Raw genomic sequence first — 61,763 nt, 5'->3', positions numbered from 1 at the left:
TAGGAGAAGAGGGTCTCTATTCATAATACGAAATGAGGTTCGCTATTCATAATAGGAGAAGAGGGTCGCTATTCATAATAGGAGAAGAGGGTCGCTATTCACAATACGAGAAGATGGTCGCTATTCATAATACGAAATGAGGTTCATTACTCATAAGGGTTGCTATTCATAAGACGAGAAGAGGGTCTCTATTCATAATACGAAATGAGGTTCGCTATTCATTATAGGAGATTAGGGTCGCTATTCATAATAGGAGAAGAGGGTCGCTATTCATAATAGGAGAAGAGGGTTGCTATTCATAATAGGAGTAGAGGGTCGCTATTCATAATACGAAATGAGGTTCATTACTTCATTATACAAAATGAGGTTTGCTATTCATAATATGAAATGAGGTTCGCTATTCATAATACGAAATGAGGTTCGCTATTCATAATAGGAGAAGAGGGTCGCTATTCATAATACGAAATGAGGTTCGCTATTCATAATAGGAGAAGAGGGTCGCTATTCATGACAGGAGAAGAGGGTCGCTATTCATAATAGGAGAAGAGGGTCGCTATCCATGATAGGAGAAGAGGGTCGCTATTCATAATAGGAGAAGAGGGTCGCTATTTATAATAGGAGAAGAGGGTCGCTATCCATCATAGGAGAAGAGGGTTGCTATTAATAATAGAAGAGGGTCGCTATTCGAGAAGAGGGTCGCTATCCATATTAGGAGAAGAGGGTCGCTTTCCATAATAGGAGAAGAGGGTTGCTATTCATAATAGGAGAAGAGGGTCGCTATTCATACTATAGGAGAAGTGGGTCGCTATTCATAATAGGAGAAGAGGGTCGCTATTCATAATAGGAGAAGAGGGTGCTATTCAAAATAGGAGAAGAGGGTTGCTATTCATAATAGGAGAAGAGGGTCGTTATTCATAATACAAAATGAGGGTCGCTATTCATAATATGAAATGAGGTTCGCTATTCATAAAAGGAAATGAGGGTCGCTATTCATAATAGGAGAAGAGGTTTGCTATTCATAATACCACGAGAGGGTCGCTATTCATAATACGAAATGAGAGTCGCTATTCATAATACAAAATGATGTTCGCTATTCATAAAAGGAGTAGGGGGTCGCTATTCATAATACAAAATGAGGTTCGCTATTCATAATAGGAGTAGGGGGTCGCTATTCATTATACAAAATGAGGGTCTCTATTTATAATAGGAGTAAGGGGGTCGCTATTCATAATACGAAATGAGGGTCGCTATTCATAATAAGAAATGAGGGTCGCTATTCATAATACGAAACGAGGGTCGCTATTCATAATACGAGATGAGGCGGCGTCAACATCAAAAATTTAACCTAAGGTTAAGTTTTTGAACATTTAGTACAATTTTGAAAATATAAGTTCTCATTCAATGAAACTTGGACTAAAGGGTTATCAAGTATTCCCAATCATGTGAGCAGAATTTCAGGTCACTTAATTAAGGTCAAAGGTCATTTCAGGTCAACAAACTTAGACTCTTTCGTGGCATCAACATCAAGATTTTGAATTTTTAGAATATTTTCAAAAGTGTTTTGTTCAAATTCTATGAAACTTGTACACAAGAGTTATCAAGTATCACAAATCTTATTCCGCAAGTTCCTGGTCACAAAGTCAAGGTCAAAGGTCATTTTAGGTCAGTATGTTAGGATTTTTTTTTTTAATTGTTATTTTTTTTCATATTCCATTAAAGTTATTAATCTTGGTACAAATTATAGTAAATAATTCTTCTGATGACTCTTGGTCAATATTCACTTCAAAATGCTGATTATATTCAGAGGATTTCATGGGGGGGGGGGGGGGGGGGAGGGGGGCTGCTAATGGGCCACTCTGCCTATGAATAATTTTTCATCATATTGAATTGCGTAATGCAGGCGAGACCCCCGAGAGCGTTTCCCTTGTTTGATATTTTGTTTAGGGTGGATAGAGGAAGGTTGGCTTTATTTGTAAACTTGTTATATTTGGATTGCAACATTTCATTTTCATTACTTTCTCATGCTCAAATTGCCTAATTGGAGATCGAAAATCAAGTAAATCAAATTCTTAGGATAATTGGACAACAATATGTATGAGTGGGTATGAGTGGTTGAACATGGTCTATAGCATCATTTGTAGTCCATCCCCACCCCCCCCCCACACACACACACACACACTCTCTCTCTCTCTCTCTCTCTCTCTCTCTCCAGACCCTCTTCCCATTGCTCCCCTGACTTACATCATGGAATTATTTCTTTTCTTAAATTCTCTTAAATTCAAAGAGTCATTGTCAGAAGTCAGAAACAACACCTTATCAAAAAATAAAAACAAACTAATCTTTTGCCCTTTTGAGGTCCTATCTTTGACCTCACTATTGCCTTAATGCATTCACATTCAAATAGCAGGTGAGCATAGAGCTAGCCTTGAAGAGAAGAACAAAAACCACAATCCCAATCTCGACTCTGGTATTTAATCCTACACTTTGAGATTGCCATGCAGCCAACTGAAGAATCTCAATCACACGTACCCCCTCCAGTAAATCAGCATAATCCCCATCTCATCCCTAGAACACACACAACCTCAAAATAATAAGAAGAAAGGGTAAGCTCTTTCCCCAAAGTTTCAGCATACTAAATTCTGCCGAGATCTGAATTTACTCATGAAATCAGCTCCGATTAATTCCTGAAATATTTTGATGTGTGATTACAATTGAGACTGTACGTCAATCATCATGATTTTGACACCCATAAAGCAAATGTTTTGATCCTGTAATCTGTAGATAATCCCTTTAGTATATTGACAGATTAATTGAGAATGTGAAATTAAGAATGTCTCAATAAGATAGGCACCTGTCATTTCATCTCATCTCTCGACCAAATTGGATTTGTTGTGGAGATTATCCTTGCAGCTCCTAGAACATTTGATGAGCAACATCAGGACAACTGCAATAAATACTGCCATTGATGTGTGCAGTATAGAGTTCTTTGGTACAGAGTAGAATGCTTCAGTTCTTCATATCTTTTTAGTATAAGTCAACAGTTTTTATTAACCATAGTCTGTATTTCCTATGTGCTGTATTTTGCTCTCACTCACGGCATATATTATCATTTAATTTCAATAAGTGCAACCTGCTGGTGTAAGAAGGGTGAACAAATAGAAGAACAAAATTTAATTTAGAATGAAATTAAATGATTTTAGATACAAGACAAATTGATGCATCTTTATACATCTTTATACATGTAGTACTATTTGACTGGAGGTCAAAATGGTACTAGTGGGAACGTGATTATAATCATGTAGTGGCATACAAGGGGGGGGGGGGGGAGAAGGGGCATTAGAAGATATTAATACTAGACATCTCGTTTTTCCTCCTTCTGACACATTACCTTATCCCATTAAGGCTAATAGCCTTTTCTGTATGTTATCTAACAAATATTTTCATATTAATTTGTTTGAAATTGAATCCCCTCTTCTCCTCTTTTACTGACTTGAGTCTGAGAGACCTTGGTACACATTAAAGGATAATTCAACCAAATCTGATAACAGCCGATTATGCTGCAATACACCCCGGCTTACTTCTACCTTGTGGCTTTATTATGTACCTCCTCATTCCCTGTATCTTGGATCAGCCCCCATTCTGAAATTAAAACCTGAAAAAAGTAAATGATGATTCTTTAAACAATGTTTAACTTGTTGCGTTATAGATTTTTATCATGAAAGTTATTACTGAAATACGACACATGACACAGAGATAATAATAAACACATCAAACATGATTTGTTTATAAATTAGCAAATTTTATTACAAGCATTTCCCATTTTGTACACTAATATTGCTGAATCAATTTTAAATGCATAGACAAAATTTGCCTTAGTAGGTAAAAGCAATATCCTATTCCAAAGTCAACAAACAGGGAAACATTGACATGGAAACAAACTAAAGCAATATTTCTTCCACTACAGGAAAACTGATTTTCACAACATAAGACAAATAAACCTTTGGCTTTAATAAGATTGTGGGGTTTTATATATGACAAGGTGGGCTGCATGAATGCGAGTTTGTGCACAGGACTGGGAGATACCTACATACTGTATCAAGTATACGGAGATGTTGAGATGGATCAAGAGTGATCGAGGAGAGCTGGTACACAGAAGGACCTGAGAGGCCCCGGCATAAAGGAGACGAAAGGACAGAGAAAGCAATAAGACAATCAAAGTGAAAATAATAAAGGGTTTACAAGATTTAGAGAAAACAAGGTAAATCATGTGAGTGGTAGGAAAACAATGAACAGACACATATTTGAAGAAAAAAAAGTATTTCTAAATACCGGTAGTTTGAAGATTGGTATACATAGAAGGGAAAGAAAACAAGAGTACTTGCAGAATAAAAGGAGAGAGAGAGGGAGAGAAAGAGAGAGGAGAGAGAGGGGAGGGAGGGAGGGAGAGAGGGAGAGGGAGAGAGAGAGAGGGGAGAGAGGGAGGGAGGGAGAGAGAGAGGGAGGGAGGGAGAGAGAGGGAGAGAGAGAGAGAGGGAGGGAGGGAGGGAGAGGGGGAGAGAGAGAGGGAGGGAGGAAGGGAGGAAGGGAGGGAGGGAGAGAGAGAGAGAGAGAGAGAGAAACACACACAAAGACATACAAAGTAGATAATTAAACATTAAGAGAAATAAAAGAGTCAAACTCCGGGAGAACACAGTAATAATAAATCAGCGGATAGTACAAGCACCTACATCTTAAGCAATGGGAATCACTAGTTGTGAGATTAAGAATAAATAAATGATAGAGAGAAGGTATTCAAGAAAGGGACACATTTGGATGACAAGTTACTCTTGACGAGTCTTAATTTCCCCAAAAAATTTGTAAATGGTATAAACATATACATATTTCCAAGTAAATAAAGTCAATTGGGATGCAGAAATAAGACCACATTCCACATACCTTTAAAGTACATGGTTGGAGTTTTGGATTAATCAATGAATTTCATAATTAATGAGTTGTTTATCTTTAAAATGTATTATGATGTAAATGTCTTCTGCACACCACAATACAGCCATATATACAGCACCAACTAAATGTTGATTTGAGATTGTTTGCATAATATATTGAATTGTATGGTTATCCCATAATGAATGTGTAACATACTGCAAGTCCCTTTGCAAATTGTATGTACCGGTATGTATATATTGAATGTAATGAGAAACCTTGTACACAAGTAGCTTGGTTACCATACTCCAGCCCGCCCGCCCGCCCACCTAGCTGATATCTATGTGGAGCAATCATACACAAGCTTGCTACTCTCAAAGACAGTGCTCCAATCCTGACAGACTCCAGTCATTTCTGTATCCGCTAGAACGCAGAAGATGAAGGTTAAAGACTCTAGCTAGGATTCAGTGGGATAATTGTGAAGGAGTATCAGCCTGCAAACTGAAACCAAGTCGGTCGGACTAGCCGGGTTCAGTGTGTCTCCTAGTCCAAGGGAACACCTAGGGGTGGATCAAATAGTTGACCCGGCCACCAGGTGCCTCTGTGTTAATCCAGAGTGGAAAAAAACTTACAGTATCTCTGCATGTACAAAAGAAATATATTAAAAACTCATACTTTGATTGTGACATGGAACCCCTTACATACAGAGAAAAATAATTGTTGGTGATTGGTACATTTCAAGGGTATCTGGAACTTCAATCAAAATTTGAATTATTTACACTGTTTTAGTAAAATGCATGAACAGACGATATTATTGTTTATTTTTTATTTTTTTTTTTTTTTTTTTTTTGGGGGGGGGAGAGCAATGAAAAAACATTTTTGGTTCAACTTATTATGTCTGTTATCTCAAGTAATTAAAATTCTGATAAACCTGACTACTCTGTGAAGTAAACTGTCCGTCTGTTGGAGTTCTCTGTATGACCCTAAATTTGAGTAACAGTGGGTGATTATTCAAACCTTTCAATCAATCAAAAACACCCATCTTAATGAGAATGTTGAGCAGAAAGTTGATGCCCAATATCAAATAGTAGGGATGCATGACCATAGCATGAGTGGAGCCTCAACACCAAATTATGTACATGTACAGCCAGTGTACAATAAATGTAAACATTAAAATCATAATAATAAAACAAAACATTATCTAATTACATGTATAACTTAAACTCAATTTATTTTACAACTTCTGATTGTCATCAGTATAAATGAGAAAATAAGATTGTATAATTGATCAGATGTCACGCGTACACAGAGTTGTATGGTACAGGGCAGGATGCCTTGAGCAGATAGATTATTAGTATGCATATTAGATGTACATGTACAATGTATTAACCCTAGTAAGGCTGTACACACGTCAAACTGCCTAAATAGTGATATGTGTTTTCTTGATTAAAAAGTAACATTGTTTCACAGTGATATTCAAGATGGTGTCATGTAATATGAAGTTAGATTTACCAAGGTGATGAAGCACCCTCATCTTATCTTTCCTCTCATAATCTTTCCTGATCTTCCTAACACATTTAAGTTTCGCTCAGATATGATGCAGCAAACCTCAGCAGAATTATATGAAACATGTAAATGAATGGCACCTGAGCGCAACAGACTGAGCTTTGTGATATAAGACACAGGAACATCAAGCATATTCCACTTACATCATCATTAATAAGAAACTTCTGCAGCTTACTGCTTTGTATCTGAATGAGACTCACGGATAAGAAGGTCAAATGTGGTCAAATTTTTGTTAAGAATTGAGCTGAAATTTCTTCTTGACTCCTGACACTTTTTAAAAACAATTCTACAACAATTTACCTATGAGCAGTTCACACAACACGCCTCACCCACTGAGCATTACATAGATTTACACTGATTTCTTATGAGTACAATAATTACCTGCTATCCTTTCAACATATCTTATCTAATATTCAATTTCAGAAAAAAAATCTGCATTGATTACATCAATGATGGGGGAATGGAGAATACAAATATTTATGGGGAATACTATGAGCATGAATAAACAGTACCCTGTTATAAACTCTCCCTCCTCTTCCTTGTCTTAATCAACATTATGGCACCAATTATTTCAACATCAAAATCAAAAGAAAAATATCTCAAATTAGCAAGCATAAGAATAGGAAATTTAACAAGAAGTACAGTTTTTTTGCAAAAAGTTAATTGCCTGTATACATTTTACAAAAAAAATAGAGAAGGACAAAATAAATCCTACCATCATATAGACAAATAAAAAGGCACAAAGTGCAAAAGTTGAACACACAAATAAAAACATACAGAGCAAACAAATAGGTTTTCACAGTAGCATTATCTGCTCTTATCTGTGCCATTAATGCTCAGGCAGCCTTGCCAAATGAAATATATATATTTTATTATATCTATATATATATTTACAACATCCCTTTACAAAAGGGTCTTAGAGTCAAACATGCCAATCCATGTTTATGTAAATTGGCAAAAACAATAATTTAGGAGAAAAGAAGCATACAAGATCATTAAGATGACTACTACATCTCCATTTAATTTGGACAGACAGACAGAGAGAGATAGTTCTTTAGAGAATACATGCTATGAGTTGTTAGTAGGAGCTTTAGTGATACAGACTGTATGGACGTACCTCATGACTAGTCCACTACTGGTCCATACATCGTTCAGTAAGCACAGTGGTGTCATTCAATGACTAGTAATAAACACCCTGTTTTGTCTGCTACAGAACAAGCATTTATGTCCCTTTGCATTGTGTTGAATGTGCTTGTTAACAATACAAACATCAAATATCCAAAGTTCTTGAATATTCATACAAGAGCTACTAGTTAGTACTTTCATAACCGAATATCATAAAATCGATTCCACATTTTATAGTTGGGTGAATTAGTGCATCTTGATGTCTTTCTCACACATACTACAAGATATGTGCATGTCTGTCAATATTAAAGAGTCATTTTGTTTAATTGATAAAATACATCAATATTACCTAGAAAAAATTCCTGGCAATTTCAGAGTAGCATGAGTTTGCAAAGGGAAACACTTGTTGTCTTTTATGTTATAAACCGATGACGACCCAAACACACACAAAATAGTACTATTTAAAATCAATCCTTTTATTTGTAACAAGGACTACATAACATACATGAGCTAAAGCCATGTAAAAAATAAAAAACTTTCAAGTCAATAACGACATTTCTTCTAGCATCGGCATACAAAAATACAAACAGTTCTTATTTCAAGAGACCATATTCAAAAGTGTTTAAAAGGACCACCTTCCTGTATTTTACACAGCCTTTGTTTATTGGCAAATCTGACTAACTTGTCAATTTATAAGTGGAAATTAAATTTATAGAAACATATATTACCACTTACTGCAATAGAGAGAACAGGTATATGGATTGTCTAAGAATTCACTCAATAGCAGAAAATATATCATTTCCTAGCTGGACTTCAATGTCTGTAAAATGGGATATCTTCTTTCAGAAAATGGAATGACATGACTCACAGATGAGTTTAATGGCAGTGAAAGTATGACAACCTACAGTGATGGATGTTTTCCTCTTCAGTATTTATGTATACACATCTCTGCTTACACTCATGTAAAAATGATCGAGTGAGTTAAGCAAGATAGTGAGAGGAAAGGAGATAGATAGAAATAGAGATAGAAAGATAGAGAGAGAGAGAGAGAGTGGTTTAATTATTGTAATATCAACTTACTATGGTCATCGCTCTTTCTGCAAAGCTTCTGCTAAACTTTGGAACAAACTACCTTTAAATGTCAAAAACTGTCAGACTATTAACCAATTCAAAACTTGAATTGAACTGAGGTGAACCCCTGAATTCAACCGTGGTGAACCCTTGAATTGAACGGAGGGGAACCCTGAATTGAACGGAGGTGAACCCTTGAATTGAACGGAGGTGAACCCCCGATTTGAACGGAGGTGAACCCCTGAATTGAAGGGAGGTGAACCCTTGAATTGAACGGAGGTGAACCCTTGAATTGAACGGAGGTGAACCCTTGAATTGAACGGAGGTGAACCCCTAAATTCAACCGAAGTGAACCCCTAAATTCAACCGAGGTGAACCCCTAAATTGTTTCAATTTCTCAAGATAGGTCTATCCTTTTAAACAAATAAAATTAATTGAGGGACTGTACCTCTCATATTGATACCTCTTAAAGACCTCATACTCTGAATGACTTCATACAGGTGGGATGGTCCTTCTACATAGAGACACTTTCTCTATCACAAACAGTCTTTATTACTTACCATTTCTATTCATAAAAATGAGACTTTTGAAATCTTGGCAAATGAAGAAGGGGTCGGTCGTAGATGTCATCTCTGTTGGATTTCTCATAAGGTCTTTCAGACAAGCTAATGAGAAACTAAAAGAGTCAGTGATGACGACGCTGAATCACATCTTACACAGGTTGGATACTCTTCCCCACGGCAAACATATCACTGTATCTCTTTATATCCTTCCCATCTAATACCACGCTATTCACGCCTGCCTTTGTGGGTAAATTGTCTTTAAACATGGCCGAATCTCGAATAGAGTCTCTATTGTTGCTATTTTTGAGGTCCGTGTTTTTTGTCTTGACGGTGGCTGGAGGCGGCTGACCTTTGCCACAGATGGGTTTGACATTGACATGGTAGAGCAGGCGATGGCGCCGTTTAGTAACGAAGAGAAGAAGTAGGAGAACGATACAGATTGCAAGTAGGATGACGAGGATAGACATGACGACGGGGTAGACTGGGAAAGGATGACGCTTGGCAGCGATAGGGGTCTGTTTATCTCCTGACTGATTGGCCATGTTGGAGTCTGCCAGCCAGGTTAAAAAACAAGGAAAAAAGGTACAATTAGGATATCTTACACTGAAGACCAGATGGGCATTGACTAAACTGTAGGTGAAAACATAGAGATATCAAAACAGATATAGAGATGTTGAAACTACATTAGTGTGTATCTTGTAGTAGCAGGGATGAGACAGAGAAATTAACCAAAAGAAGAAAGATTTAATGGACAATGCCCCCTGGCTGGGGTTAAGGGGGCCGTGTCCCCTTTCTGCAGAAAACTTTAGAATATATTAAAGTAAAAGAACATGTTTTCCTTGAATTTAAATTCTAAATTTGAGAAATATTTGTTACTCCAACTTGCTTAAAGCCCCACTGCACTACTTATAGCTACTTGCGCCCTCTATATAGTAAACAATGCCTATGTGGTGACCGTTGGTCCCCCATGGTCCCCTTTTTATGTTAATTGAGAGCTGATTTGATGAGCTAAACACCTGTCAGTGACCATGCAGGGAGGTCTGAACCCTCCTGGCTAAACTAGTGCAGAAAAGGCTTTAAAGGGAGTCTGATACATTGTTCAGATGAGAGAATTAATTGAAGTATTTTATTTAATTCTTTTTTCTTTCTTTTTTTTAAATCTCGAAAACAGGGTATTTAGCGGAGGAATCACATGCCTGAGTGGATGTTGTTCTGGGGGATACTGTATAATGTATCCTGTATGCCATTCTTTTGACCATTAAATCATCAATAAATCAAGACGATCTTCACATACTGTGTAATAATCAACATTTGACATAGATATCTTTATAAACAAACAAACTAAATTACCTTTATCACGATAAGGTTTCTGTGTCTTTGGTTTTTCAGGGCTTGGAGCAGGCTCGGTAGCGTCAAAATCTAACAAAGATATTAAGAGAAAAGCAACAATTTTTGTCATCAATTGAGTTAAATAATTCCATGGACTTCTACTTTAGTCATGAATTAGTTAGGGCTAATAGAGTGCTGTTATATTTATTTATTTTATTCATTCATAGCAACCAAAGGGTTGGATTGTATATTGATCATCTAGATTCAGAGAATATATTAAAAAGATCTATTGCTAGTTTATTGTATCTTTATTAGAGCTGAGCGTATATATATATATATATATATATATATTTGCTTGAAGTTAAAATTTGGGAGATCTTTTTATTCTAAGTGCTACATGTAAAGGGACTGCAAAAGGGCCAAATCCATTTACCAATCACCCCTATTTTATAGATTTTAAAATAGATTTTTTGGCAAGAACTTCTCTGCAAAGCCAACTTCTTATACTAAGCAAATTCTTAATTATTACCTATCACAACTAAAGCTCTAACCCTGTATCCCTAATGAAATAAGGCACTTACAAAATTGTCACAAGAGCAAATGTCTGATCATATTAAAGTGAATAATGCGATGATATCTTGTTGCTCACCTTTTTTACCAGTATGTGATATCTTTGTAGGTCGTTTGGTTTGATACTCTAATATGTCTTCATCTAAATGTACAAATACAAACAAATTCAAATGTTGATTAGAAAAAAAATGCCATGATATATCAAATATATCACTACACAAAATCAATTTATAAATGAATGAAGAATATGAGAAGTGATTGGTTATCTCTGATTACCCTTTAATTGTACAAATTTAATAAAAAAGAGAGAAAATATGTTCCCAAGGAAAGGGTAAAATAATGATACAAATCTTATTTTAGAAAAGAGAACAGAGGAGAAACATATACTCTAGTAACAGGAAAAATAAAAAGAAAGATACAAGAACAAGATAAGATAAGAGAGTGAAAACGAGATTAAACATAAATGTACAGACATATAATGATGTATAGTATACTGCAGACCTTCGTTTCATTAAAAGATACTTTGCAAATATTTATGGATAACATAGACAGCTTAACTAGTGACAGAAAACAACCTGAAACAATGAAAAAGAGCAGTAATCTTATCAACATATCTCTGTATATAAACACAGGTGTTTTAAGATAGAGAAAGAATTTCAGTTAGCTCTAAAAGCTTCTACAAACTAAACCAGATTCATATCATGAATAATCATTATACTGTATTATTGACTCGCACTCATCAACATTTCTCAGGATTTAAGATAAACATCCTCCTTTTAATATCCTAAAGAAATTCTATGAAATAAGATCGGATTAAAAATTCTTGAGCTTGATTCTCTGATAGAAGTCTCTTTGCTGTTTGCACATTGGAGTCACCACATTGGAGTCACCATTAATGTAAAATGGAGATTTCATGCAATGACCTTCCTGACATGCCGTCTTCAGTTGAAGTATTTGCTCAAAGAAATCAGAAGGTAAATACCTGAAAATAATCTAGTAACTCTTTGCAATTGAATTAGGTAACGGCTATGAGACATAAAGTCTATATTGGTTTTGGAGTCTACATAAATCTAAGTTGGCCACTTTGTGGCATCTACATAAGTTTGAGAATGGAAAGATACAGTTAAAGGAGCGGTATACCCGAGAGTGGTAAATAAAATCAGTTTTCTTTTTTCAAGACTAAAATGTTTCATGGCATGTGGAGAATAGTTGATCACCAATCCAGGGGTGTTTTTTTTTTTTGCACAAGTTTAGAAGTTTTTTTAAAAACTTAATTATATACATGTGTTGAAAAGGATATCATGTGAAGCTCTTTGTAATTCACAGTACAATTCTTCTGTTAATTGGTGCCTATTGGTTGTGCCAATTGACATTCATGGCATACCTGCAAATGTGCTTATCATGCAGCACTGAAGGTACAGAATCTCATATCCCCCACATAAACATGGTAACTAGATGATCCCACAGATCTACTACCTCCCGGCCCTGCTTGTCTTCTTAATCTCATAATTAAACAAACTACAATAGGTAACATTCCAGGACAACGACCCTCAGGAACTTATCATCCCTGCAAAGATAGCTCCGCACAATCATCATCAGTTTGCTACACAATAAACCCATGCTGAAATAAACCCATGCAGTTGAATGTTTGAGGAATTTTAAAAATGTTGAAAATACTCCAGTATCTATAATACAACGTGCTTGTAATGCTGTCAACAGTTTCTGAAAAATGGAAAAAAAAAGAAAATTTACCTTGGCAAACCGGACAGCATGTTCCTAATACATGAACAAGATTCTCACACTTCACTACAGGACAATGTGATATCGTACAAGAGACTCTACTGCCCTCGCAGACACAGTTGGTACAGTTGTCAACTCTCCAGGTTTCACCGCTGACGTAGATATCACCTCCTGACTTACACACAAGTCTAGTATCAGGATCTAAGAGAATGATAATAATATAAGGTTGACTTCTACCGGGTTAAAGGTTTCTGTAAGTATAGAGGATGGAACTTATAGACAGAGAGGGATATAGAGGATGAGACATACAGACAGAGAGAGGTAAAGAGGATGAGACGTACAGACAGAGAGAGGTATAGAGGATGGGACATACAGACAGTGAGAGGTATAGAGGATGAGACATACAGACAGAGAGAGGTATAGAGGATGGGACGTACAGACAGAGAGAGGTATAGAGGATGGGACGTACAGACAGAGAGAGGTATAGAGGATGGGACATACGGACAGAGAGAGGTATAGAGGATGAGACGTACGGACAGAGAGAGGTATAGAGGATGAGACGTACGGACAGAGAGAGGTATAGAGGATGGGATATACGGACAGAGAGAGGTATAGAGGATGGGACGTACAGACAGAGAGATGTATAGAGGATGGGACATACAGACAGAGGTATAGAGGATGGGACGTACAGACAGAGAGATGTATAGAGGATGGGACATACAGACAGAGAGAGGTATAGAGGATGGGACATACAGACAGAGAGAGGTATAGAGGATGGGACATACAGACAGAGAGAGGTATAGAGGATGGGACGTACAGACAGAGAGAGGTATACCATGGTGACTACCAAGGTCTCTTTCATAAGACACAATGCATCTATTGACACAGATCAAGCTTGGAGAGCTAAGAATCAACAGACATCAGAAGGAGTTCATGCAAACTGAGCCATCACTAGTTGTGTAAGCAAATGCATTTCAGTTCAGAGAGAAATGTAAGACAGGACATGCATAAGACCACATTGGTATAGCTCATTAACAACTAAATGTAGTAGTGATCGAAGGATGGCAAATTAAAACTATTTAGACTGGACATTACAGTAAACCCCATACAGAATATATGGACATTGCACTGTCAGGAATGTATGTTTCACTCACCAAGACATGTTGGGCAGCATTGTCCTTTCTTGAGGAGTGGTTTATCACAATCCACAGGTGGACATGTCTGTGAGAAGCACATGGTCTCACCAGACACACATTGACAACTAGTACAACTATCTTCCTTCCACGTAGCTGCATGTTGGAAGGTCACTCCATTGGGTAACATGCAGGACTCCTCCACGGTAGGATCACCAATGGGAACCTCTGCAAGCACTGCATTGGGATAGGACAATGTAAGGGTCAGCAAGAGAATTAACCATGTATTCAAATCATATTGAAGTATTCACATAATAAACCATATGTAGCAAATATCAATATCAATATCATCACTGAAGACTCCTTTCCGTTTGCTATGTACATGTATGTCAAATATTCATTAGGAGGTGACATGGCTTTGAAACCTTTACTGTGTTCTGAGCTCAAATCATTGCACCAGTGAACTAAGGTAACATATAGTCATTCGATCCTTTGTATACGACCTACTCTGTGCTCAGGCTATCAGCAATCATTGTATACCTCTATCAGAATCATATAGCTAGATACGATAAGTCATTCAAGTTTTTCTACATCTTATAAAAAATGTATAGATCATGAACCATTGTATAGCAAAGCGCCTGTTTGAGCATCTTTTGGAACGAAAGCCAGATAAAGACTCAGGGTCCCACTCAAGTCTGAATGTTGTAATGTATGTATGATAATTGTATAACTGGGTGGGGGGTATCGTGAGCGTGCACTATTGATCGGCTAGCTTTCATGTCAACCGACCCTGGAAAAATTAGTTTCTGTAAACAAAACTTCTTTATACAATGTTGTTTTCTAGTCTGCATGCTCCTTTCATTTTAAAACATTTCTTTATAAACACAAGTGTTGTATAATTTTCCTATAGTCTGAACAGGCTATTACATGTGTAGTTCCTCTTCAATTACTTTCAGGGACGTACTTGCTTTCCTAGCTCACAGGTAATATCAACAATTGAACAGACATTGATTAAACATGCATCTGATTACAAAAATATCTTCACATTTTTATGGGAAAAACATTCCACCCATTGACTACTGGATCCCCTCATTTCCACAGGTTTAACTTTAAAAAACGAAAAGAACTATTATATTGGATTTTTATATTCTATTTCTTATAAATTTAAACCATGTAAAATGTATTATAATATTAAATATTGAATTGTATATCTGATTTCTTGTCAAGATCACTGTTCTGTTGGAAATGGAAATGAAAATTAAAATAAAACTGAAACTAAACTAAAACTGAATCACAAAAGCCAACTACTTCCTCAGTAGGCAATGGTTTAAGAAAAAACATTGTAAAAGAAAGTTTGAAATGCAAAAGCTTAATGTTCATTGAAAGTCTCATGATATTCTATCCCTTGATGTCATTCGCGCAACCTTTTGGGAATAACCCAACCACTATCTTAGGGAGAGGTTTATTTCTTAAAAATAAACAATATCAATAGGTTCTGAGAAGAAATACTCACCTTCTTCACACTCTGCACAGCAGTGGGAAGCCTTGAAGACTGGGTTTACACAAGGCAGAGGTGGGCACACTTCAGCAGAGCAAAGCACCTGTCCAGCATGGCACATGCATGAGGTACACCTACCTAGCATCCAGGTCTCTCCTTCTACATAGTACTGACCACTGGCTGATTGACAAACCTGAGATATGACTGCAGGTAGCTGGGTCACACCAGAGTCTGCTTCAAGAAACAAATCAATCAATAAAGCATTCATTTATGTATCCTGACAGACATTCATGGCAAATTCCAAAACACTTCTAAATCTTTTCATACATGCAAGCATACATAATCTCCAGTCACATATATCATCTAACATTAGGGAGCTAGTGTACAGTGAAGAGACAGCGCTGCGCAGGATCATGCTTCCATAAGCCAAGCGGGTTATAACTATTGTCAAAACCCACATGTTTAAGAAGTTTGCAAGTCGTTCGGATTTGCCAAACTTACCACAATAAAGAATTTTGTGTTTCACAAGTTTCTTTAGTTTCTAATATCTTTAAAGACTGGTGACTTCTTTACAAGTGCAAGAAGTATTTCAATGATGTAACTTGATTCATTAAAGCTCATATAGAAACATGATGTGTTGTACAATTGGCAAAAAATACTTTCTCTATTTTGATCAATCTCTAAAGAGCACACTTTGAGAGTCCATTTAAATAAGTCTCACATTCTCAGTATCCCCCATGCCGATGTTTTTTAGTTTCCAAGAGAAGCGTTGTAACATACCTGGACATGTTGGGCAGCACTGATCAGATCTGAAGACTGGTTTACTACATGCTGGTACTTGACATGTAATGAGACTGCACATCTCTTGTCCGTTACTACAGTAACACTGTCTACATCCATCATGCCAGCTCTCACCATCATCATAGACCACACCATCGACACCTTGGCAAGAACCTTCAGATGGGACCGGTGGCTTGGGATCTATGACAGCCGATGCTATGGACAACAAACAAGTAGAGAGAAAGAGAGGAGATGAAGAAAAGTCAGTACATGGTGGCCGGCTTCTTGAGAAAATAAATCTAGAATCGTTAAGGCGCAGTCAGTGGTCTCGTAATTGGGAAGTCCCAGGTTTGAAACCAAGCCGATGCCTTGGTGCCCTTTGGTGAGGCAATAATACTAATTACCAAGTCCCTCAGAGAGGACTCCAAGCCCTCGGTCCCCTGGTGGCTTAATTATGAGCATTATATTAAAGTATACCGGTATGCATGATTTTTTAGCAGTCGGGTTAAACCAACAAACTATACCAAACCAAAGAATGGTCATCGATGAGGTATTTAACGTTCATATTCTTTCCCCTCCACACCCCTGTTTTTAAACCACTGAATAAACCTCTCCAGTATTTCTGTTATTCTGAATCAACAGAGTCATGCACACTACTTCTCAAATTGTTGATAAATGAACCACATAAAGCAACCATAATCAAATGTAAACAATACACAATATACAGTAGGAGACTCAGATCCCTAACATCTTACAGGAAATAAAAGCACTACCCTCCGATCCCAACATTATTCTTAACAAATAGACAGACAGAGTGGAAAAAGAGAATCATGTCCACACATCAATAGCACATGACTGAGTATTGTGGTGAAGAGATATGACTGAAGCAATCCTGTGGTTAAGAGACATTCTAAGTGTCTGTGGCTTTTGCGGTTAGCGAAGGGAAAGCCGATCAGACCAATAGGCTAAGTGCCCTGTCCAAACACTATTATGGGTTCAATCCTGAATCTTTCGCCAGAGTATCAAGAGACCTATCCATAAAGAAGGACTCCTACGGTAATCATGAGTTATTATCATATTTCGTTTCTACACACAAAGATAGTGCAATAAATCAGCACTCAAAAAGTCTATATGCTGCTGTCACTTCAAGCAACCAATGTCAAGTATTGTTAGACAAAAGTTATATTTTTCTTCAAATCTTTTCGCCGTCTCTTTCTTCCTTCATCAGTCTACATTATTTTGCAACTGTTTCTCATGAGCCATCTGTTCTAAAACCCAATAGCTTAAAACCATCAGGTTATGTCCTTTGTCTGCTAAGATATGCTATTGGGCAATGGTATTACAAATTGAGATTGTCAACACACACGGCATGGGCTCATTCATTTATGACAAATGAAATCACTGTTAGAGGAGAAATAACATTCCTTCTCAGAGTTATCTCACAGACTATTAAAAAGTTTCTTGGTCTTTTTCAGGAATATCTTGTGATTTCTTTGAATCAACAGCTGTGATAAAATAACAATTTACATATATTAAACCAAATGAAAGTAAGTTATTGACAGATGCTACTATTTGTAGGCCAAACATTTTGAAGAAAAGTTGTGAAGCATTGACTGAATGTTTTCTTAACAACAAGCTACTGGGATAAGGTTGAGAGTAAAAGCAATAAGAATGGAAGCCTACCCTGGCATTTGCATATCTCACAACCTCTATCGTTGAGCTCAAAGCCATGTGTGCAGAGCTTCTTGCAGTCTGTTAGAGGGGGGCACTTTCGACATTTGCACTTGAGGCAGCCATGACGGCCCATCTGGTAGCCATAGAGACAAGACTTTGTACATGAATCCATGGGTTTACACTGCTGGCAGCGACAAGTATCACAACCATTCTCATCTTGACGGAAACCAAAGGGACACTTCCGTGTGCACTCTGTCATGTCCTCACAAATACTGATTTCTGCAGATAAATAAGGATGGCAAAAGCTTTAACTATGTCTGGACAACTACCAACAACTCTTAAAAAGAAAAATTGATAAAATCTGCAATCTGTTATTAACAGAAATTGGGAACAATCTATAATACATACTGCTTGACTGCCAAACTATTACTGCTCAATATTTTCTGGAAGTAATTGTCCAAAAAAGGTTATCTTCCAGGGCTGGAGGTAACCTGTATATAAAACCTAAGTTACACTACTAAATCAACTCTAAACCGACCAATTCTTGACCACTCAAGCTAGTCTTTTGTTTGGTCTGTTGTTGGTCTGGTGTTCATCTCGTTGGTGTAGGTGGGATGTATGATATGTTCATGGTGCTTAGTCTTTCTAAACATTAAGGCATAGACCTAGGGGTCCGGACATACCTGGTACGCAATCACACAGTGAACAGCCATGCTTGTCGGTCACATAGCCCAAACTACAGCTCTCAACACAGTCTATGAGTGGACAGACAATCTCTATGTGCCGGGTACTAGTTGGTGTGGTCATAGACGTTGTCACTGCTGCTGGGTCATGCCGCGAGGATGTTGACAATTCTGTAGGTGGTAATGTCGTTGATACCATTCTCGATGTTGTTGGTTTTGGTTCTTGAGATGTGTTTCAGAGGATCAAAAATAGGAAATGATTGGAGTTATGAAAAATTTGAAATAAGTTCTTCCAACGAGAGTGTTTAAGGCAATCTTTGCTCTGTTTATAAAAGATAAAATAAAACAGAATGATATAACCCCACACTGAACCTTTGAGACTAAATATAATACAGAAAATGAAATAAATGTGGTCATCTCAACATAAGAGGTCTAGCATAAATGGTCTAGCATAAGAGGTTCTACATGTTTTACCTTTCAATGATAGTGTTTTCCAGAAAGTTTTTGTTAGCTTGTGTGCTTTGCTGTTCATAACAATCAATCTACAGCATGATCAAGAGGGTTTTTTGTGAAAGGCTTTTCCATAACAATTTTATCAACTTCAAACTATTATGATTCTAGCTAAGATATTATGACATCCATATTAAAGGGGAACAACTTTCATAGAGGCCACTTGATGGTATTGCACCCAAAAGCCTCAACATGAATGGCGGGGCAGCACTCATCTTCAGGTATTATGTTTCTTATTCTTGATGTGTAGTTGTGTATGTGTAAGGTGGTAAGAAGACAGATAGTAAATGACTGATAGGGGGAAGATGTAAGGTGGGGGGGGGGGGGGGTGGAACATACCTGGAAGACACTGGCAGAGTGGACATTCATTCTGATCCTTGTCATAGCCATAAGGACACAGCAATGTGCAGTTAGACTGTGGAGGTGGACAACCTATCGGGTGCATTGTGATGAAGTTAGTCACAGCTGATAAGGAAAGAGGAGATACAGTCATGTTAACAGAGGTGTACAGAGGTCAGAGGGGGGGGGGGGGCAGTCCCCAAACCTTCTGACCTTTAACCCGGTGAGAATTACATAGCAACTTATGGCCTGTTCAGCATTAAGGATTTTTTATACAAAACTCTTATTTTTTTACAGACTAGAATACAACATCGTATTCGTATAAAGACATCTTATAAAGAAAATAATTCAATTCATAAGAGGTCAACTGGATTGACAGCTGGCCAATCATCAGTGTGCACTCGATAAGCCCCACCCACTTATATGATATTTTTTTCTACATACGATACAAAGTTCAGTCTAGAGTGGCCCACATTTTCTTTTTATTGAGTTTTCGTTTGAAATGATACTAAAACATGCATTTCGTTATACAACATCTGATTATAAATGTCTGTATATGACGTTCTGACTAGGACAGATGTAATGACTAATCGATTCTGGTATAGCTATACAATGAATTCTGGTAGTCCTGAACGCAGGGTTAGAGATGATATATGGGATAAATGTATTACTGTTTCTTGATCATCAAAAAAATTCTCTCCCTTAAAGGATTCAATCACTATTTACTTTAACTTAGTACTCCCTAAACACCTCTTTAGAGGTTGAATTGCACTTTAAGAATCCTACTATTGCAAGAACATCATCAGTTTGTTGGAGCATCTCTAGATCCACAAAAGGTTACGTGTTGATTTGATCGATGACTGAATAGCTCGCTGGGTACTTACTATCACAGACTGGACAGCAGATTCCTGGGACCTTCCTTGGATTGTAGCATCTGACTACGCAGCTAGAGGTCATACAGGCTGATGTCCCATCTACGCATTCACACATGGTACAATCATCCTCATCCCACCTCTCACCATGTATCTTAATACCATGGATGCTAGTCAGACACAGCTGGTTCTCCTCAGGATTACAATCCTGCTCAACGATACAATGTGCCCAACCACTTTCACACTGACAGGTCTTACAATGGCCCACGGTCCAGGACTCACCATCCAGGTAGGTATGCTCATGGTGTGTACAGCTTTCCGTTACAATACCTACACAGCAAAGAAACAATACACCAATCAGAATAACACCACTGACCACTCGTCATGTTCCTAGGGGATGCAGTAATTATTATCACATATCATATTATAAAACCAAACATTGTTAAGGACAGCTATTTCAACAACATCAAACTTTTACTTCTAAGCCATATTCTTCCCATCAAACTTTTTCGCATTTGCTAAAGAACTATGCTGATAGGTGACATCTGAAAAGCAATATAAAGTGAAAAGCTGATCCTGTATTGTGCATACATGGGCTTTATAAGTCACTAAGAAACTGGTCAATACAAAACCTCTTACCCTACATGATCAACTTACATTTCACATTCATTGTGTTCTATTCACTTTCTGTCAACCCCTCCCCCTTTCTACATTCCAATGTGTTATGACCCTGGATTTCAATTTGACTTGCAGGTGTACATGATGAAATTTCCCTGGGCAATTTGTCAGAAAACCTACTTTTTCCCATCTTGTTTGTAATCTCCTTACATAGGATGTTCTAGTTCCTTGCACCAAATCAAGAAACCATATCAGAAGGATTATTAACCCTAATGATGGTACAAGGTGCATACATAGACCATGATAGAAGACAGCACATCATAATCATGCACAACAGAAATTGGCTAAAACATTCATTTTAATGTAGATATCACATTACTTGTAACTTGCCACTGATAAGGCTAAATTTCTATATTTTGGTATGTACCTTTCACTTTCATCTCATACTTTAAGAATATACCCACTGGCCTCAATCTTAAAAATTCTTCTCTTGAAATAGAACCTCTTTCAGGAACTAGTCAATATGTTGACATGTTGTGAAAGAAGCGGAATTATTTATCAATTTTCTGTGAGAAAAATAAATTATGAAAGTTTTATGAATATATGAAGGGAAATAGTAGACCAATGTTAAGAAAAGAATAATAATTTGATTAGTAGTGTGATAAAAAATACTTGTTGAATCATGTGTATTACCATACCTAGAAGAGTATTAAAGTTCACAAGTAGTCTATTGTGTCACGTCTTATAATCATGTTACCCTTTGAACTGATTGATCAATTTGTAACTGATATATATATATATATAATATAACGAAATCTCCAAAATGTATTTCAATCTATGTCATTATATACTGAATCTCGAAAGAAAAGGCGATACACTTTTATATCTAAAAAACTGTGAGAAAATTTGAACAAAAGAAATAAAGAGGGCAAGAAGAACACTGTAGATTTAAATAAAGTGCTCCTAACATCCTCTCTGAACTCTTCAAGCATACACCGAACTAAAAAGATGGAAACATAAGACATAGGTATCTTGTTCGGTAATTCTACTTGGGGTAAAAGTAAATCCACCCCCTCGTATCTTTACATAGAGAGAGGGAAAAAAAGACCTGCAACAAATACGACATCAAAGAATTCTAGCGCCCATTGTCTTCATGAAGTATCTATAGAGCTGGGGGAATTAAACAATGCCTGCCTCCACCTTGCAAACTCTGGACTGAATTTCATGCTTTTCAACTTCACATTCACTGGTATCATGGCATGGAAGCTCACCGTGAAATTATCCTGTTTTTAATGTCAACAAAAACATCATGACAGAGTTTGAGAGGGATGTAGAAGCATGTTCTCACTTGCTCTGTCTGTACTGTACACGTTGATCTACGTGTTCATGTATTTGAATGAGGGCCCACTCACTCCTCTTTAAAAAAAACTTGTTATTGATGATATACATGTAATGAACATCAATACATGAGATAGTATACTTATACAAGTCATAAACAACGACAGTGTAGTTTAATATTCATCTCAAGTTTTGAAGATGAATTTGAAGCAGTTCCTTACACTAATAGATCTTTCTGTCATGCCACATAAAACATTGTCCTGATGATAAAAGTGCTAAATTTGGTGGATTCAGAGAAGTGATTGATTGATTGATTGATTACTTACCGACAACACATTGATAGATATCACAGCATGCACCAGGCTCTGTACTACCACTAGCTATCCTTCTTGGAGAGTAACCCTGTGAACACAATGGTATGATACATCGCTCAAGGGCACAGCTACATCTATCATGTAAGGAAGGGGATAAAAGAAGAGGTTACACCCTATACCAGTCTTAATATTAGCTGTGAGTGACTTTTTTGTAGATATACACTCAGCTTTGCATTTTTTTTAAAACTTGAATAATAACATTTCCAACAGCTTGCTGAGAACTATGTTTACTTGCTTCATTTTGAGAATGTTGCCTGAGCTTCAATTGTCTTCAAAATAAATAATAATAATAAACACATTTATAGGGTGCTTTATACAGGCCTTTCTAAGCGCACAGGTGGTACTGTCTAACTTATTCAACATGTTCAATAGCTTAAAAGCAACAAAATAAAATGGAATATTACTAATACAATACAATTGAGTTGAATGGAATTAACTACTTGTGTGCGCCTCCAGTATACTATAAATGATTAAAAAGGTGGGATTTGAGAAGGGTTTTGGATGAGGCATTTTGAATAAAGTAGTTTGATTGTCCCTCATTTTCATCTATCTATCTATCTATCTTCCTGACTGACTGACTGACTGACTGACTGACTGACTGACTGACTGACTGACTGACTGTAGAGACTTGCTTACCTGGTTGGTAAGATACAGCAACCATCATCTGACATTCCTCCCATCACAGCTGTAGAATCAGGAGGACACATCTCTTGAGTGCTATCGGGACAAACCACTCCATTGCAATGATCTGGATCCACTGAGAGTACAAACAAGATCATACTGTGAGCTAGGGTTAGTATAACATTGCTATCGGGACAAACCACTCCATTGCAATGATCTGGATCCACTGAGAGTACAAACAAGATCATACTGTGAGCTAGGGTTAGTATAACATTGTCCATACCATAACATTCATAGAGAATCTTTCTCATTTCATCATCTTTGTTTATGTCATAAATTAATAGACAAGGTGGAACAGACAGGGAGGTGGAAAGATAGAGTAGTGTATGGGTGGAGAAGTGGAGAAGTGGATTGGTGGATTCAAGCATGGATGGATAGACGAATGGTAAATGGGAGAGAGAGAGACAATGCCCTGATAGATGGGAGGATGGAAGGATTGATACATGCATAGCTACTAGCTAGATATACAGATAGATAGAAAGATAGAAAGATGGACTGGATGGATGGATGGATGAGTGGATTTAGCAATGGAAGAAGAAATGGACAGATTGATGAAAGGAAGGAAATATGGAAAGATGAATGGATTGATAGATGGGCTGGAAAATGCAGGGATGGTTGACCGACCTGATCACTCTACAACAAATAACGCTAAACTTTAGTATTGAATTATGAAACCCATTATGAGAGGGATGATTGTTAGAAAACAGGGCCTGCTATCAGAAAACAAAGGCAGCTCCAATATGTCACAACTCAAAGTTCATCATTACAAAAAGCATCAAGGCTTCAGTGGTCAAACTCATAAAATGGCTACTGAAATAAACAATCTGAATATTAATAAAACTGTCAAAATTTGGCATTTACATTCACATAAATTTATAGTGTTGAAAGCTAACCAAACTTTTCAAATGATGGCATGTCGCTTAAAGACCATTACAACTCAAAACACCAGAAGCAATAAAACCACAGTATTTTTTCATTCATAAAACTCTTAAGCTTATTTAATTGACAGATATGAATCATAACAACTTGATTTGACAATCCCCATAAGTCATAATAAATTGACCTAGCTTTTTGCATAATGGATCGTATAACTCAAGGTACATTAAACAATTCGATAGTATTTCATGAAGAAATGTTATTGCAGATTTCATGAAAATGGAAGGATAATAAATTGTGGTTATTTGGGTAATATATCATTCTGCACAGTTAGAGAGAAGAATGTGAAGAAAGATAATGTTAAGAAGCTTCCTTAGTACATTTCTAATTCAATGTTCTCAAGCAAAATTGGGTCTCCATTATTCTTTCAAAATCATAATTTATTTTTAACTCTTTTGTACATCTACGCCCCCCCCCCCCTTCATATCAATACACATTCTGTTCTTTAGTCCAAAGTTCTCAAGGCTTTTCACTTCACTGAAACAAATCAAAAGTACTTCTACTTCCTTCCAGAAAAGCTTTGTAGAATCAGATTCCAAATGATGAATCACATAATTACAACCAATACTTTGAAACAATTACTTCTTAAATTGGCCATAACTACAAGACTGGTATCAATGCTCTTCATCCTGTGTCAAGGAATAGGGTGGTCTTTGATCCGATCTCTAAATTGGCAGCATTCCCGGTGAAATTGTAGAGAATCAAATTGAAATGACATCCCTAAGGACTCACCACAATGAACACCAATTTCAGATGCAATTCATCATTTTCCTTGCCTAGTCTTTCTCCAATAAACATGCTTTTAATTTAATAATAACATAAATAGTCCATTCTTGTATAGCGCATAATACTTAGTCTCTATGCGCTTCAAAAGGGCTTCGGAAATTGCAATATCTCTGTTACCTATTGAGACACTTTAGATCAATTAAACCACTTACATTCTATGGTGTCAAAGAGTAATTTCATTTCAGCATTCCAATTAAGCAGAACTTTTTATAACTTTATTTCTAACATATAAAATATTAATCATTACTTAAAGATAAAGTTTATCACAAATATATTTTAACATAAAAACCCTTTGAATAATCTAATGAAGAAGAAATCCATTTTAAATAATATTACAATGACAACTAAGAATTTTCTGATTCCAGATTTTTATTCCTTAGTTTCTTTAGCACCTTTAATGAAGCAAGAGATGTAAGCATGATTTTCCCATTTTCCAATTATATTCTTCAAACACAAGCAATTAAAAAAGCAAACTAAACTTATTTATGTTTGGAAATCAATTTTGCTTTCAAGTATTAATGTGAAGATTCCCTGACTGAAATGAAGGCTGTGCCTGCCTGGCCTGGTATTGATTCTAGTTTGGATGGCATTCTAGAGAAAGTGCAAGCCTCATATGATGTGAAGGAAAGATGAAGTGACAGGGGTATGCATGAGATACAGGGGAATAGAGTTCATATTCTCATCAACTAGAGTCAAAAGATGATTGATATGGATTATTTTGTTTCATGTAGGTCCTTGTCATCACATGTCCTAGGATTAGGATCTTCAAAATGGTATTAAATGTTCTTTTAAAGGAATTGTGAAGTTCTGCTACCACAACCAATGAAACTTGTAGGCGATTATGATCTCATACTATCCTATGTTTATCAAAAGATACAAAGTCAACACATTTTTATATTCTGTCCATGATTTCTGGTGAATTTTAGTGTAAATATCTGAGAAATCCCCCATCAATGCCTAATCTTGCAGCACAGTAATTCTCTCAAAAGTTAAAGGGCAATCCAACCCTTGTCATAAAGTTGATTGTATGAAAGCAGAAAAATAACAGAAACATAATGGCAAAAATTGAAATGAATCGAACCAATAGTAAGGAAGTTATGAATGTTTGAAATATGAGATCACTAAGTCTATGCAAATCCCAAATTGGTAGTTTGGTCAGTGGATTGTGACGTAGGACGTGGATAACTCTCCCATTTGCTGTGTACAAAATATCATTAATTTCTGTTTTGTCTCGTAAGTTTCTTCTCTCTTGAGGCACTGCTCAAAATATATTATAGATAGCATATTATTAGAGGTCCTCTAAAAAGAATAAACCCTCCTGAGCAATGAATTTTGGGAAAATTTTAAATTTTAGTAATTTTGTATGTTGGAACAGATGGGAAAGTAGTCCGGCACTACATCACATTGACATTACAGCTTCAGCCAATTTGAAGTGCCCATATACGTATAATGATTACAACTTACAAAACTTTCTTGTATTTTGTCAGATTAAATTGAAACTTTCGTCTATCATGAGTCTACCCCCCCCCCCCCCCCCAAGATTCTTTATCAAGTTTTCATTTAAAATGATACTCAAATATGCATTTTACTATACTTTTTCATTATAAAACTTTTTTTGGTTCAGACTACAAAAAGGGTAACTTTTGTATAGCTATAGAATAAGAATGTTGGTAACTCACTGATTGGTCTGCATTCATAGGTAGCACAGCATGAGCCTGGTCTCCCGTTACCAGCGATGATCTCATGATACTTATAACCCTCTGCACAAACAACGTCATGACACGCCCCCATGTCACACAAGCACTGAGGGGGTAGAGGGCAGCATTGCCCTTCTTCTCGCTGAGCTTCTATCTTCAGACTGTCCGGTGGACAATGTATGTCAAACACAATCTCACAACGAGCATCAGAACAATCCGATCCAGTTGGTCCTGAAAGACACAATGAAAACAGGAATATTTAGTATAAAACAATTCTACACATACCTTGAACATTTCCGTGTGGATTTCACATTTAAAGCCTCGATGCTTGTACATGGGTTTGTGAAACCCGTCATGATTTGCATAGCAAATGTGACTAAAATATGGACTGCAACAAAGACGAAGTGCTGTTTAATTCATCAAACATAATAAGGAAAAATCATATCCACTAGAATGGATAAATTTGTTAAAATCATGCTGGGTAAAAAGTATCATATATATTTTCTAATTATATTTGTAGTGAAATAATTGGTACTGTGAAATCTCCATTGTTACAATCAGTGAAACCATACAAGTTCTTCTGCACTCTCAATAATATTCTTATACAGAAGAGAATATGTATTCTTCTTCTCCTAATACTCCTAATCATCATATTAATAATTCCACAGAGCAACATCCGCATAAACACTGCCATTTGTCCACTTTCACCCCCACAAATACTCCTTCATCTCATTTAACCATGCTCGTTCCATTTCCTTAGCAATACCTATTAACATCACAACTCTTGTTACAGATATCTCACCAAACATCACCCATGAAACATTCACACGTCCCCTCACTGAGAAATATATCATTTCACAAGCTTTATAATCAAAAACATCTACATGTAATAACACCATGACTTCCTCCGTTTGACAAACTAAATAAATAGGAATATGAGAGGTAGGCAGAGGAGGAAGCATGTAGAGAAAAGGGAATAAAATGTCAGATACTGGGGTAATTTTAGGACAATGTATTTTGCTCATGATCATGCCCTAATGAAAATTAGAGCAAATTTGAACAGAGTATGTGATCATATTCAAGAGTAAACATAGCTAGCAAAAATAGCTGAACGACGTCCCAATACATAGAAGTACAGAGAGATGAGAGATAATGGTAAGAAAAAGAGAGAACACTGACAGACAATTAGACCGGAACAGACACACAGCATGGCAATGTAATATAATGACTTGAAGCAAGTTCACTGAGTCAATTTGAGCAGGTAATTGGTTGGCAATGAGCATTGTTCTGCATCAATAGCATCTCATCAATCACTGGCTGATCGAGTGAGAGCCCGGCCTAGAGGCTTCAGCTCATCCTGTATTGACTAGGTGACCAGTGCATACCATGTGGAGAGATACATCCAAGAACCGACATTGGATGATGGAAGGGGAGGATATATAACCAATCAACTACATCATCAACAACAGATGAGAGAAAAACTGGGATCCAATTCAATTACAAGATAGAACATGATCAAATGAAGCCAGTATAGTAGGAAATAACTTCATCTTATGCCATCTATAAGACAAACGTGGCAACAAAGTTAATGACGTAAGATGTATTTTGAAAATAATCCTATCTTATTCCATTATGTTTAGTGATAGGGGTGGTATACTTGCTTGCTCATTCTCAAACAATTTACATTGCAAGCAAAAATCATTGACTTTTCTCACATTCCGGTGTTTTGTCGACACAAAAAAAAATAAAAAAATTGCATAACCCACCTCTGGTGTTTGTTTTATATTAATGTTGATTGAAATTTCACTGACTTTTGCAGAATAAATGCTAAGATAAAGGTTTGTAATGGACGTTTTGTGGTCCAGTGGATAAGTCTCTGGGCTGGGAAGCACAAGGTTAAGGTAAGGGGTTCAAATCCCTGTTGCAGCACTATAATGTCTTTTGGCAAGACATTAATATACATTTGCCACACTGTACGCAGGTGAGGTAAATGGGTACCTGGCAGGCAGGCTAATAATAACAGTGCACCAGGAGTGGCAATGTGCGAGACATGGGTAATATACAAGACTCCACTAGTATTATTATTGTTAACACATAAACACGTTTACACAAAATATAACTTAGAAGAGAAATTAATGCAGCAAATGCTGCCCAACTTTCTTGAGTTTTATAAATATATGAATGGAAAGAAGGGCATGATGCTAACTATTCTAGCAGGCATTGAGGTGAGGATCGAGGCAGGTGAATCAGTCAATGATAGGGGAGTATCTTATAACACACAACTATGTATACTGTCACTTCGCATCATATCAACGGGTATTTACAGCTTCCAATTTACGTTTCTCTCTCCTCTGCTGATCCAAGCTCTCTCTGGTCACAAAGCCAATGCCTTACTCATACAGTTTGATCCTTTCATATATTTTAAACTGCAAACACAATTTCCTGCTAACATTCATATCAATTTAATTTCTGTTTATCTTCTACTTGCCTTTCAATTTCCAGTAATCAGCGTAAGGTTCCATATATGCACTAGCAACAACTATATATTCACCAACAGTAATTTCTTTTGGTTTAATTATGTTATCACCATAAAATTAATAAAGCAACAAATTTATCCTACAGTGAATAGAGTCTGATACTTTTCAAATCTATATTTTTCATGTTGTTCATATGAATTTGGCCTGACTGCTATAAAAAAAAAAAAAGTCCATGTTGAAAGACATCGTGGGGTCTTCATTTTTGCATCCCAATCAAGAGACTTGCCCCCTGTCCACACACAACATTTTCCGTGATTAGCTATACCGTTTTGCGACAGTGATACCGTTTCGCGATAGTTTTATGATGAAAATTATGTGTGTGGACGCTCACTAACGATACGTCGTATAACGAAACTAGTCTAACGAAACGCAGGTTTGGGCATCGTTTCGAACTGAAAATCAATAAAGAATCACGCCTTATCACGGAAAATGTTGTGTGTGGACAGGGGGAGAGTGTAACTAGTGTAACTAACTGGGCGGGGCTTAACGTGACCTCGAGCGAAAGGAGACCACACCTCTCATTTTCGCTTCCATTTTTTGATCGCAGTAGCAAACTGCGCACCTATACGACATTTCGTTGTAGAGTTTCAGGATTACTTTCTTCTGTGTGTGGACATCCTGGAATTTATACGATGATTATTTATACAACGTTTCTTGTGTGTGGACACTCTGAAATTTATACGATGATTCTTTATACGACGTTTCGTTATAGAGTTTCGGGATAAATTGTTTTGTGTGTGGACACGCTGTTGGTAAGTGAGGACCACAATACCAATAACAAAAACAAGGTTACTTTAGAACCCTGAACCTCCCACTTCCAGACCACTGGCCTCTCCACTGAACCAGTATTTATCTTGGCTTGATTAGTCAAAGAAAGCTCAAATATGCCTGTTACACACAAACAAAAATATGTATATCGTACATACTTTATAGTAAATTATTAGGCAATGCATTATTGCATATTTATCTATCAAACAACACTACAAGCTGATATATGTTTACTCATAACAAATTATTAGCCATGAAAAAAAAAAAATTGCAAAATTTCTTGTATTTACCCATCGGTAAATAAAAACAAAACTTGAATCTGTAAAATACACCTAAATTAAGATGATATTCTATAAATAATTTGCATTTTATGCTTCTTCAAAAAATAAAATGTGAAAAAAAGGACTGAACCAGATTCATGATTCTCTACGAAAGCAGCACAAGGTCTGTACTTGTGCAGTTTGTCTACTACTATCAAAAGATGAACACTGCGGGATGAGCCACAAAAAAACCATTATTCAATTTAGCAGTCAATTTGAGTAAAGGTTAAACAGCAACAGTATGGCATGAGACACTAGCTTATCTAATCAACAAGAACAAATTTAATCAACTTTTGATATGATGAATGGTTATGTAGAGTGCCCTGACACTACGCCTTCATAGCACAACAAACAGTGTTTGTATACATGCTATTAATCGACATCACGGCAAAACTGGGCTGACCGAATTACAAACAGGAATGCAAATACTTGATTCAAAAAAACAAATTCAGTAGTCATGAACAAAAGAATGCAGTTACATAGCTCATTGGATAAATACAATTCATTTTAAATAACACCTTGCATTATCATCATGCAGTGAGTGCAAACCTATTCATATTTAGGTTACGTTTGATGTGGAATTTTAATGCACTTCTATTCAGTTTCACCCATACCTGACGAAGAAAAAACCTACATTGTATAATTCATCTAGCTATTTGAAAGAGTATGTGAATGTTTCAGGTACGAGGGAGAGGCGTGTGAACAACAATACAACTAAGTTTGAAGCATTGTCACGAGAGGCAATAAAACACAACCCAGATATCTTTTCCACCCTTTACACCATACCCAGCTCACCAATTCACAGCTTCACGGTTATGACAAAAGCCTCCATGCTATGACCAGAACACTAATATTGACGCAACCTCAAGAAGGTTGTTGCCCAAGCAAATACAATTTAGCGCAGGTAATGATGCTCATATTGTGATTGAGTGAGACAATGTTTACCTGTGCTGTTTAGTCTAGCAGAAGAAAACACTTGGTTGCCTTATGAGCTTCACTTATCTCACCTTGGGGTAGCAGACTAGAGTGCATGTACGCACCCATCGCAACCATCATCACACCCATCAACGACAGTGTGTAAATTTACAAGACAATTATCACTTCACTTGAACTGTCCAGAGTAAGAGGATGATCCAAATATTTCAAATTATCTTTAAATCACACTTCAATGTACAGGATGGATGAAAGTCATGATGAGATTTAGATATCATGATATCAAATCTGATCCTAGTGAATTAAATATTTTTGACATATCTGATCACATACTGATTTAGTTGTAGAAGTGTGAAAACACCGAAAAGAAATAAGTTTACTGGCTGTCTCCATATTTTGTGACATAATTGCAGTGTAATTTAAGCTGATTTCCATTTTTTTCCTCCTTGCAAGCAAATCTCGAATTTCACTGTGGGTTATAATTATAGATGCACTTGTACATGTAAATGGTTCCTCCTGAACTACATTGAAATTAACCCAGATTTCACACATCCATCCTGTATTTGATGATACAAATCCCTTTGAAAAGCAGGAGTTTGGTCAAACCTTGGATAGTTTGTTAGGAAATGAGTTGGACATTCCTAGTAAAGTGAGATTGATGGTCTAGAGAAGGTCAGTGATGGGTCAAAGCCAAGACTGTCTGGTCAGACTCTAAGGCCAGAGCAGAGAAGGTCCCAGGATGATAATAGTAAAGGTCAAATTAAGTCTCCTTTGCTTTATAAGCCATGGTATGCTAAGTAAAGAGGCAAAGTTAATTCATATTTCTTCAGAGAATATGGTTTATAAAGTCGGTTTTTAGGTTTGAATGCACCAAAAATAGAAGTGTTGTCAATTGTTGCACGTATCCATAAGAAATTATACATCACTCATTATTATTGAAAATAGTATGGTCTGTGACAATTATCAGCATCTTTGATAAAAATGACTTGAAAAGCAAGCAGAAATGAAGAGAAGTTGAGAACATAATGATCACCCATGATTCAATAACCACACCAAAGTCTTTGGATGATACTAGTAAAAGGGAAATTGATGGTGATCATGTTAATGAAGATGATGATTAAGATGAGGATGACAATAATGATGATGATGATGATGATGAGGAGGAGGAGCAGGATGATGATGATGATAATGAGGATGATAATGAGGATGATGATGATAATAATGATGAGAAGAATTATTGTAACAACAGCACAAAAAAAACATTGACAATGGTGTGAGATAGATGAAGGAGATTATGGAGAAAATAAAATAGAGAACTGATTGCATGCTCTATTAATGACCAGCCTCTTTCCACCTCAATCAAGCTAAAATATTCCACCAGAGGGTCAGTTACACTGCAAGCAAAAACCATTGGCTATTCCCACATTCCACAGTATTGGTGGAAGTTGCTAGGCAACTACTTATGATTTTTTTTTTTTTAAACACTGGTAGAAACTGCACTGGTTTTTTGCAGTGTAAACGCTTGCTCTCAAAACATTAGTGAATTATTCCAGTTTTTGGTTATTGGCATGAGGAGTGATGAAAAGAAGAGTGGGTTTGCAATATAAGTACGGTAGTGATTTGGGTGAATTCTATCAGAAGGATAACATACAGTTTATTTACTGAAGGTGTCTCACATTAACCAAAGTCATAACCATCAAAAGATCAATGTATTTGCACATTGCCTCAAATCAAAAATGTATCTATAACATTTCCAATACAGTTAGTGAATGCTTACAATAAGTAGACCTTTTGATCTCACAAGTTCTCTGTAATTTATTTCCATCTTGATGGGATCACTTCATCATGATCTTGCACATTTTCTCATTAGATATAGGAAGCGGAATGGGCCGGGCGCAACTTCACACAAGTCTCAAAGGACATTACTTCATTAGGCCCCGCTGCTATCCACGATTCTTCATGTTAAAGACGAGACCATTTCATGTTAGACAGAAGGAGGGTGCATGGACTACCTGCTGTTCTGTTCCACTGTTCCCCAAGACAGAGAAAAATGTGAATTATGTGGCATAGTTGCCCATATGTCTGACCCCATGGCAGTCTCCTCGTGCACTAGGCAGGCAGGCAGAATGATGGGAGCTGGTGTGTGGGATCAAGGGAGTCCTAAATCAAACCACCAAAATATGGCATAAACGCTTTACTGGCTTTCATCTTGTACAATGACAAATCTACCAAATTAGACAAATCCCCATTCAAAGTTCGGTTTTAAGCGATTTAAAGCAATGCCTATAGGCCCTGTCTATATTAAGTTACCACTGAACACAAGCTACAAACCTGGAATAGATATTATTCAATACTTATCACAGTGAATCTGAAACATATGACAACTTTGAACTAGCAATGCTCTTTTTGAAGTTTTACACACCTATATTTTAAAATTCAAAAATAGTATTCTGACTTGAACCACTAATTAAATCTCCTCTTTAGGCTCTCAAAAGAAACATTTCAAGTACATTATAATCATCGAAGGGAACATGATAGCAGTGCAACAAGTATTTTGATTTATTACCCTATATGATACAATGATAAGACATGTCTCTTTAGAACACAGTAATCTCCTTTACATTCAAACTCCCTTTAAACATGTAAACAGTAACATGAATTTATATAAAACCTTCATTCCGAACACAACATGAACATGAAGAAAGTCAGAGCAAATGCTTTCATCACACACAAGAATGTTTAGAAATAGTAAATAGCCCTCCTTTCAAATACCCCTTACAAAAGATGACATACAGAATAAGATGAACATTTTATTGTCAATCCTCTTAAAACCATGGACGTACTTTGTAGTACAAGTACATATAGGTCCATGATAAAAATTAGGTGACAGCAAAGTTTTAAATTTTGTTATTTATTATATACCTCACTTAAGTAATCCAGCCATCTGATTGGTCGAAATTGCATTCATAAACTTCAACTGTTCCTGTAAAATTCCCGGTAACCATGGTTAAAACATTTAATATTTTTAATAACCATGGTTATTAAAAAAATAGGTCAGCCTCCATGGTTACCCCATAGGTTTACATGTTAAAAAATGGTTTGAGCGATGGAGGATACCGTATGTGTGCGAAGGATTGGTCGGTAATTTCAATACAATTGAATCTCGATCGATCTTACCGACAATTTTTATCTTGCATTGTTGACATGAAGACGAAAATAAACTTCCAAAAACAAAAAAACAACATCTGCCGATAGATCTTGATCTAAGTTCGTGCCAATATGCATTGCAAAAGTAAAAGAAGAGTCCGTATATGGAGCTTTTGCGAAGCATTCATCACACGCGAAGCCGGTTTCAATCCATTTTAATGTATATATTGTACAAAACTACCAAGCATGTGAATAGCGCGCGATGGCCGAGAGGTCTGAGGCGCTGACTTTAGAATCATCACCTTTTGTACGCAAGAGTTCGAATCTCATCTTCGACAAAAAAAAAAAGTATTTTTTATTTTTTAGTCTATTTTTTTTCGGCATATAAAAGTATTAATGACTGCTTTAATATTCGAGAAATAGTTGTTTTTATACGCTCTCGGGAAGGTTACAATTGGGCTATTCCCCTCGGCACGCCTCGGGTAATAGCACAATTCTAACCTTCCCTTGAGCGTATAAAAACAACTATTTCTCTCAAAGCAGTCATTAATACTATATTATTACATGTTCAGTGCTTCCAAGTCAATTCAAACCAGATTCCACATTGCCACCTCCCTTCTCTCTCTCTCTCTCTCTCTCTCTCTCTCTTTCTCTCTCTCTCTCTCTCTCTCTCTCTCTCTCTTTCTCTGTCACACACACTGTCTCTGTCTGTCTGTCTGTCTATCTCAGAAGAAAAAAGAGAAGATTTTACAACAACTTCTGCTAACGCATGACAACAAAATAGACTTGGCTTCATGCAAAGAGATGAATAAGATCATAACTAAGTTTGATCTTGTCCCTTGATGCTTGCTAACGTTGAGGGTTGAGCTAGCTGAGGAGGGGATTGCCTTTCATGGTGGAGGCTATAACTTGAAGCCTGTGCTGAAAGGTGTGATACCATAAAGGTTTAGCCTTACTCTGGACTGTCATAAACCAGTGAAAATGATTTATTTGTGCTACAAAGAGAAACAGAATGAACCGTGAGAGCAATCACTGTAATGTTGAAGTGACAGGTGTAATTCCAAACTACTTTATTCCCATATTTTGATCCCATTAATGTCTGTGTCAGTATGAAGAGTTCCAAACAGGGTGATGACAATCCTGCAGATCAGAACATGCCTGCCTGCCCACCATGTTGGTGCTCTGCCTGACCTACATCTTTGAAACCTTTTTCTTTTGCACCCCGCAAATCTATCAGCAAGATCAACCAAACATTTTAGATTAGCATGAACACCATTATATCTCAAATAATACATAGAACATTCTGGCAATTACAATCTCACCATAATGTCCTTTTAGTTGTCATATTTTTGGCACGGTAGGGGAATGTATTTGTAATTGTTTGGCTAAGGGCCAAGTGACCCTTTTTGACATGAATTCTAGGCAGATCATGTTCAGTCTCCTACCCCTCCTCTAAAGAAAATATATTACTAGATCTACTTGATTGGATAGAGAATGGTACAGCCCAAATATACATGTATCAGACTCAACCAAACACATGCCATGGGTGTGGCCGGGCTCATGCATTACTCCAACTTATTCATATGATTGCAAGAAGCTATATTCCAGCTAGGTATTGGTAATGGTAGTGTAGTAGGTTTACAGCAGGAAACCAGTGAACTGATGAAAATGTTTGAAATTTAGACTGACTGGATTATCCGGTTACAATCCTCACTCTAACCCTGGATCCAACACTATACACAATGCTGACCCTAGCCATAAACCTAACTTTAAGTGACTCAGTAACATTGCCTCAGATTTTGAAATAAAATCCTGGATTTAGCTCATGCTGCAATCATAATTATAAACCTTTAGGTCAGTCAGAAATCCCATGTCTTTTACAAGCCGATCGCCTGTCTGATTATCGAGATATTTATGATTGGAAATCAAAATTTCATTTTTCGTTTTCCTTACGATTTTTACAACACTACAGTTTATTTAGGAAAATGAGTATGGTAAAACCGGTCAGTCGACGCTTTTTTACTTTTTTTTGAGGCACTTTATGATGATTTTGAAGCACAATTTGCTTAGGGCTTAAATATTACGCCACATCACAGACACTGATAACAGGTAGGGCCACGCATCTCAGATTTAACATTGTTAAACAATGCCTTTAAAATCCAGCAACAACCACTAACTTTTATCTTTGATAAAATAAAAACAGGAACAAGTGTTGCTGGAGCACTAATTACAGGAGCAAATGTGATATGGTGGATAGAGAGTATTCCTAAAGCCTTGGGCAGAGCCTGGACCTGTCACTTTATGGCTGTGGCAGGACTGTAGTCTTATGGTGCAGACACTGTTACACATAACGACTTACAAGGCTTTGTGCCTGCAAACTAAATAGAGAGTGGCCTTTCTCCCTGGATATCCCAGGACCTTTCAAAGCCAGGGACCACTTCCTCTTCTATGCTAATAGTGTATATCATCACTTGCTAATTTTGTTCAGCGGCTGCTACCTGTATGGTATTTCATCTGTCTGACCCATCATCAAACCCAGCAGACCAGACCATACAGTAAGTGGGCTTGGTATGGCATTCATGGGGGTGATGCTTGCTACCTCTTTGGTAATCCTTCTCATCAAATCCTCCTGATTACTGCCCTCCTGAAAACACCTCAGGATTCACCATCTCAATCCAACCACAAACAAAATCCTTCATCTCCATCTTTATGAATGAAAATAGATACTGTCTGACCGAGAAGAAGCAATAAAATGGGTCATTCTGAACAACGATGAGAAGAAAGGTGCAAAATCAGGACATTTCTAGGGCGCGATTACAGAAGCTTAGAAAATATGGAGTTTTTCTGACTGAGGGATGGGGCAGGTTGCCTATATGTTCCATATGCTTGACCTACTAAACAGGGACTTGTTTTGCCTTTTGTTAGCTCTAGACAGAGTTGTGTTACATGTGGTTGAAATGTGTGGAGTTGATGACAGGTCCATGGAATGGCTATTTTGAGGATTAACATAATTCAAGACAAGTTTTGGAATGTTAATGGCATGTCCATGACCAAAATATATTTAGTTCTCCAAATAATAACCATATACTTGTTATTGACTCTGTGAGTTGGTAAATAAGGTGAGAAAAAGATACAGAGCAAAAATGAAGAACATATGGGAAATGTGAAAATACAAGGGAAAAAGGAACCCTATCCATCTCAGTATATACCACTATCAGCAGAATGTAAGTTTCTAACAGAAGGAATAAATAACTTATTCAATATAAGATTACTGTAAATATGACACACCCATCCATGGAAAGAGACTAGCTAGACTAGTTAGAAGCCTCGTTATAATAGGTACATCATCCAGCATTTGTAATTAAAAGCATCAATTAATGACCTGACTAATAATAATAATAATACATCATGCCTAGCCAACAGTGACAACTAAAATTTTGGTTCAGTACAAACTGACCCTCGGGTTATAGGCACTAATAAGTTCTTCCTTTGTTTTATTCCAAAAATAAAAATATGACAGGATAAGAACTAAGATCAAGAGAAGATGCTGCCTTCAACCTTTGCAGTGGACATAGTGCATATATTGTTGTTCTTGAACTTTCTCTCTGTCACTTGCAGGCCTCATCTTTTAATCCTCTCCAATTAACTTCTAATAGCAGCAAGATCAGCCATTAAGATTTCTATGTTCTTATATCAGTCGCTATATTACCTGCATTAATGAGGATAACACGATGTGACCAGCTGCTAAAGCTATTATGAGTGAGTAGGCAGTAGAGGCTGGCTCTTTACAAGGGAAGAGATATTAGTCGCGGGATTAATTACACCTAAAAGGTCATCGTATCATCAACACACTTTGTTTTACTTCTAGTATGTTTAATTAGTTTTTCAGATGGAGACACATTAAGAGTACTTAATTGTCTGCTAGTGTTCAAAGAAACATGAAGAATTTACTGCATGGTTTCAATGCTTGTCACTGATACAAAAACAATCAGAATATCAACTGTAATGATACTTCTGAGAGAACCATAACACATTATTTTATCTGTAAAGAGCCATAAAGCCATAAACTCCATGAAAACAGGTTATTAGTTGACGTCTTTCAAGCACTTGGCAGACCAATTGATGATTCATACTATATTTGTCAACTTTGGACGCAATATATTCTTCTGAAATCACCTTTGGATTGCCCTATGTCAGTACTACTTCTACATTATATTATTTCCACAGCCTACAAGCATTCCCAAGCAATGCACACAGAAATATCGATTACAGAATTACAGAAGTAAGTTCTTCACTCACGCATCCCCCCCCCCCCCCCCTCTGTTTTGCCTTCTAAATTTTTATTTTTTATTTTTCTGAATCAGTTGATTATTCATTCAGAATTCTGCTTTCAATATAAACTTTTCTACACATCATATAAACTATCAAATTTCATTAAAAAAAAATCATTGAACTAAATTCTAACAATATTAATAATAATGACCATAATAGTAGTAGTAGTAATAGTAATAACTATAGTAATAATAATAATTACAAGTATAAGAATAAATATGAGTATATTAAATACATGTCATAACAAATGAATAAACTAATAGATAAAAATAAATTAAAAAATAAATGCATAAATAAATGAGTGGTTAAATAAACAACTAAGTAAATAAGTAAATAAATAAATTAGTAAATAAATCATCCACTATTATTACTAGTAACATGAGAAGGACTTTAATAACTAATATTCTACTATAAGATTTTTTTTATCACATAATTTTTATCAAACTGAAGTATGAAGTTATCTGTCCCTCGGATTGTCAATCACTCTTGTGGCTATCTCTAATTTGCCATGAGGAGACAGACAGACAGACAGACATCATAAACAGATCTAACCTCACAATAGATAAACAAGATATGGACTACTTGTTCTATAGTATGTCTGCCAGCCACTATACTCTCCCACTCTTTCTCAATGTACTCTATTTTAATGAACTCCCTGATTTAACTTATTCCTTCCTCCAACCATGCTATCCCTTCTCTCTCTCTATCTCTCCCTCTCTGTCTTTTGTTTTGTTTCTCCAATTCTCATATATCCCAACATTATTCACTTCCTATCATATTCATCTGTGTCTCTCAATTGTACATGTATATGAATTTTGTAAGAATAGAGCCATCAAATAATTAAACATTCTATATTTTGATCTATCCTTCCCTTCCTCCTCTCCAACCTTCCTCCTCTCCAACCTCCCTCATCTCCATCCATCCTCCCCCCTCAAGCCCCTCTTCATCAAGCACTCTCTTTCCCATTGCCCCTATATACATGTACACATTTCCCTTTCTCCCCTTCCTTAATCACACCTTTCTTCCTCTCTCTCTCTCCCCCTCCTTAATCTCAAATTTCTCCCCTCTCTCCCTGTCCTTAATCTCAAATTTCTCCCCTCTCTCCCTGTCCTTAATCTCAAATTTCTCCCCTCTCTCCCTGTCCTTAATCTCATTTCTCCCCTTTCTCCCCTCCTTGTTCTCACCTCCCCCCCCCCCTTAGTCTCACCTCTCTCCTCCTCCTTAATATCGCCTTTCTGCCCTCCTTAATCTCACCTTTCTCCCCTCTCTGCCCCTCCTTAATCTCACCTTTCTCCCATCTCTGCCCCTCCTTAATCTCACCTTTCTCCCCCTCTCCCTGTCCTTAATCTCACCTTTCTCCCTCTCTCTCCCCCTCCTTAATCTCACTTTCTCCCTCTCTCTCTCTCCCTCTCTCTCCCCCTCCTTAATCTCACCTTTCTCCCCTCTCTCCCCTCCTTAATCTCACCTTTCTCCCCCCTCTCTCCCCTCCTTAATCTCACCTTTCTCCCCCTCTCTCCCCTCCTTAATCTCACTTTCTCCCTCTCTCTCTCTCTCCCCCTCCTTAATCTCACCTTTCTCCCCCTCTCCCTGTCCTTAATCTCACCTTTCTCCCCCTCTCCCTGTCCTTAATCTCACCTTTCTCCCCATCTCCCTGTCCTTAATCTCACCTTTCTCCCCCTCTCTCCCTGTCTTTAATCTCACCTTTCTCCCCTCTCTCCCTGTCTTTAATCTCACCTTTCTCCCCTCTCTGCCCCTCCTTAATCTCACCTTTCTCCCCTCTCTGCCCCTCCTTAATCTCACCTTTCTCCCTGTCCTTAATCTCACCTTTCTCCCCCTCTCCATGTCCTTAATCTCACCTTTCTCCCCTCTCTGCCCCTCCTTAATCTCACCTTTCTCCCTCTCTCCCTGTCCTTAATCTCACCTTTCTCCCCTCTCCCCCTCCTTAATCTCACCTTTCTCCCCTCTCCCCCTCCTCAATCTCACCTTTCCCCCCCCCCCCTCTCCCTGTCCTTAATCTCACCTTTCTCCCCCTCTCCCTGTCCTTAATCTCACCTTTCTCCCACTCTCCCTCTTCCATGTCCGTATCCTCAATCTTCCTATTCTGAATCCCATCTGTTTCCTTCTCCCTCTCCTCAATAAACTCAATATCACTCTCTTCTCCATCACCCCTCCCACTACCCCTATGGAACATTATTCTCCCCCATCTACCTTTCATCTTTCATTTCTCCATGTCCCCAATGACAAGATTTATCCACTGGTCCGTCCCCATCCTACCACTTCTCTCATTCCCGGTCCTCCCCGGTCCTCCCCCACGCACCCAATCTCTCACTATGAAAATCCCCTCATCCATATTGCCTATCTATCTACACAGTACCTGTCTACCCACTATCTCATTATCTCATAACTGTTTCTAATAGGTTTGTATGTATTGTCAATCATCGTTATCACAGTAAACCAACATTCTGCAAATCATCTATAGTGTCTGCTGGTATAGATGACAAGCATACTTAGAGCAGTAAACCAACATTCTGCAAATCATCTATAGTGTCTGCTGGTATAGATGACAAGCATACTTAGAGCAGCATGCCATGTCTGGCAGATGTATCTACGTAATCATTCCACAATAAGTGCAATCAATCATACCAAGAGTGTTTCACAAATCATTCACTTCTTATAGAGAGTTGATACAGCCCTACAGTGAGGGAGTTTATTGATACAAAGAGTAGCTAGCTCCATGGTGCTTCTGAAGATTAATTTTATAACTAATAGATTAGTAATATTTAGACCTAAGTTGGTAGACATAAAGATGACTCCTTTAAGACCCTGCCCGAGCCTCCATTAAAATAAATTTACATTGAGACTTGCACTTCATGGAAATCTCTGAACTGAGTCTACTTTAAAACTGAATAGATCTACAAAATGAACATTCTGTTAACTGTAAACAACAGTGATTTTCACAGCTAAAAAGATTTTGCTAATCAAAAAAAAATCATTGTTGTGTCATTATAATTCATAAAGCTTTCATGAATTGTGAAATTCACCAAAAGAAATCATGCACACAAAAGTGTTTTTTTAATATTTAACCGTATTTGTAGAAGAGGGATACACTGGTGAAATGTTAAATTTTGATTCATTTTTTATTGTACAACAAATACAAATGTCTTTATACCGTCAATTCCTGATTCATTAAATTATTTCTTTGAAGTCATGGAAACTTTAAGATACGGTAGTGGTTTCAAAATTTCTTAAGAATCTAACCAGCCCTTGGAAGCTTTTCTAGTATTTTCTTACTCATTCCTTTTCAAATTCATACATAAGTTTTGATTTAAAGCATAAAATGTTGGCTCAGCAAAATGCAGTGCATGCGTTTTCCTCTACCTTGCTCTATGATTCAAGGAACTGCGCTTTATGCGGGGTCAAAGGTCACAGCACAGCAGTTACCAGGGATATTTCACAGGTCAAAGGGCAAGCCTTTCCTGCACATGACATTGTTCCCCTTCATATAGACAACGTTATCAAAATGCCAATATTGACTATGGACTCCACAGACTGTCTGACTACCTGGCAAACCAAAATATTGTTGTTATCATAACTCAAACTACTTATTCATGGTTCATAAAATAAAATAGGATTTCTCTCATATCAACTCTGCCCTAGAGGCTTAGGCAGATCTGATTTCTATTAAAGAACAGCATCTCTTCATCATAAATAAACCACGTAGAAGGAAGGATTTATAAGGAAGGATTTATGAGAAAGTATAATGAAGATATACATGTAAGGTCAAAGAAAATCACAAATGTAATAATTCTTCAAAGAAGGGTTCCATCATAATTCAAAGAAAGATGTATCTTCACAAATATTCCTTCTTCATTTCTCCCCACAAAGACATAGACCATAGAGTGTCAAAATATGACAAGATATAAAAAGCAGGACATACTTGCAATACAGTTATACAAATTTTTACAATTTTGTTCTGTTTATAAACAAATCAAAGTCTAGGTTTCGATCGGATGATATAAGATACGTTCCAGTGATCACGTACTCTCCATTTATCAACATTGATTGCTGTCTTGGTCTACCATGTGACAGTCTTCATGTCGACTCACATTTCAACTCTTCAAACTTTCTTTCTCTCATAATATGGAAAAAAATATGAAAAGGTCAAATCTATATGTGGATAAGCAGGGCAGAAAGATGATTATAAAACTCCCCTATCTGTATTTCAATGCAAACATTCTAGTAGAGAGATAGTGCTCCTCTCTAGGAGACAAGAACATAATGTAATCTCCTTCAAAAGCATTCTCTTAATAGTAAAATACAAAGAATTAACAAATAGAATAGCATTTGCACACCTATAGCTAGATTTAAGCATATTCTAATACTGATTTATGTTTCTTTCCCAACTAGTGCATTTATAGTTAGGATATTAGCCAATCGAAGAAGAAATTTTATTTAAACAATATTTTCAATTGATTTAGAGTAATATCATATTCAGTAATAAAAAAAGGTGAATAATATTAATAAGATAAAGCTTATCTCATCACATGCTACCTGGAATGGTGTATTGACAAACATTCAATACTGCCAGCTTGCACAACAATGACATACAATTTATGGAGATTGGATGTCATCTAAATTCAGAATGCTGCATGCAAGCTATTGACGTTGACGGTTATCCTTTTGATATCATTCGGGGGGGGGGCAGGGTCCTGTGCCTATGATGACTGAAATTGTAGGAAATGAGAAAAGTTTGTAAGGAGATTTACGAGGTCTTGTTTCCGTTAATCCCATGTTTATGACCTTGGTAGGTATGGTCTAATTTCATCCTCATTATATTCTGGTTTGATCAAGTGCTTCGTTACCAACTTCCATTTGAAATGTTATGTTGTCTGTTAAAAAGCAGAAGGGCATTAACTCTGTGTAAAGTATATGAGTAGATGCCCTTCTGGCTCCAAACAGATTATCTTTGTGAAATTGAGTTTTCCCAGAAGATAAACTGCAGGAAATTCCAGTTTCATTTGAATCTATCGTACAAAATCTACTTGAAAATTCCAAATGGTGATTTAGTCATAAAATGCATAATGCTTTGAAAATGAGAATGAGGCAAAGCTGTTAAAAAATATATATACAGCTTCCCAAATGGTTATGTTTTGAGATAGAAAGCATAAAACAAATATTACTAATTTTTTTTAGACCAGTGATGGCCTGGTGGTAGAGTCGCTGCCCGGCAAGCAGTAGACGCAGGTTCAAGTCCCACTGGTTCCATTTTTTCTGACTTGTTTTTCAATACAGATCGATCAATCGATCTTATTTACTGGGTGTAAGCCACAAATATGTTAATAATATTACTAATGTATCAAATGAATGATTGAACAACACCTTTTACCAACACACGCCCCATAATGCACTGTAATAATAAAGAAAGGTTATTGGCTTTTTCTCCCTGAAATACCTTGTCGGTCTTTGGTCTGCCTCTTATCATATCTTTGACAATGTCTATGGTTTCATTGTGCGAAGTGACTCCTACAGTTTACTCCATGTTACAACACTTATTTCATTACACCCTTGTGCAGAATGATACAATGATAAAATATAAAATCCACACTTTAAATCATCTACAATTGTACACAGACCTGCCAACTAATATTACTGAAACAGGTGAATCTGGAACAACCCCAATATAAATCATCAACAATAACTCCAGTAATGAATGCTCAAAGGTTGGAGTATATATGTAGAGTTGTGAAATTGTGAATACAGACAACAGAATGAGGGGTAGAACAGGTAGTTTCAAATGACATGGTAGATCAGGTTGTTTGCTTTGATCTGGTATTTCAGGATGATTGCATGTTACATTCCACTAAGCACTTTGATGATACACTCTGGTGATCATCTGTCAATTAGTCACAAATTGTGTCCCTATTTGTACATAATATCTGGGAGAACAAGTTTTTATGAAAAGCATATAATTCTATTAACTAAATCATTAACAAAAATGGAGATGATGACTAAATTTGTCAATGCAAAAATATTAGCATTTCCATTATTTTTGTTGCATCCTCTTTGCGTTTGTGTAGGTATATCTCTGCCTGCCTCTCTCTATCTCTCTATGACAAACACACTGGCTTGAATTCACAAAGGAGGTTTAAATTTTCATTTACATACCCGGTAACCCATGGTCTAAAATTAGCACAAAATAAGTGCGACATAGTCAGAGGTCCAATATTAGACACGCACAAGGCAAGGTACGCTTAATTTGTGCTAATATTTAAACCATGGGTTCAGTTCAACCTCTTTTCTGTTTGTCTGTTTGTCTCTTTCTCTATCTTTTTTCCCCTTGCTCACTCCCTCCTTCTCACCCTCTGTCCCTGCTCCTTCTCTCTTTCTTTTATTGTCTTTCTTTCTTGTTCTTTCACTGTCATGCTCTCTACTCATCTATAACCTTCAATTTTTATTTTTTTTCACAGTACAGTTCGTCTATGGATCTATTATATTAAGCCTAGAAATGCAGAGGAAAAAATGTTACATGCAGTCACTTTTTTCCAGTATTTTTAACTTTAAGGGAATAAACAGGTCCTGAACCCTCCATTATAGTAGACCGACAAACCATTTCCAGCCTTGCTATTCTGAGTAGAAAGCATTTAATAGAGTTCATTGCTGAGATGCAAGAGAACAGCTGTAGATATTGTTGAGGTTATAGACTTGTAATGAGATCCAACAGAGAGGTAATGTGTACAAGACCAGACCGTCTCCCTCCTCATTCTCTCTCTCTGACTGTCTCCCTCCTCATTCTCTCTCTCTGACTGTCTCCCTCCTCATTCTCTCCCTGACTGACTGACTCCTCATTCTCTCTCTCTGACTGTCTCCCTCCTCATTCTCTCTCTCTGACTGTCTCCCTCCTCATTCTCTCTCTGACTGTCTCCCTCCTCATTCTCTCTCTGACTGTCTCCCTCCTCATTCTCTCCCTGACTGACTGACTCCTCTCCAGAGTCAGTCAAGGTTTACACTTAGCAGAGATGTTGTGGTCCAGTGGATTAGTCTCCCAACTGTGAACTACAAGGTTCACGGTTCAAATCCGTGTTGTCGCACTAATGTGCTTTGTCAAGACATTAATCTGCATTTGCCACACTCAACCCAGGTGAGGTAAATGGGTACCTGGCAGAAATTAATTCCTTGAAATGCTTGAGCTCTATAGGTGGCAGCCATGCTAAAGAAGGAGTTATTTGTTTGGATTGCTACATTTAGGAGTACCTGCAATCACAGGACAAATTCACAAACACTCTGATCATATATTTCATAGTTTCTTGAAAGTACCTGCAATTATAGGACAAATTCACACACCCACTAGCTTGATTACTGCATCTGGCTATGAACGTCCCACAACCATTAACTTGTAGTAGATCAAAATGTTTGATATTTCTATAAATCCTGAGAGTTCAGCTTCTTATACTGTTTTCACACTGGCAATATTTTGCTTAACCCGTACTATAGGTGGGGTTAAAGGGTATCTTAACCCCACCTATAGTCCGGGGTTAAGCTTATTCCACTTTCTTTTCACACTGGCAAAATGTTGCTTAACCCCGTACTATAGGTGGGGTTAAAGGGGGGGGGGTTTTAGCCCCACCTATAGTACGGGGTTAAGCTTATTCCACTTTCTTTTCACACTGGCAAAAATTTGCTTAACCCCGTACTATAGGTGGGGTTAAAGGGGGGTCTTAGCCCTACCTATAGTCCGGGGTTAAGCCTATTCCACTTTCTGTTCAGACTCGTTTTTACCAAAGTGGGCTAACCCCACCTATAGTACGGGGTTAACTAACCCTGCCAAATAGCAGGACTAACCTCGCAATTGTGGTGCTAACTCCTGCTAACTCCGCAATTGCGGTGCCAAGCAAATGAATGAGAACAGAAACGAAAAATAGTCCAGGACCACGCAGTGAAGCGAATTAATGAATTCCAAGGCCATGGCTAGTACGGGGCTAAGGAATTGCAGTGAGAAAAGCCAAAAAAAATAGTCCGGGGTTAAGGATAGTACGGGGCTAAGCAAAGTACGGGGTTAAGCAAAACCAGTGTGAAAAGAGTATTACTCCAATGAGATGTTCGACCCACGTCATTAAAATACCTCTCTATTGCTTAGTTTCCAACAAATCATAATCCTAATTTACTTTGTGAGATAAATCATATCTTATATATACAATCCATTGAGACAGCATTAAAACAAAAACATTTTCATTATCTCAGATATGTTGCTGGCACCACTGGAATGAGCTTTTCAAGGGCAAATATTGAATCTATAAGCAATAAAAGTATTGATTTAATAAGTCCTAGATGACGAGAGTAGATATCATTAATACTGTCTGATGTTGAAGTGGTTGGAAACAACCAGTCTGGAGCCAATCTGCTGATTACAAAAGAGATAAAATATAAAATACCAAGAGCTTCTGATAGCACAAGTCGCCTGATACAGACAACAAAATTAATTTATATAACTTGACACGTATAACAAATTTAATAATTTGTATGTATTTAGAGCCATAGGTCAATTCCTTCATTGCTTTTCCCTTCATATAAAGTTTTCATGATCTTTAAATATATGTTTTGAATTCATAACACGTCATATTTATTTTTCAAAGCTTTGATTCATTATTTCATTATTGAAAGTTCTCTACTACTGGTGTTTTATTTACCCAAAAAAGAAATGAATCTCATGTGCCAAATTGTCAATGGCACATTGAAATCTATCGCAAATCAAAAATAGTATATTATTCAATCTAGTTTTTACGGCCATAGTATGAAAAGGGTTTAGGAGGGCCATTTAAAGCCTAATACAGATGTATGTTAATATTTGAAGCTAATTCACTATTATCACTTAGCACTATTATATATTTTGGAATCTTCAAAATTACTTCAGACTCATCAACACATCAAGAAAACTAGATGGAATTCGACTGCGCGCAGTCGAAAATGATGCCTCCGTTATAGAGCAATTTTACAAACCAAAACAGAAAAAAAAAATTGAATTCACGTTCAATGGTAATCCATTGACAGGTTCTCAGAATATTGTGATTACAAGCAATTTCTCATATACATATATGACCCTTTGATCTTTGACCTCATGACCATAAAATCTACTCAGTTCATTGGCTCTGCAAGATGTTCTGAGTTAAATAGTAATCCATCTGTCAGTTCTAATGAGAATGCGTTCACAAGCTATTTTTGCATACATAATGGGCCCATGACCTTTGACCTTTGACCTTATGAACCAAGAATCTACTCAGTTCATTGGCTCTGCAAGTAACAAACATGACCTAATTTTGGCATGAATCCATCAATCGGTTCTTGAGATAACGCGATCACAAGCTGTTTTTGCATTCATAATGTGCGCTGTGGCCTTTGACCTTTGACCTACGTGCTCCAAAATCTAATCAGATTGTCTTCCTATGGTGATACACACTATCATTAAGTTTGAAGTTTAAATCTCCAGTGGTTCTTGAGATATTATGATAACAATCTCAATGTATGGAATTTCATAAGTTGACCTCTGTGACCCTTGACCTTTGACCTACGTGCTCCAAAATCTAATCAGATCGTCTTCCTATGGTGATACATACTATCCTTAAGTTTGAAGTTTTTACATCTCCAGTGGTTCTTGAGATATCATGATAACAATCTCAATGTATGGAATTTCATAAGTTGACCTCTATGACCCTTGACCTTTGACCTACGTGCTCCAAAATGTAATCAGATTGTTTTCCTATAGTGATACACACTATCACTAAGTTTGAAGTTTAAATCTCCAGTGGTTCTTGAGATATCATGATAACAATCTCAATGTATGGAATTTCATAAGTTGACCTCTGTGACCCTTGACCTTTGACATACGTGCTCCAAAATCTAATCAGATCGTCTTCCTATGGTGATACATACTATCCTTAAGTTTGAAGTTTAAATCTCAAATGGTTCTTGAGATATCGCGCTAACAAACTCAATACAAGGAATTTCATAAGTTGACCTCTGTGACCTGTGACCTTTGACCTACGTACTCCAAAATCTAATCAGATCGTCTTCCTATGGTGATAAATACTATTCCCGAGTCTTAAGTTTAGATCTTAAATGGTTCTTGAGATATTGTGATAACGGTCAAACGGGACGGACGGACGGACGTACGGACGTACGGACGTACGGACGGACAACCCGAAAACATGATGCCTCCGGCACCACCTTCGGTGGCGGAGGCATAATAAAGTATAAGTCAAATAATAATGTAAGGACAGGTAGTACTCCTAATAACTATTACATCAATCTACATGTGGAGATGCATGCTGTCATAATTGTAGGGTAAATTATGATAGCCGAGAAGAGAAAGCTCTGCATACATGCACTGTCATATTCCACACTTCAAAGTCAATATTTACAGGTAGGTTCTGGAATTCTCCTTTGCAAACTAACTTTGGTATTTCTTGATCATGCATGCATGGGCACTAACAGTGAAGAGAGCAAATATGATTGAAGTACTATCAATGGAAGATGGCAGTCATGCCTGGTTAGTACCTGCATGTATGTAGAGAAGATTCACTCAAAGGAATAGTCGGTAAATCGGATGAAAAACTCCTGACCCACTAGGCCTGTTTTCATCAGTTTGGCCAAATAACTCGCTGTTTTCAGATTCGGGATATTATCCCAAAGCTCAAAATTGCGTCTTCACCAGACCGATACGCTCATCACAAATTAGCTTGGACGGGCACAAATAGCGGGATATTTTGGAAACAAGATCAAGATTTCTCAGGATATATTCTTGACCAAATATCCCGCTAATTGCAACTGCGGGCTGATGAAGAGGCAAATTAACTGATCGGGATAGTTAAAATAGTAGGTTATTTGGCAAACTCGCGCTGATGAGGACAGGCCTACTGACGACAAAATCACATAACATGAATCCAGATTTCAAGATACTGTTGACCTTGCCTGTAACAGGTTAACCAATATACAGAATCACTGGTGTCAAATTATTTAGTTGCTGCACACAATAGCATGGAGATGGTAGATTGACTCTGAATACAACAGAATTACATGATGTAATTCATCAAGTATTTTATGTTTTTTATTACACTTAAAAATGAAACCAAAGCGATAATATATCTATCTGCCAATACAATATCTTTCTTTGAAGTTATACAAATTTACTACTATAAGTTTTTTGTATTCAATGAGTACAAAAGGACTGTTTAGATTTACCAGATTTCCTAAATATTCCCCAAATCTTCCATTTGAGCCATCAATCCTTTAAAGTTAGACAGGTGTAACCAAAAGAAAATATTCATACCATGACAAGCAAACACATGTCATGGAACACAAATTACAAATATTTTCAAATACCTTCTTTTAATTCATATATGACTTCCCATTTCAATAAACCATGACAATTACTGTTCCTTAAGAACACAAAAGTGACACGCATTAGTTGGTATAGTCAATATTTTGCAACTTAATTTCTGCGATTGATTCATTTTTTAAAATTCTCTCTGACAGACATGTCATGCTTCAAAAGCATATCTACAACTACAGTCTCTAATACATTACTAACTGTAAGATCACCAGAGTTGACATTTTCTCTACTATTCATTTGAATTGTTTTCTTTTCTTGTTAATATTGAAAATTTCATCATAAAAATATTCAAATGCATCAATAACTTCCTACATAAATTCTTGATGTACTTTCTTGACTTCTGTACTTGCATGCATCTTATAACATTTTGGCATTGACATAAAGTTTTCAAATTTGTTATCAAACCATCAATCATTTCTCCTTAATGGAAAATATTGCTGCCAGCAAATTTACAAATTGCGTGCCTAAATTATATTTTATATGACCTCTCTTAAAAGGAGAAAGCACAATATTTTGTCACCTTTTTGTACAGCTTTTGCAAGCACCTACAGAAAGGGGAGTAAATCGACTTTGACACAGAAAGACATAACAAACGTTCTGCCATCGTGTCAAAAACATGAAAATTGTACTCCCTTAAATGCCTACCAGGGGGATTTAACTGATTTGAACATTGTGTTCCCAGTCAACAGTGTCCAAATCTGAAGGACTAAGCAAGCAAATAGTCACCCATGAGAAGTTAACAAGAAATATGACTTGAAAATAGCTAAGGGCCAGGGATTAAACCATGATCCAGAAATTGGAATTCAATGTCGAGTTGGCCAATTTCAAAATAGTGTATTCCACCGACTCGTGAAGTGAGAATAAATTTAGCTTTCTGAACAACAAGCAGATGAGGATAGATGAGGAAGTTTTCACTATTTACAATTCTATGAGAGCTAATCTCAGGATACAATCTGCACTTTCTACAACAACATCAAAAGGTCACCAGGACAACACAAAGTAGGCCTGTTTCCATTATACCATGTTTTGAATATAGTCCATTAATTCTCACCTAGGCACATTAGCCAAGTCACAAGTAGCTCAAGCTAAATAATATTCTACTACTTTCAACATTGTATATATATATACTAGGATATTTGTTAAATCTAAGCAAACCTGGGCCTGTTTGTAAACAAATTCCTGCAATTTGGCTAATTAGTGCACTAACTCATCAATAAAGATGCACTGTTTCAATCAAACATGAAATGCTGTGAAACTAAACTCATTCCTCCAGCAAGAGAGCTTTGCTTAATAGACTCAGCTCAGGCTAATGAAACCAAGGAAACGATTTATTGACTTGAGAAGAACTGATTAGACTCATATCTGAAGTTCAAGCTTGTTCCTTCTCTGATCATATGGGAGGCACCAGGCTCCAGTCATGCACATCTACTCAGTGATAAAATTGGGGGAAACTGATCTGATTGATTTTTTAATTCTCCAAACTATATTATTACAATTTAATTACATTTGAGATGAAAGTAAATCGTCACAATTGGCTCTATAAACCATTAAAAACAATAAGAGTTTACAGATTGTTTAAAGCCTGTCTTTTATCTTATTTTCATGAAAAAAAGGTTGGGGAAAATTCAAAAATGGTTGGGAGAATTTACTGTTAGAGGGTGTTGACCAGTAACTCCTTCAAAGAAAACCATAAATATCTTTGTGGTTTGAGAAGTTTTTCAGGATTTTTTGCATGCTAGAGGGTTAGTACAGTAGAAGGAATATAATTAACCTTGTAAGTTGGGGCTCTGATCGGATCGGAAGATCGGAGCGACACCCTCGCACCTTTGATCTGTATCGGATCAGAAGATGTAGGTATGCATTATAATTCAAGATAGCGGCCCGCATGTTTTGCCTCTGCTCTTAGACCAATATTATTAATTTCAAAGTCATGAAAGGCACTAAATATCAACAAACATGGTCAACAACGACTCCAAATGTCAAAATAATCCCAGCCATAATTTTTTTTTGAGCATTTGATAGCCAAAAACTTGAAAATTTTTGGCATTAACAAAAAAAAAAAAAAAAAAAATTCTGCCGATTTTTTTCCCGATCATTTTAATTGATCGGCGATTGGAAATTATTATCCGATCACCCCTGATCGATCAGTATCGGCGTCCGATCCGATGATCGTTTACAGGGTTAAATATAATAAGTAACATTTCATACAAAAATTACACAGTTTTTTCATCAACCTTCAACAATGTTACTGAGTCACTGTACGGTTACCACACTGTGAGTGAAATAGTTTTACTGATGGTTTCATGAGACAGTACCCTGCAAAACAGCAATGGAAATATCTACTTGTCCTCTTATTACAACTCAGTATGGTGCTGCAATAACATGCCTCACTCGAACCCAACAAAAATCCTTACTATTTCCAGGCTAACAAACGAAGTAATTAGCTACATGCCTGCCTGCATACCAAGATTTCCAATTTGAGAAGTTCAGGGTTTGCAATTTAGTGAGTAAAGATGAAAGAATGCTTATGCCCAGGCTCAATAGGTGTAAACCTGTCCTGCAGATAGAGGGTCATTTCTGCACAGCTTTCATACATCACCCTAGGTATGTACAGGTAACTCATGAATCCTGCTCTACATGTACACTCTGTTTTTATCTTTGCTTTTTATTTTTGTCTCATGTGAAATCAGGGGTATTGCTCCAACTGAAAAGAGGTTTCAAGAAGTAACAAAAGAGCATGTGTTATTGTGGGATTTGGGAAAATTCTATTCAGGTCTATGACCCATAGATGAGATACTTCAGTGTTGCTGGTGCTTGAATAGTGGGTTGCCCCAATGAAGAAGACGACTGCATACAAATCAAGTCAAGCTGTATTGCACTTTTTTAAGCTCAGTGGTGGATAAAAGGGTGACAAATTTGCAAACCTGTTAAACTAATGAATACTGTGCATTTTCTTTATTTCAATTGAAGCACAAGAGCTTACTGCACGTTTGGCCATAAATACCCACCCCCTCCCCCTTTAACCCACTCTTTCTCTCTCTCTCTCTCTCTCTCTCTCTCTCGCTCTCTCTCCCACTTTGTCTCTCCCATTCTCTCTCTCTCTCTCTCTCTCTCTCTATCCCTCTCTCTTCCTCCTGTATGTTGCCTGTTGTAAAAATTAAAAAAACATTTCACAAGATCAAGAAGAGAGTAATAATGCAGAAAAACTTGAAAAGGGGGTTGTCTCTTTAAAACGTAATGTAACAACATTTGATGTAGCTTGGGGTTCCCAGGCTCACAAATGTCAGAGACTCCAAACAAGGCAGAAATTGAGGAGTGAACGAGGGGTGATCCAACAACAACATTACCCTCAAGTCCTCCTGGCTTCTAATCCTTTATCATTTCTCAGTCTAAATAGGTCCTAATCAGAAGGCAATCATTAGGTTTAAGTGACTGATTGAGCTTTCCCTTTGAAAGACCTTAACTCAATTACCTGATCAGAACCTAATTGTAATGTCCTACAATTAACTCCCCCATAGGCAATGTTGGGGAAACACCAATATGCATGGTCCATGTTATATTTCACCTCTTACATACTCCACTAACAGCATGTTTCCCTACTAGAGTATAGTTGCTGGTAAAAGAAAACAATCTCTCTCTCTCAAATTGATCTTATCTGACGTTCTACCCAAACTATTAATATAGTGTCTGGATCACTTTTTCATTCTTCCAAATTCTGATTGTATTCAAGAAGCAATATTTTGGCTGCAGCTAATAAAAAAGCAGCAAATTTGAAGAAATGTTTGCCCCAGAGTGCAAAAGAACAATTTTTTTCTCACTGTAATTGGAGTGTAAACTGAAGTCACTCACTGTTTATTTCAAGTACCATAAATCTAGACGGAAATCTATACAGAGAAAAACTCTCTCCATGTATATCAACTTAAGATCTATTTAATCAAAAGATTAGTCCTCAAATAAAGTTCAAGAAAATTCTTTTGGCAAGGTATAAAATCTGAAAAGAACAACTGATTCAGGAATTGTTGACTTACACATGTAGATGGGGTATGGTAGACCACAGACCTATGGATCCCTGGTATCAATCTGTCTATGGACCTACTGACTCAGATGAGGTATGGTAGACCATGGACCAACTACGAATCCTGGTATTAATCTGTCTATGGACCTACTGACTCAGATGAGGTGTGGTAGACCATAGACCTGCTACGAATCCCTGGCATTAATCTGTCTATGGACCTACTGACTCAGATGAGGTGTGGTAGACCATGGACCTGCTACGAATCCCTGGTATCAATCTGTCTATGGACCTACTGACTCAGATGAGGTGTGGTAGACCATGGACGTGCTACAAATCCCTGGTATCAATCTGTCTATGGACCTACTGACTCAGATGAGGTGTGGTAGACCATAGACCTGCTATGAATCCTGGTATTAATCTGTCTATGGACCTACTGACTCAGATGAGGTATGGTAGACCATGGACCTACTACGAATACTGGTATTAATCTGTCTATGGACCTACTGACTCAGATGAGGTGTGGTAGACCATGGACTTACCACAAATCCCTGGTATCAATCTGTCTATGGACCTACGGACTCAGATGAGGTGTGGTAGACCATGGACCAACTACAAATCCTGGTATCAATCTGTCTATGGACCTACTGACTCTGATGAGGTGTGGTAGACCATGGACTTACCACAAATCCCTGGTATCAATCTGTCTATGGACCTACTGACTCAGATGAGGTGTGGTAGACCATGGACCAACTACGAATCCTGGTATCAATCTGTCTATGGACCTACTGACTCTGATGAGGTGTGGTAGACCATGGACTTACCACAAATCCCTGGTATCAATCTGTCTATGGACCTACTGACTCAGATGAGGTGTGGTAGACCATGGACCAACTACGAATCCTGGTATCAATCTGTCTATGGACCTACTGACTCAGATGAGGTGTGGTAGACCATGGACCAACTACAAATCCTGGTATTAATCTGTCTATGGACCTACTGACTCAGATGAGGTGTGGTAGACCATGGACTTACCACAAATCCCTGGTATCAATCTGTCTATGGACCTACTGACTCAGATGAGGTGTGGTAGACCATGGACCAACTACGAATCCTGGTATCAATCTGTCTATGGACCTACTGACTCTGATGAGGTATGGTAGACCATGGACCAACTACAAATCCTGGTATCAATCTGTCTATGGACCTACTGACTCTGATGAGGTGTGGTAGACCATGGACTTACCACAAATCCCTGGTATTAATCTGTCTACGGACCTACTGACTCTGATGAGGTGTGGTAGACCATGGACCAACTACGAATCCTGGTATTAATCTGTCTATGGACCTACCGACTCAGATGAGGTATGGTAGACCATGGACCTGCTACGAATCCTGGTATCAATCTGTCTATGGACCTACTGACTCTGATGAGGTGTGGTAGACCATGGACTTACCATAAATCCCTGGTATTAATCTGTCTACGGACCTACTGACTCTGATGAGGTGTGGTAGACCATGGACCAACTACAAATCCTGGTATTAATCTGTCTATGGACCTACCGACTCAGATGAGGTATGGTAGACCATGGACCTGCTACGAATCCTGGTATCAATCTGTCTATGGACCTACTGACTCTGATGAGGTGTGGTAGACCATAGACCTGCTACAAATCCCTGGTATCAATCTGTCTATGGACCTACTGACTCTGATGAGGTGTGGTAGACCCGTCCCTGGTATCAATCTGTCTACACCTTAGCTGTCTACTACCTTCAGGATGACAACATTCTTCAATCCTCCAATCCAAACAGATTAATTGCACTTCATCTTATCACTCACAAGGCCTAACAATGTGATTTATCTCCATCTTGTATGTGACTGACTTTCAGGTCTCATGTACCCTCTAGACATAAGCTTCAGGGAGATGACTGAAAAAGAAAACAATTATACATTTCAATTGTTTCAGTACATTCTGGACAATTCTAATCCTTGTACAGTTCTTGCACGCCAATTTTTTTTCCCTCTCCCTCTAACTTTACATACTGCATTTTTCCAAATTCTTTAAAGGAAGCTAAACCTTCACATAAAGACAATACTACTACTAATAATAATAGTTAGCTGAAAGAAGGAATATTTTAAATTAGGGAGATTTAAAAAAAAGATATGGTCCCATGTGATATGGAGGATCTCCCATTCTTATTATTTATCAAGTTTTTGTTCACAACAATACTCACACAAGCATATTGCTACACAACATTACGTGGACGTTATACATCATTTATTTATAGGATTTTCAGAATGACCAAAAAACAACAACTTATCGTTGAGCTAAACAAAGACTGGTCTTAGGCTGAACGAAGGGTTAGTGTCACACATTGCAAACAATATGAGCTTGTCAATCCATGGTCAGTTTAGAACCACTCAATGGCATCTGTCATCTCTTATATTATATCATTTAGCTCACAGCACTGACCCACATGTTATTCAAAGCATGCTCAAACAGACCTGTTTATCTAAGACCCCGTTCTCATTCACTTTGTTGGAGCGGTCTGACTAAGATCCGTTCCTCAGGAGCGGTTCTTAGGTGAGTGAGAACGGTCAAAGTGGTCCAGGAAGTGGACACTTTGAACGGAAGTGAGCTAGTGACGTTCCGTGCGAAACATGTAGTACGGTACATACGGTTTGTATTCCGTGCGCAAAAAATTGACCTGCTGACCTGAGTTGCCATAGCAACAAGACCACTTTGACTCGTGGAGCGGTTTGAGCCACAAAAAACTGCTCGGAGTGTGAACGCTCGCAAACCGTTCCTCAAGACCCGTTCCTCTGGAAGTGAGTGAGAACGGGGTCTAACTTACTGGTGGATCTAGAAACTTGATGCAAGGTCAGATTCCGGCATAGAAGCAAAAAGAAAATTACCAAACAACATCCCCTTTCCTCTAAACAAAACACAAGTAGTATAACTGTCAATCATCTTGGTCAAATTTTCTTTAGAAAAGTGTACTTCTGGAAAATCAAAATTCATCTCCGAACTGATAGGTCACTTGCTATATCATTAAATCTTTATATCTAAAATAATATTGTAAGAAAATAACTTTCACTTCTTTAATTCAAAGCAGAGGCGCTTGTAAATTGCTTCAATAGTATATAAACACTTAAACATGTACATGGATACATGTCTCATCTGCAGGGAGAATATATAGCCTAGGTGCTAAAAATCCAACTGGTTCCCAAGCAAACAATTATTGATAAATAGTTATTATTGTAATTAGTTTGTTTGGAAACATCTCTTTCTTATCTTCATCCTATATGATACGACCAGGGAAATGGGAGAGAGAGAGAGAGAGAGAGAGAGATAGTGGTGGTTGCCTGTGGCTAGTGCCTGACCAGCAGAGCAAGATGACAACCACAAACAGTGTTAGGAATGTGTACAAATAGTCTTTCTGCCTGATTGAGTGTGATTCCCCTTGAGGTATCCATGGCTCAACTTGGTAACCTCGGTGACCTCAGAGCCGAGGTCACGTCCTCCTCAGGTCACTCTGCCTGGCTACTTCCCATTCTTCATCTTGTCTTCATTATTCAAGCCACAGGCCAGGCAGGATAGGAAAATTAAACCAATCTTTCCCCTGCATGTATTTGCCTCTTTTATTCAATGTAAACCCTTTGTTTTAAAGCATACCCTTTGTGTAACCATGTAATTAGTCAAATTGGTAGTGCCAATATATTGAATATTCAATGAAAACTGTACACATAATGGGGTTGTTAAGTGTACTAGTTACATATAGGCCAATATGCTTCCACAGTACCTGGCACCAACAGACTTAGCATCCTTGTTTGTTGTCAAAGACATCATTGCTGGTTTTAGTGTGGTTGGTATGTCACTGAAACAGCTCCCGTAGGATTTTAGTGCCAAAAAGTTGATTTTTTTTTTGTTGCATTTTTGGATTCATTGAGGTCCAAGCTATCAGAAATTGATGGGGTTCAAATTTCCCTAAGACACCAAATTTCCCTATTGCGTTATATAAGCCATTTTGGCGCCCAATAGGGACCCCCCCCCCCCCCCAGGAAATGAAGGAGGGGTCTGAAAATTTGAACCCCATCATTTTGGGCCAATTGGGACCCTTTTGAAGCCAAAACAGCACCAAAAAAAAAATCAACTTTGGCACAAAAATCCTACGGGATTACATACCATACCGCACTATTTAGTGAACTGGCACTTTTGCATGTAAGTATCAGTTTGCAAAGCAAGGCCAGCATCAAATTTACTGACTCCAAATCTTTATTTTGCCTTTATAGCTAGACCCATGTCATTATTAAATTGCTTATATTACCAATGTTATGAAGAGACTGTGTCACAGTAATGTCACTTTGTAACAAGTCTATTTGCTCATGCTGTCAGTGTCAGTGACATAGACATGGCATTATCTTTAGAATCAATTAGATTAGTGCACCATTAGAGAGCATGTCAAAACAACATGCCAATGTTTTAATACTCCAGGCCGGGCGGCGGCCTGCTCCCTGGCCTGGGCTGGGCTTGACATACCTGCTCAAGGTGACATCATGCACAGGTTCAACCTGTATCAACTATTTCTGATTCACATGCCTATCATTTATATGTAGGCCTAAATATTTAGACATGCTACAGATACATTAGTTCTTAACATGTAGATATGTAGTACGAGGTTAATGGGTACCTGGCAGGAATTCATTCCTTGAAATGCTAGAGCGCTGTAATGGCAGCTAGGCTAAAGTTGGAGTAATAAATATTATATTATATAATTTGTGCACCTAGGAATAACATTATCTACATAGACGGCGCTATATAAATGCCTATTACCATTATTATCATTATGTTTGTTTTGCATATATATATATGTAATTGAATGATGTAGGTATGGCAATGTCTCAAGCCTTGGGCTTAGATTGCCAAAACCTCTGTATGTTCCTCTATGCAGTATTACTGTGATGTGATGTGATCATTATTTTAACTGACTGCTAAGAAAGGATAAATGCTTGTAAGTAAGCAACCAGACGGCTGACGGCTTTAGGTCCTCTCCGAGGGACCTGGTAATGAGGATTAATGCCTTACCAAAGGGCACTAGCGCATTGCCTTGGTTTCGAAGCCGGGTCACCGCTCCACCGACTGAGCTATAGATTATGTGTATAACCACCATCATGACTTGTCTGGGATGCTTGAGTGAAGGTAGATGAGTGCTAAAACGATGGATGGTAGTGTGAAAGGTACTAACCTAGTAAATTAGAAGTAGTTGGCATTCTTGGCATTCCACTAGATGGTTTAAGGTGTTTAGGAGTCACTCACAGGAGTACTGTCACTACCTCCTACCAACCTACCCAGTTGTCAAGCCAAGGCAATTTCCACCTCTTAGAATGACTCTAGTGCCTATTTATACATGTGGATTGTAAACCATAGCCAGAGGTTGAATAGAATGGTCACTTTGCTTATCACCCAATGCTACCCCCTCATGAGATTTGATGTTAATTACTTAATACATTACTATGTGCCCGGTACAAGGAAATGAGTGGGTTTAAGATGAGGAATGCCCATTTTCTTACTCTTCTAACAAGTATTATTAAATGCATGTCATGATGTATCAATTAAACATAATCAGGATAGTCTATAAATACTATTGAACTTATTTGGAGTAAATTAATTCTATCTTTCCTCTCCTATATCTCCTCCTTCCCTCTCTCCCTCTTCCTTCCCTCTCTCCCTCTTCCTTCCCTCTCTCCCTCTTCCTTCCCTCTCTCCCTCTTCCTTCCCTCTCTCCCTCTTCCTTCCCTCTCTCCCTCCTCCTTCCCTCTCTCCCTCTTCCTTCCCTCTCTCCCTCTTCCTTCCCTCTCTCCCTCTTCCTTCTTCTTCTAGACCTTTCTCCTCTTTATATTCCAGGAGGAAAAAAGATACACCTTATATACAAATCAATAACACCATATTAGTGCTCCTGTACAAATTCTGCATATTCCAAGAAAAAATATCACTGAAATAGTACATGTATCAGCAGACACTAGTACCTGAATTCTATTGTATATGACCAACAGTGTTGGCCAGTTGGTACCAATAATCAACAAAGTTCTATTTTCCTTGAGGTCAGAACAATTGACAGTTCACTCTACTCAAATGAAAAGATTTGTTCTACTTCCCTCATAGTATAACATCCCGCTCTATGGTGAGCATAGGGGTTTGGAGTTATTAACCTTTTTGGCCACAATCACTGGTAGTTATTACCTGAATCACTTGTGATGTGGTTAGTTTAACAGGGCCATGAGGTCACTGAACTATACCTTACAGCTACCAGCTGTAGACAGTACTTGATGTGTCACACCAGATACAACAATACAAGTTAGACCCCTACCATTTTCAAGTGAAAGCTATTCGATTTCCTAAAAAATCTGAAATTGCATCACGGCTTGTAGTGAAGTTGTACACATCAGACTTTGTGGAATTATCAATGTAGAAGTGGTGAGGTCTAGTGGATAAGTCTCTGGACTGTGAACCACAAGGTACAAGGTTCTAATCCTGCCACAACACTAATGTCCTTTGACAAGACATTAATCTACATTTACCACACTCAACCCAGGTGTAGTAAGTGGTTACCTGGTAGGATTCATGCCTGTGGAAGGTAAAGCCAATGTAATAATATACAAAGTCCTTTGGAAGCCCATAGAGACATTATGTCATTATGTGATATGGAGTATACAAGAAAGGTATATTATCATTATTTCAGATTTGCGTGTAAAATTTTCACACACAGCAACTCAGAAAGTATTCAGTACTCTTTCAGATGTGGAGTTTATGATGATGACTTTTCTTTACATGGTAGTTCATCTTAGGGTGTTATGTAGAGAGTGCTCACATGAGAACTCACTTGCAGGTGAATTGTGTGTACGGTGGTTATATTAACATTATTATCAGATAGGCCTACTTATCTATCAGTCATAAAAGTGAAATCCACTGTTGGTGATTATATTTAATCCACATAATCAAATTTCCCAATAATAACCAAAGATATTTCTGCTTTGCTTCAAAGCCACCTGCAATCAAAGTTGCAGTTTCCTATAATTCTGGTCTATATATTAAACTTTCTTAATTTTGACTTTAAAAGTAAATTGTTCTTGTGCGAAGGATGACTTGTCATTGCTCTGCACCTGACAGCATGGAAGGAGAGTCAGATGAGCAAAAACCAGAATATTTCACTCGTGTTTTCAGAGCGTGTATTTACACAGCAAACAGATGCATAGTTTCGGCCAGAGATTTAAAAATGACACTGCCTCGGTGGGATTTCGATCTGGGGTTTACCTTTCACACAGCTTCTGATGGAACGACATCATGTGAGAACAACCCAGGTTTTTTGCTTACAGTGTGAATGGCACTATAGAGGAATACATACCATCAAGAACTCAATCATTGCCCTACCACTTTGTAGCACTGACAAGGATAGCAGCCAAGTATCCATTAGACAATCCATCAATGTAGACAAAGCATCTAATGATGAAGGAGAGCATTCTACTTCC

The 61,763-nt window shown here is 37.5% G+C and overlaps 1 protein-coding gene across 3 annotated transcripts; it reads right to left on the bottom strand.

The window, feature by feature from the left end:
- Positions 1 to 6,125: 6,125 nt before the first annotated feature.
- Positions 6,126 to 27,113, bottom strand: LOC575177 (cysteine-rich motor neuron 1 protein). Of its 3 annotated transcripts, none has more exons than XM_030998752.1 (14): positions 26,786 to 27,111; positions 23,340 to 23,460; positions 22,656 to 22,777; positions 20,386 to 20,703; positions 19,502 to 19,627; positions 18,653 to 18,874; positions 17,979 to 18,248; positions 16,296 to 16,511; positions 15,531 to 15,749; positions 14,039 to 14,254; positions 12,897 to 13,085; positions 11,224 to 11,286; positions 10,596 to 10,664; positions 6,126 to 9,795 (listed from the first exon to the last, which is right to left on the bottom strand). In XM_030998752.1, the coding sequence occupies exons 1-14, from the start codon at positions 26,895 to 26,897 to the stop codon at positions 9,395 to 9,397; spliced, it is 2,664 nt and encodes an 887-aa protein (XP_030854612.1). In that variant the 5' UTR covers positions 26,898 to 27,111; the 3' UTR covers positions 6,126 to 9,394. The 3 variants fall into 3 exon arrangements, with proteins under 3 accessions (XP_030854612.1, XP_030854613.1, XP_030854614.1); XM_030998753.1 differs by having other exon boundaries at positions 15,531 to 15,746; positions 26,786 to 27,109; XM_030998754.1 differs by lacking the exon at positions 17,979 to 18,248 and having other exon boundaries at positions 26,786 to 27,113.
- Positions 27,114 to 61,763: the final 34,650 nt, after the last annotated feature.

The sequence above is a fragment of the Strongylocentrotus purpuratus genome, unplaced genomic scaffold (genome assembly GCF_000002235.5).
Source record: "Strongylocentrotus purpuratus isolate Spur 01 unplaced genomic scaffold, Spur_5.0 spur5_scaffold_5, whole genome shotgun sequence".
In the NCBI taxonomy this organism is placed as follows: Eukaryota; Metazoa; Echinodermata; class Echinoidea; order Camarodonta; family Strongylocentrotidae; genus Strongylocentrotus; species Strongylocentrotus purpuratus.
The sequence above is the reverse complement of the archived record's forward strand: the minus strand, read 5'-3'. Positions and strand labels throughout refer to the sequence as shown.

Excerpts from the sequence above, each read along its gene's own strand:
- LOC575177 (XM_030998752.1), bottom strand. The coding sequence starts at position 26,897 with ATGGGGGCGTGTCATGACGTTGTTTGTGCAGAGGGTTATAAGTATCAT. Across the intron at positions 19,628-20,385 it reads CTGCTGTCCAGTCTGTGATA|CTGTGACTAACTTCATCACA; the intron begins GTAAGTACCCAG and ends TTTCCTTATCAG. Across the intron at positions 9,796-10,595 it reads GAAACCTTATCGTGATAAAG|ACTCCAACATGGCCAATCAG; the intron begins GTAATTTAGTTT and ends CCTGGCTGGCAG.